We start from the raw sequence: 72,089 nt of genomic DNA, 5'->3' as shown, positions 1-72,089 counted from the left end.
AATGTTGCAGCTCCAACCAGGACGAAAACTAACTCCCCTCTCAATTGGAGACCTATTAGACTTATATCCCAAAATCAGCTCTGCCAAATTGGCCCAACTATTCTAAACCTTCATCATAGAAGAAAAGCATATCCCTAACAACCCCCGTCCATATGTAGCAACTATATTTTCCCCTTGGGGCTGAAATATTGTAGCCATGATATCTTGTGTTTTGGGTTACTCCACAAGTGAGTATATTGATGAAATTATCCTCACTTCCATGTCCATCTATACCCCAAGACAGCCTCTTGCAACTATTTATGACTTTGCCACATTCATAGTTGAGAGGATGCATGAGCAGTTCACAAGAATGGGAAATGAAAGGGTCTTCAAATATTCTTTAGTGTTATACCATATGTTCCTATATTATGAGCCTGATAAGTTCCCATTCACCCTTGTTGGGTAGCGCAAGCCCCACAGAACGAGTATGGAGTGCGAAGCCTGAAATTTTGGGTAATATTAGGGTAAAAGACTCCACAAAAAGTGCAGAGTGTGAATTATAGTAGGTTGAGTCAAAGGGTATTCCACCCATAAATAATAGTAATAGAGTCAGCCTGTAGAGGGATCACTGGCCAAGGGAGAGTATAAATAGAGCGTGGCGCTATGAGGGAACAATAGTTCTTTTGGAAGATGGAATGTAATGGGTTCTGAAAGGAAATAGTTTGAAAGAATCTGTAAGTCCCAGTTGAGGGAGTAGGGTAGAAGGTAGAGGCTCTATAGCTATGTGCGCAGAGGCTTGGAAAGTCTGCAGCTATGTGCACGGACCCTTGCAGCTGAGTGCGCAAGGTGGATCTGGATGTATTGTTGAAGATTGATAATAAAGATAAGTTTCTTCTGAATTCTGTGTTGATTGCGACTTTACTCTTTTATGATAAATGAACTATTATGATTTCTACAATTGCTACGGTTGAATACATGTGAATTGGGTTAATCTTGATGCGCGAAGTAACCAAAAGTAATAAATGTTTACTTAAAGACTGTTTTAACTAGATCAAACCAGTAATAAGTGATTCCATCTGTAATAAGCGCGATAAGGGTATTCCGATCTGCACAGATCTGGCGTAGTGCGAGGCTGCAGAACAGCGCACGAGCCCCAAATCACATCCAAGACATCCCCAGGGTGCGGAAACCTAGTTCCAGCACCCTCCCCTGCTACCTTGGGTGAGACCTCAGTCCGTGCTTCACGGGCTATTGCCGAAAGGGTTGGTAGCTGCGGGATTTGTTTGGCTAAATAATTCTTCCGAACCTAGGTCAAGCCCATATAAGCCAACAAATGGTTCCATTGCTAGGATCAGGATCTGCCTAAGGGGTGTCTGGTGTGAAAGGTGGGGATGCTAGAGGAAAGAGCAACGAAGGATCAGGATGGTAGTAATGGCAAGCGCCATCTAGTTACCAATATTCAAGAGAGCAGGAAGTGAAGATCCGAAAAAGTTTTGGTTTGTATTGAATTCAGTATGGAATGCATAGCAGATCACAAATGATGATATCAAGAAAGTCGTCTTAGTCAGCACACTGCAGGACCGAGCGCTAACATGGTATATGAAGTATTCGAGCATCAACCCAATGACGGGGATAGAGGACATCTACATGGAGTTAAAAATGGAGTTCAGCCGGCCAAAATCAGAGTTGCAGTCGGTCATAGGTTTCAAAGAAATGACGATGATGCCTGGGGAGATCCTGCGGGATTTGGATTAGAGGTTGAAAAGCACTATTCACGAAGCCAACATGACCCTGATGGATGCACAACACTGCGCTTGGTTCATTGCATCACTAATGCCATATCTGAAATTGGCTTTATCACAGCAGAAGATCTCAACCCAAGCAGAAGCGCTAGAGGCAGCAATGCAACTGCACGAAACCCTGGTACAGGACCCAGGGTTGGGAGTTTAGCAAATCCAAGTGCAGGTCCAAAATTTGTGTTTGGAAATAAAAAAGTTAAAACAAGACTAGCCGCTGGAAGTTTGGGAAGAAGTTTGGTGCATCAAGTGTAGGGGCCAGGGACATGATAAAGACCATTTTCCAGTCGTGGTAAACTTGGTGGTCACGGAGGGACCAGCACCTTTGCGACCAAAGGCACAAGCAGGGCCGAGCGTGATCGCCCTGCTCTGGTGCGCAATCTGTCAAGTAGGGGGAAAACACAACACGGATAATTGCCATCTGTTGCCGAAATACAATCAGACCCCACAACAGCTCTTTTGAAACTTTTGTAGATCGGTAGGTCACGAGGACAGAGATTGCCGAATTTTGGTGGATCAAGCATCTGCCTATCGAATACAGATTGCGGGATGAGGTCAAAATCTAGTTGCAATGTTTGTGCACAGTGGATTCCAAGGACAGGGTCGAGGATGGGGCGGAATGGGACTAGGAAGGGGTCGAGGACAGCTAATTTGTTACAATTGTGGAGGACTAGGACACTATGCGTGGGATTGCACAAATCCAACTTGAGTATCATGTCCCTATTGTGACCAATTCGACCATGAACTACTAGATTGCCCTATGCTGCTAGCACAGATTCACGAAAAAAGGACAACACCTCTTACAACGACACAGAATGTCCAGATGATAAGGGCCGAACCACGTGATGAAGAACCTAAAGTAAATATGGTACTAAGGAGTGGTGCAATCTTAGAAGGAGATCAGTCTGAGCCGTATAAAGGTCCCTCGATGTTAACAACTTTCATAGAAACTTGCATGAAGTTACTTCGGGATAATAGGGCAGTGAAAGGATTTCAGGAGGTAATTAACAAATACCCAAGATGGGGAGAACCTCACATAGTTTGACAAATGGGGAACCTTACGTCGTAGACTAGACAAGAAATACGGTTAACAGCGCAGATTAGTGACTATGAGATGGATCAGGTCATTCTGGACCTCGGTTCGGATGCAAATGTCTTACCCAAGCAGACATGGGAGCGTATCGGCAAGCCCCCACTCCAATGGTCTCCGATCCAATTACGGATGGAAAATCAGCAGAAGATCTTGCCCCTGGGTAGGCTGCAAGGAATCACCGTAGACCTGGATGGTGCAAGCACTAGAACAGATTTTGAAGTTATTGAGATAGTGGACGAGAAAAGCCCGTACCCCGCATTGTTGGGAATAGACTGGGCCATCGACATGAATGGGATTATTAATTTCAAGCACAGGAAGATGATATTTGAGAAAAAGTTGTGCCGCATAGTTGTTCCGCTAGATCCAACCAAGGGACCCCACTACACGGAACCTATGCGTGACGACGAGTAGGACGAAGCCTTGGATTGCATCTACCAAATTGTGGCACAAAGGTCAATAAAGGGTAACGTAATGGAGGAACGGAGAATTTTTCAGGGTTACATGGAACCATACATCGATGATTCGGAGGAAGAAGACGAGCAATGGCGGAGCAGAATGAACGAGGAAACTACTTTAAGCTGCAATATGCTGACAAAATCCGTATATTGCATTAAAGCTCAGGACCACGACCTGCCGGTGTGATAGGCTCACAATAGTAAATGAATTCTTGATGAAGTTTGAGTGCGTAGTACCAAAGTACCAGTGATTTGATGCGCTCAAATGGGCATTACGCGTGACACTGGCGCAATGGTGGTGTACCCATGAAGGAACTTTCGCAGATTGGTGAAGTTGTAAGCACACGATGCAGATATGATTTGGGAAGCCAGCACTCCAACTAACGGAGAAATATGACGGACGAGAGAATCCGCACATACAACTAAGCAAATGGACCAAAGCCTATGGCGAGGATCCGCAACCATAATGGGTACACCTTGTTTTTTATACCTTAGATGTCATCCCAAGGAATTGGTATACTGAAACAGAGCTCTGAAATGGCACAAGTGAGTTGGATATCTTTCGTGAAAGCTTTCTGTCAACATTTCTTTTTGAGGATCAATGGATGGATACAGTGGACGATGCCTTAAAGCTAGTAAAGACCACAATTTTCACGCTGCCACTAGAATCGGAAGAAGTCGTGCAACCAAACTAGTTGCGACAGCTGAGCCGGGCCTTTGAATGTTACAATGTAAAAGCAGAAGTGGACGAGGATGATCCGCGCAACAACAATATACCAAAATCCAAAGGAATTTGAGAAGTGCGCAGCCCCAAAATAAAAGATCCAGACATCGCAATGCCATTAAAAATGAAGCAAGTGAATATTGGAACAGAGGAGGAACTGAAGTATGATATGCTTGGAGATTACTGGGATGACACTACAATGGAAAAGGTCATCGAGCTGCTCTAAGAGCATCGAGACCTCTTCCCTAACAAGATTACGGAGCTGAAAGGGATTCGAGACAATCTAGGAATGATGAAGATAACTTTGAAGCCTGATGCGAAACCAGTAAAACAACGACCTTACGAATTGAATCCAAAATATAAGGCAAAAGTACGAGAAGAACTAGACAAGATGTTGGCAGTCGGGATCATTGAACCAATCAAGGAGTCTGATTGGGTAAGTCCGATGGTGGTACAGGAGAAGAAACAGAAGGGTGAGATCCGCATCTGCTTGGATCTACGGAAACTCAATGATGCTTGTGTTAACGATCCATTTCCCACACCTTCTACCGATGAAGTTTTAGAAAATGTGGGCGGGCAGGAAGCATATTCCTTTACGGATGGGTTCTCTGGATACCATCAGATCAAGATCACACTGGAGGATCAAAGCAAGACAACATTTGCTACGGAATGGGGTTGTTTTTAGTATATGGTGATGCCATTTGGGATGAATAATGCGTCGACAATATTTTCCCGCATTCTGGTAGCTGCATTCAAGGAATTTATACATAAATTCTTGGAAGTCTATCTTGACAACTGGACTGTCTTTGGCCTAGTTAAGAAACATACTGAGAGCTTACAATTAATGCTGGATACCTACCGTTGACATCAGGTTGCGCTCAATCTAAAGAAATGTATGTTCCTTGTTCCTTTCGGGAACTTGCTGGGTCACATAGTTTGTAGGCAGGGCCTGATGGTGGATCTGACAAAGATCGCTGTCATATTAGGTCTGCAAGCACTGCACAGTGTCAAACATCTCCACACTATGCTGGGACACATGGGGTACTATCGGAAGTTCATAAAAGGTTACGCCCAGATCAAGGCTCCAATGGAACAATTGTTAAAAAAGGATGCCACGTATTGCTGGAACGAGGAATGTAACAAAAGCCTAGAATTGCTGAAGGAAAAAATGGCATCTGCCCCTATCTTGATCTTTCCAAAATAGGACATGGAGTTCCACGTGCATGTCGACACATCGTGTATCATGTTAGGAGTAGTACTTAAGAAGGTGTGGAGGGAGTTGACCACCTGATTGCATTTGCAAGTCAAAATTTGTCAAAAGCTGAGAAAAATTACTCTACTACTGAGTGAGAGGGATTGGCAATGGTGTACGCACTCCAGAAGTATCGTCACTATTTTCTTGGAGGACATTTTATGATGTATGTTGATCACTCTGCACTAAAATGCCTAGTGAATAATCCTGTGTTGGGGGGCCACATCTGTCGATGGTTGTTGTTTTTTTAGGATTATGATTTTGAGGTTGTTGTAAAGCCAAGATGTCTGAATGTGGGTCTAGACCACTTATCATGGATTGAGACAGGTGAGGAACGCACGAATCTAGAAGGACTCCCGGACGCCCAGTTGTATGTAGTGCGCATTGCGAACAGCCACTTTGAGGATATAATCTATTTTTTTACTACGGACACTACACCATAGGGGTATTTGGTGCAACAAAAGAAGGAATTGGTGACACGAGCAACAAATTTCACTGTGATTGTCGGCCATCTCTACAACATGGGCCATGATGAGATATTATGCTGATATGTACCAGAGTTTGAGCAAGAACAGATCCTTGCCGAAGCACATGGAGGGGTTGCTGGCGGACATTATGCGGGCCACGCCACAGCCCAGAAGGTTCTTCGTGCCAGATTATGGTGGCCCACCCTACATCAAGATTCAAAAGCATACTATCGGGCCTGCGATGTATGCCAATGAATAGGCAAGTCATCGCGAAGGGATGAAATGCCACTTCAGCCACAGGTAACACTACAGCCATTTGAGAAATGGGCGATCGACTTTGTCGGACATATTGAACCATGAGGGAAGGTGAGCGCGCACTATATTATCACTGCAACTGAATACTTGACTTGATTGGCAGAAGCACAGCTAGTTAAAGATTGCACATCCGTGATAGCAGCGAAGTTCTTGTTCGAGAATGTGTTGACTAGGTTTGGGTGTCCTAAGATTCTTATGAGTGATTGTTACACTAAAAAATGTCACCTTGACTACTTATAGTTAGTATGGCTCAAATCAACAGTCATGCTACCCTCTTAGGCAAGTCTCATGCCTCTGTTATCCATCTCAAACTCAAAGAAGAGAGAAAGTCTTGTAAAAAATATGTTTATCTCTGGGGTCGCAGGTTCTCTCTAGCCTTACCTGCGGGGACGCTGACCATGTTCACAAAATCTGCGTCCATCGACGCTCTGTATGTTAAGGGACAGGTGCGTCCCTCTGTAAAAGGCAAAATGCGCGAGTTTTATCTTGAAAAAGTTACTTGTGGTTACTTCTAGAACATTCTAGAGGTCGGTTTGATGAAATGGATGCGCCTCCAGTTGGTTCATGTATCTCTATTAAGGGGGAACTTATCCCATCAATAAGGGAGCTATCCCACCCATAGAGGGGGATGATCCCATTGATAGTGGACCTGAATAACCTCTTTACAGCACTATAAATAAAGGCATTGAGCCAAAAGGAGGGGAGGTTGGAGCTATACATTTTCTTTGGGTAAATGCTGCAGGATTTAGGTCTTCCATTAGAACCTTTGTGAGGAGAGATTGTCTTCACTTGATTCTACTTGGAAGAGGGTGAGCTTTGTCAAAGTAGAGGAAAATCCTTGATGGACCCTGGGAGGAACTTGCACAACACCAAGGCCAGGTTGTAAGAGTTTCTTTGTTTCGTTATTAATACAAACTGGTTTATTTTTCTCAATAGCTTGTGTTAATGAGTTATTTCATGTGTTCCTTGGTCTGCATGTTGAATATATGTTTTATTATATGAAATGCAAGTGCTTGGTAATTGTTTGATTGTTTGTGGTTGCAGGAATTGACTTGAAGGAGGAGCTCATCCGGATCGTCAAGAACGGACTTCAACAACAGCGTTTTGGAATAAGGTAAGCCTAAACACTTGTAGTTTTCATGTTGTAAAAGGTGTATTTAGAGAAAGATCACTCCATTTTGTCTTGTTTGTCATTAGAACGTCTTAGACTTCTAGGAAGGTCAGTCGTGTCCGCACCCTTGACAGATTCCGTGTGACAAATTGGCGACTCCACTGGGGAATCCATTAATGAGAGAGTCTTTTCCTTTATATGAACTTTGCTTTGAGAAAATCATTTTTATTTTCTGGTTTTTGACTGTGAGAATTAGTATTTGGGTGGCTTAGCTTTAGATTTAGTTGGCTTTAGTTTTTCTTCCTTTTTCCAGAAGGACGCAGTCTCTGTGTGCTGCACAGTGCGTCCCTGGACGCGCTGTTGTCGACTGCACAGTGCGGGGCCGCACCTGTGACAACGGGTGGCCTGCGTCTTCCTGTAAAAGTTAAGAAAATTCCATTTTTGCTTTAAATTACTTTTAGATTTTGTTTTTCCTTAGTGTTTTCTGCCCAGATCCTTTAGTACCCTGTCAAGAATTCTCACCTGAACTAGTTTTGTGAGCTTTGAGTGTTTTAGTGGTTTTCAACGAAGTTTAGACCTAGGGTTTGATTTTTGGAAAGGCTTTGTAGTGACTTTGATAGTAGAAAGTTGTCCAGCCTTAGATATCTCTGGTTAGTCAACCTTCTTAGAAGTTGAGCCTGTCGTAAAGTCTCCTTGTTTGAGCAACTTGTCATTTGAGTTGTTTTGGGTCAAATTTCGCATTGCTTGTTTTTAAAGTATTGATTTCCATTTTCAAAAAGGACAAAAAGATTAGAATTTTGTTTTGACTAGTTTTTGGTTCTGCAATAAGCTAGTCCTTGATTTGATTGTGATCAAGTAAAACACCTTAGAATAATCATTGTTAGTTTTGGCCTCGTTAAGATTGCTTAGAATAAATTTGCCTTTAGTTTGCTTATGAGTGCATTTTCATAGATTTTAAGAGTTGTTAAGATTGATTTTTGGTTATATTAGATTTACTTGCTTTATTAAAAGAAAAATACAAAAACATCTTCTTAAAAAGTCTTGTTTCAAGTAGCTTTTTGTTTTCAAAAGAAGAAAAGAGTTTTTTCGTGCATGTAAAGAGAAGTTATGTTTTTATGCTTGGAAAAGAAAATCGAATTGTTTCTTTGATTGTCTTCAATTAAGAAGTTGCTTTTATAAAGATTGCATTCTCTCAACTTTTTAGTTAAGCAATTCATCGAAAAAGTAAAGTAGTGGATAAATCATTTTAGGTGCATTTTGTAGTGGTTTCGAGTCGAGTCAACACACCACTAGTTTCACTTCCATCACCTTTTGACTTAAGAAACAACCTTAAAAGTAACGCTTAAATTAAAATCAATCTAGTAATCTTTATTTTTCTAGGGCTCTGAAGCACCAACATAGCTTAGGCTAGGGTCTTGGAGTAGGTGAGTACTTAACTCTCCAAGACTACAAAACCAAACAGATAGTCTATCTTGAGTAGAACAAATCCAATTGTTTCAGTTACATTCTGGGAAAGCTCCTCTTAAAGGAGAAACACGAGCTCGTGTCCGAACCAGTGAGGGGATCATTCCTCCCTCGTTGGGAACGACGCCAGGCAGTACGTATTACAAACGGTAAACCTCGGATTAACCATTGTCGAGGAGCCAGGGGTCACTTATCGGTAAACCTTGGATTGTTGTCAAGGAGCCGGTAAGGGGATTGGAGCTTGCTACTCTGCCCTTGCGTGCTGTCGGAGTTTAGACTGTTCCCCCAGGTGTAATTGTTGTGATTGGTAACCTTAGTGGCCATAATATCTAGGATTCTACCCAAGGTGACGGTGGAGGGAAGGTCCCACTGTACCTGGAGCAGACGTCGGTTATACTCACTTGGATTTTCTGGGGGGTTCGCTTCACTTCGAGACGGTTAAAGTGGAGGAACTTGGTCCAGTCTATTCATTAAGCAGGTTGCCGGGGTAACTGTTCCACCCACTATTTCTGTACTGAATCCTGCGAGGTTGGGCCTAATCACCAACTAGCGCTTTTGGTCCGGAAGACTACTGTTTGTGTGTGGTTTGACGCTCTAGATTATTTAGGCGTGTGCTTCAAATTTGATTGGTTCTTTAGAAGACTTTAGGTGGTTTGATTTGAAATTTTTTACTTTGTTTTCGTGTGTTGTAGTTAAAATCTTTAATTGTGGCGGAATTACCGAGACGGTCCCGTCGCATTGCGGGCCAGTCTCCTGAAGTTGTTTCTGTGGCCGAATTGTTGAGAAGATCCCGTGAACTTAGGGGTTCACCTCCTCGAGACGACCCCAGTAATTTAGAGGGTTTAAAGGTCCTTGTAACTCCTAGTGGCAGTAGAGTAGGTTCACCTGAAGAAGGAGAATCTTCTTTGGTAGTCCATCCAGATTACCAAAGATTAGAAACAGGTTACAATCCCGAAGCTGTTACAGTTTCCGAGCTTGCTGGTAGTTTTTCATCTGCCAGTGAAACAGGCGAAGAACCTGAAATTTCCGAACCTGTTACTCCAACTCCTAGTGTTCCTGATTCACCAAGAATAGAAAGAATTATCACCGAAAATCTTCCTGTTGGATTAATTGCTATAGAAGAACTTGTTCCAGAGGAAGAAATAGGCGTTTCTGATTCTGAAGATCTAATTACCCTTGATCTAAGGGAGCGTGAATCCATCTTTTACAGTCCTCCTAGAAGTGAATCTTGGTACCTTGCATTAACCAATTTTTTAGACAACTCAGTAGGTTTTTCTACACCTCGTACTCCGGTTCCACCTAGAGGAATTCATTCTCCTGTAAATATGTCTGGTCAGTCATCTGTGTTTTCACAAAGTCCTGAATCATTTTTACATGGCGGTCCTTCTGTTCCTACTGGGTATCAATCACTTTCTGGTACCTTTGCGGGAGCATCTCCTCAACCTGTTGATCATGGGTTATTAGTTGGAAACAGTGGTAATGTACCATTGAGTATAGGTGACGTTTATATGATGTCAGGTTCAACTCCCATTAACCAACCTCAAGGTGGCCAATTACCGCCTGGGGGGCAACCTTCGTTAATGCCTGGGGGGCAACCTCAAGGTACTTCATTCGTGACTGGGGGGCAACCTCAAGGGTATCAACCCCAAGGGTATCAACCCCAGCCTCAATATGTACCCCAAAGTCAACCTCAGTATCAATATCAACCTCAAGGATGGCAACCTCAAGGATGGCAACCCCAAGGGTATCAACCCCAAGGGTATCAACCTCAAGGATACCAACCTCAAGGTCAAGGTCAACCCCAGTATTCGTATTTACCTCAAGGTTATCAACCTACGGGTCAATACCCTGGTCAAGGTTATCAACCACCTCAAGGGCAATCATATGGGACTACACCTTACAGTTATCAACCCTATCCTCAATACGGCTATGGATCTCAGTATCCTCAACCTGTTACGAGTCAATACCCTGGAATGTTAACATGGGATCCGTCACAGGGTCAACAGATGTCGCAACCAAGTATACAGTCGGTACCTCAAGCAGGACAACCTGCAGTTCCTGGTCCACCCCAGCAACCGCAACCTGTCCAGTCAAGTGTTCAGACCCCTGTAACTTCCGTAGTTACTCAGCCGCCAATTGCACCTAGTACTCCTCCTCACACGGCTGCAGCAACTACCGCTTCATCTACCATGCTTACTTCTGGAGTATCGGCAGCTCCGGTTTCTACTGTCCCTGTAACCGCTCCTCAGACATCTGTACCGTTGTCTGGACCCACGGTTCAAACCACAGTCCAGATGCCTGCAGGCCAACCTGGTACAAGTACGGTTGTTACTACTCAACCTCAATTTGTTCAACCTCCGTACCAGGGACAGTATCAACCTGGGCAAGCTGCCCAACAACCGGTTTACCAGTATCAACCGTATCCTGGGTACACTTATCAACCACCTCAGCAACCCCAGTACGGTCCGGTTAATCCTGGTTTTCCAGGAGGATATAATATCCCAAATGCGACTCCTGTTCCTAGTTATCCTGGATATCCTCCTCCTGGGGCTGGTATTGTGACTCAGAGTTTTAGAGATCCTAACCGGCAGTTACCGTTTATTGCGACTTTAGATTTACCCGACTTGACGCGCCTAACGAACGATCCAATTCAATATCTTCCGTTCTGGCCGCCAATGCCAAATAAGTTGCCCAGCGATATACCCAAGTTCGAAGGTAAGTCTGGAGAGGATCCGTCTAATCACGTGATGACTTACCACCTCTGGTGTGCATCAAATTCCATCTCAGATGATTCTATCCGCTTACGTCTTTTCCAGCGTACACTCATTGGTCTCGCAGCCAAGTGGTACATTGAGTTGCCACGGGCTTCTTTTTACAACTTTAGCCAGTTAGCTACTTCATTCTTAACTCATTTTCAGTTACCAGTCAGATACGATAATGGTACAGAATTATTAACTTCGCTAAAACAATCGACATCCACGTACATTTCTGATCACATCCATGAGTGGAGACGTCGAAGAAGATTAGTGAAAGTTTTTATCCCGGACCAAATTTTAGCTGAATGGTTTGTAAAATCATTATTACCAAGAATTACTGAAGATGTAGCTAAGGCCGGAGTAGTTACTGAGGAGCAAGTCATTGCTCAGGCACAATACCTTGACTTAGTTTACACTCAGTCGGGTACGTTACACGAGAAAATTCCGGATCTTCCAAAGTCAAACCAAATCGCTGCTGCTCCTTCGGGATCTCATGCCGCTGATGGTATGATCGGTATCGTGACTACGAAGAGTAAGAAGAAGTCTTCCAAGGCCTCCAATACTCCAATTATCACTTTGCCTGATTCTCCGACAGGAGAGTCTTCTCCTCCTGAACTTACCGCCGACATTCACGCTGTAGAGTCATCTACGGCCAAATCCAAAAACGGTGGAAAGAAGAAAGGAAAGAAGAAGGCTAAAGCAGACAAGGCTCCAAAGGAGAAAACGGAAAAGTCGGAAACCAATGACGAAAAGCGCAAACCTCGCTATCCTTGTCTTATTTGTGAAGAAGATCATTTTACGAGAGACTGCCCTCATCGGGCCGAGGTAGTGAAAATAGTCAAAGGTTCTCCCACTCCTGCTGTGTTAAAAAATCCATTTCCAGAGCAGGAGAATAAGATGATAGGTTCTTCTTCGAATGCCAGTGAAGAACCCATTTTGATGATGTCTCATGTCAGGATTGCGACTCGATCGCAAGATTATGGTAGTAAGGCTCCTGTTGATGGTAAAGAAGCAGAATCTTCTCACTCTAACCCATCAACCTCAGCTCCTGGTTCCGATCCACTACAGATCGAAAAACCTAACCCAGACTTAGTGATTAAGCCGCCCGCCAAGGGTGTACTTCGAAGGTCTGCTTTCAATCCACATGCGAGAGCAGCCCAGAATTACAACATTGTTGAAGACTTAGCTGTTTCACCTTCAGCAATGTCGGCACTCGAAGTGCTGCAATCATGTCCAGCGCAACGAAAATTGCTTTTGTCGGCTATTGGAGCTGTCGATGTTCAGGACCCGAACCTAATGATCTTTGATCTAGAAAGTAGTACACCGCGTCTCCCCCATCAAATGGCTTTCCAAATTCCAGTGATAGTCAAAAACAGGCCTATTCATCGGACTGTGATTGATGAGGGAGCTTCTACGTGTATTATGTCGATTCAATGTTGGAGATCGCTTGGTTCTCCTTCGTTGAACCAATCCCCCACCATCCTTAAGGCCTTTGATGGCCGTGGGTTCCGTCCGTTTGGTATTCTACAAGAATTGCCTATAGGGGTCGAAGGTAAAACCGTTAGTCTGGATGTGGAAGTGGTTGATGCCCCTCTAGACTACAACCTTCTTTTGGGTCGAAGTTGGTCATATGCTATGACAGCGGTCGTTTCATCGGTCTTCAGAGTCATTAAGTTTCCACATAACGGTAAGATCGTGACTATTGATCAGCTGACATACTTTTCATCCGACCCAACCTCTTTAGAAACTATCCAGCATGTTGGTAAAACGACAATCCCTTATAGGGACATTGGTGTAGGTTTAGTTAAGGATTCCGGTTTACTGGGAACTTTTCCTCTCCCTCCACTCAATGCAGACCCTTCGTTCGCAACAATTCATATGATCACGTCAGAAAACATTATTTATGATGATCCTTGGTATGTTCCCTCTGACTCTGAGCTAGACTCACTCGGTGATGTTATGCCGTTGAGTCCGTATGAGATTGCTTATGAAGCTCTTATGTCTTTTACCGACTTTCATTCAACCGACCAAATGAATGTGGTCAGTGAAGAGTCACTTTTCACCTCACCCTTAGAACGGATAACGTTTCCCGAAGAAGTGTCATCTGACGAACAACTTCGCGAAATCCTAAGTGTAGATGATCTACCATGGGAAGATCTCCATCACAGATCTTCGTTTTTACCTAAGGATGATGCATTTGAAAATGATTTTTCATCTATCTTTACCGCTGAATATGTCAAAGACGCTCAGGATCCAACGAAACATTCTGATTCAGAGCTGAATTTAGGGAATATTTCTCGTACTATTCCCATTGATATTTCAGTGAAGCCCGGAATCGAGGAGAACATTCATATAGGTGCCGCATGTACTGAAGAAGAAATCCAAACTTACAAGGCCCTATTCCAAGAATTCCGCGACGTGTTTGCCTGGTCTTACGAGGAAATGCCGGGAATTGATCCTGCCATTGTTGTTCATGAAATCAAAACCTACCCGGATGCTAAACCCATTCGGCAACGGTTGCGTCAGATTCACCCTCGAAAAGCGGCTGCGATTAAAGCAGAAGTCGAAAAGCTGTTGAAAGCAGGTTTCATTTATCCGATCCCGTTAACGGATTGGGTATCGAATATTGTTCCCGTCAATAAAAAACAAGGAACAATAAGAATCTGTATCGACTATAGGGATATCAATCGAGCTTGTCCAAAAGACAACTATCCTACGCCTTATATCGATCAAATTATTGATGATTGTGCCGGAAGTGAGATGTTTTCCTTCATGGATGGTTTCTCAGGCTATAATCAAATCAATATTCTACCTGCCGATCAACCAAAAACGGCATTCATTTGTCCATGGGGGACATTTGCTTATTGCAAATTACCTTTTGGACTTAAGAATGCCGGTGCCACTTTTCAACGGGCGATGTCTTATGCATTTCATGACATCAAGCACATTGTGCAACCCTATCTCGATGATTTGCCTGCTCATTCTTTACAACGAGCTGATCACCTTGTCCACCTACGAGCAATCTTTATGAGGTGTAGGCATTATCGAATTCGGTTGAATCCCCACAAGTGTGTTTTCTGTATAGAAACAGGTCGATTGCTGGGATTTGTTGTTTCAAAAGCCGGCATTCGCGTCGATCCCTCGAAAGTCGAGGCTATCATCAAATTGCCTCCTCCTTCGAGTTTGCGCCAACTCCAAAGTTTGCAAGGGAAAGCGAACTTTTTACGCCGATTCATCCCAAACTACGCCGAGGTCACTAAAGGTTTTACACGGTTGTTGAAACAGAACGCACAATTCTTTTGGGACGAGATTGCCCAACAATCTTTTGATGCACTGAAACACGCGTTGACCCATGCACCGTTATTGCATCCTCCCAACTACAACCAGGACTACTTCTTATACCTCGCAGCTTCGCATTCCACCATTGGAATGGTGTTAGTTCAAGAAGATGAATTCAAAGCAGAGCATGTGATATATTATCTTAGTAGAACCTTAAATCCCACTGAGTTAAAATATTCGCATGTGGAGAAATTGGCCCTGGCAGCCGTTCAAGCTGTCCAGCGTTTTCGTCACTACATTCTTCTCCGCAAAACTACAGTTATTTCGGATTGCAACCCTATGATTTATATTTTGACAAAACAACTGCTAGGGGGCAAGTACTCTAAATGGATTGTTATCCTGCAAGAGTTCGACTTGGAGTTCGAGAAGTCCAAGTCTAAGAAATCTTTAGTTTTTGCGGAATTGATGTGTGATTTCCCGAGTGCTGACACAGAGACTGTGGCAGAGGAGTCCATTGCGGACGAATCTTTGTTTCTTATTAGCACTTTAGATCCGTGGTATGGGGATATAATCATCTATCTCCAAACCCAAACCTTTCGGCCTGAAGCTTCCAAGGAAGACCGTCGAAAAATTCGGTTTCGATCCCAGCAATACAGAATTATTGGAGATACACTTTATCGCCGGGGGGCAGACTTAGTTTTTCGACGTTGTTTAACTCACGAAGAGGCTGAGAGAGTTTTGAATGATTGTCACTCTGGAGCATGTGGCGGTCATATGTCTGGGTATGCCACAGCTCAGAAGGTGTTGCGCGCTGGCTATTTCTGGCCGTCTATGTTTAAAGATTGTATCCTTGCTGTCAGAACATGCCACAACTGTCAAGTGTTTGATCGAAAGATGCGCGCTCCACCTGCTCCTCTCCACCCTATAATTGCCGCTGGTCCATTCGCCAAATGGGGCATTGACTTTATTACTTGTAACCCTCACTCGGCCGGGGGGCATGCGTATATCATCCTCGCGGTTGATTATTTTACAAAATGGGCCGAGGCGATGCCTACATTCGACGCAAGCGGCAAGACAGCTGCACTTTTCGTATTCAATCATATCATAACTAGGTTTGGTGTCCCACAAGCAATCATTACTGACCATGGGAGCCATTTTCGAAATGTCATGATGACTGAGCTTACAAGCCAGCTTGGTTTGCGCCACGATAGCTCTACACCTTATTATCCGCAAGCCAACGGTTTGGTTGAGTCAATCAACAAAGTTCTAGTCATCATGATTCGACGGATCATTGGTATCCATCGAACGAATTGGCATAACATGTTATTTTCGGCGCTATGGGCATATCGAACTTCAGTGAAAAATTCAACAGGTTTCACCCCTTTCCAGCTAGTTTATGGCTTAGAAGCTGTGTTACCTATTGAATGCGAAATCCCATCACTTCAAATGGCTGTCGAATTACTTCCAGCTACTTCCGAAGAGGAGAAACGGTTGTTATACTTGGCTAAATTAGATGAGACTCGACGTGACGCTACTTTAGCTATCGAGACTCACGCGAAACGAATGAAAGCTCAGTACGATAAAAATGTAACCCCTCGAAGTTTTTCGGAAGGAGACCTAGTACTATTATATGATCAAGCTAACGATAAGCTAGGTGCTGGAAAATTCGTTCCCATGTGGCATGGGCCCTACATTGTAAAGCGAAAGCTAGCAAAAGGGGCTTATGAGTTAGTTGATTTTGATGGGGACTCTTTGGGCAAACCCAGAAATGGACTTTACCTAAAGAGGTATTATGCTTAAAATGATGGATGGAGAAATTTTTAGATAGGTTAGATTTCCTTTCTAGCTAGCAAGTGTGTTAGTTTAGTCAGTGTGCTTAGTTTAGCGAGTGTGGTTTTCGTCATTATTCTGGCTTATCTTGGTTTTACTCTTGATATTGTAGATGTCGACGCCTCTCCAAACATACATTGGATTTGCTGATGGTGCTTGTCGTAGTACACGGAATATCTCTTCCGCAGCTTGGGTTATCTATTCGCCCTCTGACGAGTTAGTTTCTATGCATGGGGTAAGCCTCGGTCAAACAACGAATAACATTGCAGAATACAGTGCAGTGGTTGAATTATTATCCGAATCTATTTCATTTGGAATTCGACGTTTGATAGTGAGGTTAGATTCTGAACTTGTTGTATTACAGCTTAATAGAGTTTATGCCATTAGAAATCCTGTGTTATTAAGGTTGTTTTTGAGAGTGCGTCTCTTGGAACGTGAATTTGATTACATTGAATATCAACATATTCCAAGGTCTTTGAATACATTAGCAGATGCAATTGCTTCTCGAGTGTTGGACAGACATTTATAATAATCATGCAAGTAAATTTAAAGACATTTCATCATACATGTTAAACAAGATAAGCCGGTAATAGTGATATATAGATATAGATAGAAGTGTGTCCAAAAATATATACATCGTCTTCGATCATAGGTTTAACACACCTTATGATCGGCAAAATGATAGTACAAAAAGTCAAAAATGTCACATGTGACTACAAAAGTGACTAGTCAATCACTGGTGGTGCTCTCTGTACGACACCACTGCGCGGGCTACCTTGCGCAAAAATCTCCTAAACGGTCCAGGGACCGCGACTACGAAGCGCTGAAGCCTGATAGGAATGTCGTCCATAGTAGTCTCAGGTATATCTGCCGTGAGACGCTCTAGATCATGCTCCAACTCAGCTAGTACTTCTGCTGTCGCGTCCTGTGGGGCCGGTGCCGGTGCAGCTGGATGTCGTCTGTCGTAAGGCCGGAGATTGGCTGGACGCTGTGGTCCAACATCTGCATTTTTAAAGTTTTACTGTTACTTTGAGACGATATATATGAAAAATAAAAAATACATAATTAGAAAACTTGTGAAAATGAAAGTACCTCTGTCGTCCCATTGTTCTCCCTGTGGAAGAACCATGTCCGGATCACCTCTGAAATCCATTCCGGCATATGGAAAGTCTTGTATCACAAAAAGCTGGCCCTCTAGCCAGTCGAAGTAACTGTCCGAGAATCGAACCACTGCAGCACCCTCGTCAGGATGCCGGGCCATCACCGCAACCCATCGAACAAGCTTTGGCTCCCGAGGACCCAAGTCATCAACAGTGAGTTGCTGAGGGATCAGCATAGGAACTCTCTCCAAGGCAAAGCTCACGACTATAGGCCCATATCCAAAAGTTTTTAGTCGTCCGTTCTTTGCCTTGGTTAGTTGGCTCTTCATATGAGCCGACACAGCTTCGCACCAGTTGAAGATGGTGCCTTGGTAACAGTCAACTGCCATCCGCATTTGGGATCCGGAGGCAATGTGCAAGGCGGCCGCGCCACAAATCCTGGTGACCGTAAATGCAATAACTCTAAGTTCCGCCAGAGCGATGTGCTTTATCTCCACGCCTTTTTTATGGCGAGTCCCTGGTCTGCACCACTCCTCGCGGAGATCATCAAGGGATTGGCCACCCGGCCTGGTCCCCGCAAGGTTGAGTTGCTCACCTCTGTTTGGCAAGCCAGTGAGAAAGTATACATCCGAGGGCTCTATCTCGAGCTGGTGCCCTCCAATGTAAAAACATTGATCTTGAACGTTCCATCGCTCAACCAGCCATTCCAAAAATCTTACCTGGCCCCTCATGCCCGGTATGGTCCAATATTTGTACAATCCACATGTTCTTAAGGCATCCAGAGAGGGTTGGTGGTTAATCGCAGCTTCATCGTCCTCTACGTGCTCTCTCTCTCTCCAGTCTAACATGTTTAAGGTCCTGCACATCAAAAGAGTCAATTAGAAATTAATTTGAGCAAATTTGGTGGTTTTTTGAGAGAGTTGGGGTTTTGAAATGCGCCCTTTGCGGAAGACGCACCCCGGCTTTGTAGCACAGGGCGTCCGGACGCAGCTCGCCTGAAGGCGGACTGCGTCCCCCGACCTTTTTCCCGTGTGAGAAAAAGTCGGGGGACGCAGGTCACCCGAAGGGCACCTGCGTCCGCCGAGGGGCGCATTTTGAACCCAAAACCCCCCCAAAAAATGAAACAGAGACCAAAAACAAAAAACTAAACGGATAAAAATGAAGAGTGGGATGTGTAAAATACCTCGGTGAAGCGGCGTTCGATTCCGACGGTCAGATTTTCCGCAGCAACCACGGGGAGTTTCTTGTCAAAAGCTCCTTTTTCAACCTCAACAGTGAAACGGTAAAAATGACATGGTAAAAGGTCTTTTTATAGGTTTTTTGGATGAATTAGTTCATTTTTTACCATGAAAAGATGTTTTTGAATGTATTTTTGCCTATTTTAAACAGGTATGAGTAATGTGTCGCTTTTGTGCAGGACGAAGGGATTTCGAGGGAAATTGTAATTTTTCACAAACAAAATTTCAGAGTCATCTTTTAAGCCCTTTTCTGACTCCTAAAACATGAAAAGATCGCCGAGTGTTTCTTTTTCACTCGTTAAAACGGAATTAAAAGACGGTCCCCTTTTAGCTCTTTTCTGACCGCAAAATCAGGAAAAGATTGCCGGGTTTTTGTCGTTTCGAACTCGATAAGGAAATAAAACGACGTGTCCTTGATCGCTTTTTACTTTTCAGGTTAACGACACTATTATGAAAGTACTCCTTGGTCGCAAGATCAAGCGGTTCCCCCAGGTATTATTTTATACTTTTTCGGGCTTGAGGGACACAAATATACGAAAAAGTTCAACGTGGAGTCTCCTTTAGTTTTTTCAGACTCTCTAAAATTGAAAAACGCCGAGTTTCTCCTATACTGGGCTCGTTAAACTTTTACAGTAGAGGACCTGTTCAATTACAAACAGGAACGAACCACTCCTTCCTAGGGTTCGAATTTAAACTAGGTTGGACTCGTCCGAAGGATGAGCTTATAATCAAGCATATGTTATCCTCCTCAAGCTTGTTAAAAATAAAGAGGTACTTGCCAGAAATGGTGGGGGAAAAAAGAGAAGAATGAACCTATTTGTCACCTTTTGTCTCAGAAGAAACTTTATTACCGCTCTTGAACACGACACTTTTCATTCACCTGGGTTGGGAAATCTTTTACCTCACAGTTGACCAAATCACTTTGAAAGTCTTTAACCGGGTTCCAGGGGTTAACTTTGAGTTATTCGTCACCAAGCCATCTGTTGTGTCGTTATGTGTTCAAGAGGTCTGCAAGAAAAAACTTTCATCTGCAAAATACTTGTCATCCATTTGACCATCCCTGAGTCAGTCCTTACAGCAACATTTCTTCAACTTGAACAATGATTTCGTGTTGCGGGCTTGCCTGCAACGGGTCGCTTTCTATCGACATCGACACATTATCTAGAAAGATGACTTAGGAATCGACAGTACCTTGAAGTCTGCATGCATCAATGGCAGGTTTCTCGCCTTTGACGTCAGTTTACATCATTGACTTTCGATCAGAGGATTCCGTGAAGTGTTCGACATCAAAACATCTATTCACATTTCACGGGTTGTGCTTGGTACTTTGAGAACCATTGACATTACTGGTGGTTTCTCTCACGCTTGTTAACAGTTTACATCATTGACTGGTAATCAAGTGGTTTCTACCATGTTCGACATCGAATCATTTAATCACATGGTTAGAATCGTACCAATTCGGGAAGTAGAAGTGAAGACCCTGGATCTAGTTTCTACCATCCAGGCTGCGAGGAGTTTTGTATTCATTGTCTATGTAGACTAATCATAAACAGATGGCTGCGTCCATACTGTATCTACAAAAGTCTATAAAAATGATGTACTGCAAGATCATTCCTGTATCAGAATAGTTAGTTCATTAGTTAAAGTTTTGAATCTGAGTATGGGAATGCCTACCTCAGTGATGATATAATCTTATCCATGTATTTTGTGTTGAAAATTGCAGGTTCCAACCAGGCCATCCACAAGGCAATCCTTGAAATGATAAAGCGCTTCACCCTTCCTAGAATTACAAAACCCTATTCTATTCCAGGCTTCGCACTTTAGGGGGCAATCTGTTACACTAAAAAATGTCACCTTGACTACTTACAGTTAGTATGGCTCAAATCAACAGTCATGCTACCCTCTTAGGCAAGTCTCATGCCTCTGTTATCCATCTCAAACTCAAAGAAGAGAGAAAGTCTTGTAAAAAATATGTTTATCTCTGGGGTCGCAGGTTCTCTCTAGCCTTACCTGCGGGGACGCTGACCATGTTCACAAAATCTGCGTCCATGGACGCTCTGTATGTTAAGGGACAGGTGCGTCCCTCTGTAAAAGGCAAAATGCGCGAGTTTTATCTTGAAAAAGTTACTTGTGGTTACTTCTAGAACATTCTAGAGGTCGGTTTGATGAAATGGATGCGCCTCCAGTTGGTTCATGTATCTCTATTAAGGGGGAACTTATCCCATCAATAAGGGAGCTATCCCACCCATAGAGGGGGATGATCCCATTGATAGTGGACCTGAATAACCTCTTTACAGCACTATAAATAAAGGCATTGAGCCAGAAGGAGGGAGGTTGGAGCTATACATTTTCTTTGGGTAAATGCTGCAGGATTTAGGTCTTCCATTAGAGCCTTTGTGAGGAGAGATTGTCTTCACTTGATTCTACTTGGGAGAGGGTGAGCTTTGTCAAAGTAGAGGAAAACCCTTGATGGACCCTGGGAGGAACTTGCACAACACCAAGGCCAGGTTGTAAGAGTTTCTTTGTTTCGTTATTAATACAAACTGGTTTATTTTTCTCAATAGCTTGTGTTAATGAGTTATTTCATGTGTTCCTTGGTCTGCATGTTGAATATATGTTTTATTATATGAAATGCAAGTGCTTGGTAATTGTTTGATTGTTTGTGGTTGCAGGAATTGACTTGAAGGAGGAGCTCATCCGGATCGTCAAGAACGGACTTCAACAACAGCGTTTTGGAATAAGGTAAGCCTAAACACTTGTAGTTTTCATGTTGTAAAAGGTGTATTTAGAGAAAGATCACTCCATTTTGTCTTGTTTGTCATTAGAATGTCTTAGACTTCTAGGAAGGTCAGTCGTGTCCGCACCCTTGACAGATTCCGTGTGACAAATTGGCGACTCCACTGGGGAATCCATTAATGAGAGAGTCTTTTCCTTTATATGAACTTTGCTTTGAGAAAATCATTTTTATTTTCTGGTTTTTGACTGTGAGAATTAGTATTTGGGTGGCTTAGCTTTAGATTTAGTTGGCTTTAGTTTTTCTTCCTTTTTCCAGAAGGACGCAGTCTCTGTGTGTTGCACAGTGCGTCCTTGGACGCGCTGTTGTCGACTGCACAGTGCGGGGCCGCACCTGTGACAACGGGTGGCCTGCGTCTTCCTGTAAAAGTTAAGAAAATTCCATTTTTGCTTTAAATTACTTTTAGATTTTGTTTTTCCTTAGTGTTTTCTACCTAGATCCTTTAGTACCCTGTCAAGAATTCTCACCTGAACTAGTTTTGTGAGCTTTGAGTGTTTTAGTGGTTTTCAACGAAGTTTAGACCTAGGGTTTGATTTTTGGAAAGGCTTTGTAGTGACTTTGATAGTAGAAAGTTGTCCAGCCTTAGATATCTCTGGTTAGTCAACCTTCTTAGAAGTTGAGCCTGTCGTAAAGTCTCCTTGTTTGAGCAACTTGTCATTTGAGTTGTTTTGGGTCAAATTTCGCATTGCTTGTTTTTAAAGTATTGATTTCCATTTTCAAAAAGGACAAAAAGATTAGAATTTTGTTTTGACTAGTTTTTGGTTCTGCGATAAGCTAGTCCTTGATTCGTTCATAATCAAGTAAAACACCTTAGAATAATCATTGTTAGTTTTGGCCTCGCTAAGATTGCTTAGAATAAATTTGCCTTTAGTTTGCTTATGAGTGCATTTTCATAGATTTTAAGAGTTGTTAAGATTGATTTTTGGTTATATTAGATTTACTTGCTTTATTAAAAGAAAAATACAAAAACATCTTCTTAAAAAGTCTTGTTTCAAGTAGCTTTTTGTTTTCAAAAGAAGAAAAGAGTTTTTTCGTGTATGTAAAGAGAAGTTATGTTTTTATGCTTGGAAAAGAAAAACGAATTGTTTCTTTGATTGTCTTCAATTAAGAAGTTGCTTTTATAAAGATTGCATTCTCTCAACTTTTTAGTTAAGCAATTCATCGAAAAAGTAAAGTAGTGGATAAATCATTTTAGGTGCATTTTGTAGTGGTTTCGAGTCGAGTCAACACACCACTAGTTTCACTTCCATCACCTTTTGACTTAAGAAACAACCTTAAAAGTAACGCTTAAATTAAAATCAATCTAGTAATCTTTATTTTTCTAGGGCTCTGAAGCACCAACATAGCTTAGGCTAGGGTCTTGGAGTAGGTGAGTACTTAACTCTCCAAGACTACAAAACCAAACAGATAGTCTATCTTGAGTAGAACAAATCCAATTGTTTCAGTTACATTCTGGGAAAGCTCCTCTTAAAGGAGAAACACGAGCTCGTGTCCGAACCAGTGAGGGGATCATTCCTCCCTCGTTGGGAACGACGCCAGGCAGTACGTATTACAAACGGTAAACCTCGGATTAACCATTGTCGAGGAGCCAGGGGTCACTTATCGGTAAACCTTGGATTGTTGTCAAGGAGCCGGTAAGGGGATTGGAGCTTGCTACTCTGCCCTTGCGTGCTGTCGGAGTTTAGACTGTTCCCCCAGGTGTAATTGTTGTGATTGGTAACCTTAGTGGCCATAATATCTAGGATTCTACCCAAGGTGACGGTGGAGGGAAGGTCCCACTGTACCTGGAGCAGACATCGGTTATACTCACTTGGATTTTCTGGGGGGTTCGCTTCACTTCGAGACGGTTAAAGTGGAGGAACTTGGTCCAGTCTATTCATTAAGCAGGTTGCCGGGGTAACTGTTCCACCCACTATTTCTGTACTGAATCCTGCGAGGTTGGGCCTAATCACCAACTAGCGTTTTTGGTCCGGAAGACTACTGTTTGTGTGTGGTTTGACGCTCTAGATTATTTAGGCGTGTGCTTCAAATTTGATTGGTTCTTTAGAAGACTTTAGGTGGTTTGATTTGAAATTTTTTACTTTGTTTTCGTGTGTTGTAGTTAAAATCATTAATTGTGGCGGAATTACCGAGACGGTCCCGTCGCATTGCGGGCCAGTCTCCTGAAGTTGTTTCTGTGGCCGAATTGTTGAGAAGATCCCGTGAACTTAGGGGTTCACATCCTCGAGACGACCCCAGTAATTTAGAGGGTTTAAAGGTCCTTGTAACTCCTAGTGGCAGTAAAGTAGGTTCACCTGAAGAAGGAGAATCTTCTTTGGTAGTCCATCCAGATTACCAAAGATTAGAAACAGGTTACAATCCCGAAGCTGTTACAGTTTCCGAGCTTGCTGGTAGTTTTTCATCTGCCAGTGAAACAGGCGAAGAACCTGAAATTTCCGAACCTGTTACTCCAACTCCTAGTGTTCCTGATTCACCAAGAATAGAAAGAATTATCACCGAAAATCTTCCTGTTGGATTAATTGCTATAGAAGAACTTGTTCCAGAGGAAGAAATAGGCGTGTCTGCAAGGATAATTTTAGGGGCGAATGTTCGCCCTTTGGCGAAATTAAGGGGTTTTAAATTTTTAGTGGGCGAATATTTTGTATCATAGTACATTTTTACAAATCACCTCAAATAGCCCACCTTATTTTAAGGGAGAGGGTAAAAAAGGTAAATTTAGCCCTTGAAATTAGGACTTACAACCTTCCATTCGCCCATTTTCAAGAATAGGTTTTATTTAAGTGAATCCATTCGCCCATTTTCAAGAATAGGTTTTATTTAAGTGAATCCTATGGGCCAAATACCATATTTATAAAAGAGGTATGGTAAATTAATAAAAATATAAATAAATGAGTGATATGGTAAATAAATAAAAATATAAATAAACTAGACGTATCGTAAATAAATAAAACCTCTTTTTATATTTAGTCCATAACCCTATTTGTAAAAGAGGTATGGTAAATTAATAAAAATATAAATAAACGAGAGGTATGGTAAACAAATAAAACATTTTACGAACACTCAAAAAATGGGTTATATTTAGGTGAAACCTATGGCCAAAATACTATGGGACAAATACCATGGACTAGATTGTTATTAATACCATGCAAAAAACCATTATTAACCCTAATATTAGAATTAATATGGCACATGTATTGACCCATGGTATTCACCAAAATGGCACATGGTATTGACCCATGGTATTCACCTGGAATGTAGCCTATTTAAATGGGGGAATTAAACCAGCCTATGCTAAGATTCACTAGGACTTTACAAAGTTTTATTATTTAGTGAAAGACTCGCTAAGATCTTACAAGATTTTATAATTGAGTAAAATATTCGCCATGCTGGTGAGAGATTTGCCAAAAAATTATATATACATATTATATTATTGATAAAATCGCCTTCCATTTTTCCTATATACCATGGAGATTCGTCCATTTATTATATTTATAAATTTAGGGGGGGTTCTTAAAATTTTCCCTGCGTGTCTGATTCTGAAGATCTAATTACCCTTGATCTAAGGGAGCGTGAATCCATCTTTTACAGTCCTCCTAGAAGTGAATCTTGGTACCTTGCATTAACCAATTTTTTAGACAACTCAGTAGGTTTTTCTACACCTCGTACTCCAGTTCCACCTAGAGGAATTCATTCTCCTGTAAATATGTCTGGTCAGTCATCTGTGTTTTCACAAAGTACTGAATCATTTTTACATGGCGGTCCTTCTGTTCCTACTGGGTATCACTCACTTTCTGGTACCTTTGCGGGAGCATCTCCTCAACCTGTTGATCATGGGTTATTAGTTGGAAACAGTGGTAATGTACCATTGAGTATAGGTGACGTTTATATGATGTCAGGTTCAACTCCCATTAACCAACCTCAAGGTGGCCAATTACCGCCTGGGGGGCAACCTCCGTTAATACCTGGGGGGCAACCTCAAGGTACTTCATTCATGACTGGGGGGCAACCTCAAGGGTATCAACCCCATCCTCAATATGTACCCCAAAGTCAACCTCAGTATCAATATCAACCTCAAGGATGGCAACCTCAAGGATGGCAACCCCAAGGGTATCAACCCCAAGGGTATCAACCTCAAGGATACCAACCTCAAGGTCAAGGTCAACCCCAGTATTCGTATTTACCTCAAGGTTATCAACCTACGGGTCAATACCCTGGTCAAGGTTATCAACCACCTCAAGGGCAATCATATGGGACTACACCTTACAGTTATCAACCCTATCCTCAATACGGCTATGGATCTCAGTATCCTCAACCTGTTACGAGTCAATACCCTGGAATGTTAACATGGGATCCGTCACAGGGTCAACAGATGTCGCAACCAAGTATACAGTCGGTACCTCAAGCAGGACAACCTGCAGTTCCTGGTCCACCCCAGCAACCGCAACCTGTCCAGTCAAGTGTTCAGACCCCTGTAACTTCCGTAGTTACTCAGCCGCCAATTGCACCTAGTACTCCTCCTCACACGGCTGCAGCAACTACCGCTTCATCTACCATGCTTACTTCTGGAGTATCGGCAGCTCCGGTTTCTACTGTCCCTGTAACCGTTCCTCAGACATCTGTACCGTTGTCTGGACCCACGGTTCAAACCACAGTCCAGATGCCTGCAGGCCAACCTGGTACAAGTACGGTTGTTACTACTCAACCTCAATTTGTTCAACCTCCGTACCAGGGACAGTATCAACCTGGGCAAGCTGCCCAACAACCGGTTTACCAGTATCAACCGTATCCTGGGTACACTTATCAACCACCTCAGCAACCCCAGTACGGTCCGGTTAATCCTGGTTTTCCAGGAGGATATAATATCCCAAATGCGACTCCTGTTCCTAGTTATCCTGGATATCCTCCTCCTGGGGCTGGTATTGTGACTCAGAGTTTTAGAGATCCTAACCGGCAGTTACCGTTTATTGCGACTTTAGATTTACCCGACTTGACGCGCCTAACGAACGATCCAATTCAATATCTTCCGTTCTGGCCGCCAATGCCAAATAAGTTGCCCAGCGATATACCCAAGTTCGAAGGTAAGTCTGGAGAGGATCCGTCTAATCACGTGATGACTTACCACCTCTGGTGTGCATCAAATTCCATCTCAGATGATTCTATCCGCTTACGTCTTTTCCAGCGTACACTCATTGGTCTCGCAGCCAAGTGGTACATTGAGTTGCCACGGGCTTCTTTTTACAACTTTAGCCAGTTAGCTACTTCATTCTTAACTCATTTTCAGTTACCAGTCAGATACGATAATGGTACAGAATTATTAACTTCGCTAAAACAATCGACATCCACGTACATTTCTGATCACATCCATGAGTGGAGACGTCGAAGAAGATTAGTGAAAGTTTTTATCCCGGACCAAATTTTAGCTGAATGGTTTGTAAAATCATTATTACCAAGAATTACTGAAGATGTAGCTAAGGCCGGAGTAGTTACTGAGGAGCAAGTCATTGCTCAGGCACAATACCTTGACTTAGTTTACACTCAGTCGGGTACGTTACACGAGAAAATTCCGGATCTTCCAAAGTCAAACCAAATCGCTGCTGCTCCTTCGGGATCTCATGCCGCTGATGGTATGATCGGTATCGTGACTACGAAGAGTAAGAAGAAGTCTTCCAAGGCCTCCAATACTCCAATTATCACTTTGCCTGATTCTCCGACAGGAGAGTCTTCTCCTCCTGAACTTACCGCCGACATTCACGCTGTAGAGTCATCTACGGCCAAATCCAAAAACGGTGGAAAGAAGAAAGGAAAGAAGAAGGCTAAAGCAGACAAGGCTCCAAAGGAGAAAACGGAAAAGTCGGAAACCAATGACGAAAAGCGCAAACCTCGCTATCCTTGTCTTATTTGTGAAGAAGATCATTTTACGAGAGACTGCCCTCATCGGGCCGAGGTAGTGAAAATAGTCAAAGGTTCTCCCACTCCTGCTGTGTTAAAAAATCCATTTCCAGAGCAGGAGAATAAGATGATAGGTTCTTCTTCGAATGCCAGTGAAGAACCCATTTTGATGATGTCTCATGTCAGGATTGCGACTCGATCGCAAGATTATGGTAGTAAGGCTCCTGTTGATGGTAAAGAAGCAGAATCTTCTCACTCTAACCCATCAACCTCAGCTCCTGGTTCCGATCCACTACAGATCGAAAAACCTAACCCAGACTTAGTGATTAAGCCGCCCGCCAAGGGTGTACTTCGAAGGTCTGCTTTCAATCCACATGCGAGAGCAGCCCAGAATTACAACATTGTTGAAGACTTAGCTGTTTCACCTTCAGCAATGTCGGCACTCGAAGTGCTGCAATCATGTCCAGCGCAACGAAAATTGCTTTTGTCGGCTATTGGAGCTGTCGATGTTCAGGACCCGAACCTAATGATCTTTGATCTAGAAAGTAGTACACCGCGTCTCCCCCATCAAATGGCTTTCCAAATTCCAGTGATAGTCAAAAACAGGCCTATTCATCGGACTGTGATTGATGAGGGAGCTTCTACGTGTATTATGTCGATTCAATGTTGGAGATCGCTTGGTTCTCCTTCGTTGAACCAATCCCCCACCATCCTTAAGGCCTTTGATGGCCGTGGGTTCCGTCCGTTTGGTATTCTACAAGAATTGCCTATAGGGGTCGAAGGTAAAACCGTTAGTCTGGATGTGGAAGTGGTTGATGCCCCTCTAGACTACAACCTTCTTTTGGGTCGAAGTTGGTCATATGCTATGACAGCGGTCGTTTCATCGGTCTTCAGAGTCATTAAGTTTCCACATAACGGTAAGATCGTGACTATTGATCAGCTGACATACTTTTCATCCGACCCAACCTCTTTAGAAACTATCCAGCATGTTGGTAAAACGACAATCCCTTATAGGGACATTGGTGTAGGTTTAGTTAAGGATTCCGGTTTACTGGGAACTTTTCCTCTCCCTCCACTCAATGCAGACCCTTCGTTCGCAACAATTCATATGATCACGTCAGAAAACATTATTTATGATGATCCTTGGTATGTTCCCTCTGACTCTGAGCTAGACTCACTCGGTGATGTTATGCCGTTGAGTCCGTATGAGATTGCTTATGAAGCTCTTATGTCTTTTACCGACTTTCATTCAACCGACCAAATGAATGTGGTCAGTGAAGAGTCACTTTTCACCTCACCCTTAGAACGGATAACGTTTCCCGAAGAAGTGTCATCTGACGAACAACTTCGCGAAATCCTAAGTGTAGATGATCTACCATGGGAAGATCTCCATCACAGATCTTCGTTTTTACCTAAGGATGATGCATTTGAAAATGATTTTTCATCTATCTTTACCGCTGAATATGTCAAAGACGCTCAGGATCCAACGAAACATTCTGATTCAGAGCTGAATTTAGGGAATATTTCTCGTACTATTCCCATTGATATTTCAGTGAAGCCCGGAATCGAGGAGAACATTCATATAGGTGCCGCATGTACTGAAGAAGAAATCCAAACTTACAAGGCCCTATTCCAAGAATTCCGCGACGTGTTTGCCTGGTCTTACGAGGAAATGCCGGGAATTGATCCTGCCATTGTTGTTCATGAAATCAAAACCTACCCGGATGCTAAACCCATTCGGCAACGGTTGCGTCAGATTCACCCTCGAAAAGCGGCTGCGATTAAAGCAGAAGTCGAAAAGCTGTTGAAAGCAGGTTTCATTTATCCGATCCCGTTAACGGATTGGGTATCGAATATTGTTCCCGTCAATAAAAAACAAGGAACAATAAGAATCTGTATCGACTATAGGGATATCAATCGAGCTTGTCCAAAAGACAACTATCCTACGCCTTATATCGATCAAATTATTGATGATTGTGCCGGAAGTGAGATGTTTTCCTTCATGGATGGTTTCTCAGGTTATAATCAAATCAATATTCTACCTGCCGATCAACCAAAAACGGCATTCATTTGTCCATGGGGGACATTTGCTTATTGCAAATTACCTTTTGGACTTAAGAATGCCGGAGCCACTTTTCAACGGGCGATGTCTTATGCGTTTCATGACATCAAGCACATTGTGCAACCCTATCTCGATGATTTGCCTGCTCATTCTTTACAACGAGCTGATCACCTTGTCCACCTACGAGCAATCTTTATGAGGTGTAGGCATTATCGAATTCGGTTGAATCCCCACAAGTGTGTTTTCTGTATAGAAACAGGTCGATTGCTGGGATTTGTTGTTTCAAAAGCCGGCATTCGCGTCGATCCCTCGAAAGTCGAGGCTATCATCAAATTGCCTCCTCCTTCGAGTTTGCGCCAACTCCAAAGTTTGCAAGGGAAAGCGAACTTTTTACGCCGATTCATCCCAAACTACGCCGAGGTCACTAAAGGTTTTACACGGTTGTTGAAACAGAACGCACAATTCTTTTGGGACGAGATTGCCCAACAATCTTTTGATGCACTGAAACACGCGTTGACCCATGCACCGTTATTGCATCCTCCCAACTACAACCAGGACTACTTCTTATACCTCGCAGCTTCGCATTCCACCATTGGAATGGTGTTAGTTCAAGAAGATGAATTCAAAGCAGAGCATGTGATATATTATCTTAGTAGAACCTTAAATCCCACTGAGTTAAAATATTCGCATGTGGAGAAATTGGCCCTGGCAGCCGTTCAAGCTGTCCAGCGTTTTCGTCACTACATTCTTCTCCGCAAGACTACAGTTATTTCGGATTGCAACCCTATGATTTATATTTTGACAAAACAACTGCTAGGGGGCAAGTACTCTAAATGGATTGTTATCCTGCAAGAGTTCGACTTGGAGTTCGAGAAGTCCAAGTCTAAGAAATCTTTAGTTTTTGCGGAATTGATGTGTGATTTCCCGAGTGCTGACACAGAGACTGTGGCAGAGGAGTCCATTGTGGACGAATCTTTGTTTCTTATTAGCACTTTAGATCCGTGGTATGGGGATATAATCATCTATCTCCAAACCCAAACCTTTCGGCCTGAAGCTTCCAAGGAAGACCGTCGAAAAATTCGGTTTCGATCCCAGCAATACAGAATTATTGGAGATACACTTTATCGCCGGGGGGCAGACTTAGTTTTTCGACGTTGTTTAACTCACGAAGAGGCTGAGAGAGTTTTGAATGATTGTCACTCTGGAGCATGTGGCGGTCATATGTCTGGGTATGCCACAGCTCAGAAGGTGTTGCGCGCTGGCTATTTCTGGCCGTCTATGTTTAAAGATTGTATCCTTGCTGTCAGAACATGCCACAACTGTCAAGTGTTTGATCGAAAGATGCGCGCTCCACCTGCTCCTCTCCACCCTATAATTGCCGCTGGTCCATTCGCCAAATGGGGCATTGACTTTATTACTTGTAACCCTCACTCGGCCGGGGGGCATGCGTATATCATCCTCGCGGTTGATTATTTTACAAAATGGGCCGAGGCGATGCCTACATTCGACGCAAGCGGCAAGACAGCTGCACTTTTCGTATTCAATCATATCATAACTAGGTTTGGTGTCCCACAAGCAATCATTACTGACCATGGGAGCCATTTTCGAAATGTCATGATGACTGAGCTTACAAGCCAGCTTGGTTTGCGCCACGATAGCTCTACACCTTATTATCCGCAAGCCAACGGTTTGGTTGAGTCAATCAACAAAGTTCTAGTCATCATGATTCGACGGATCATTGGTATCCATCGAACGAATTGGCATAACATGTTATTTTCGGCGCTATGGGCATATCGAACTTCAGTGAAAAATTCAACAGGTTTCACCCCTTTCCAGCTAGTTTATGGCTTAGAAGCTGTGTTACCTATTGAATGCGAAATCCCATCACTTCAAATGGCTGTCGAATTACTTCCAGCTACTTCCGAAGAGGAGAAACGGTTGTTATACTTGGCTAAATTAGATGAGACTCGACGTGACGCTACTTTAGCTATCGAGACTCACGCGAAACGAATGAAAGCTCAGTACGATAAAAATGTAACCCCTCGAAGTTTTTCAGAAGGAGACCTAGTACTATTATATGATCAAGCTAACGATAAGCTAGGTGCCGGAAAATTCGTTCCCATGTGGCATGGGCCCTACATTGTAAAGCGAAAGCTAGCAAAAGGGGCTTATGAGTTAGTTGATTTTGATGGGGACTCTTTGGGCAAACCCAGAAATGGACTTTACCTAAAGAGGTATTATGCTTAAAATGATGGATGGAGAAATTTTTAGATAGGTTAGATTTCCTTTCTAGCTAGCAAGTGTGTTAGTTTAGTCAGTGTGCTTAGTTTAGCGAGTGTGGTTTTCGTCATTATTCTGGCTTATCTTGGTTTTACTCTTGATATTGTAGATGTCGACGCCTCTCCAAACATACATTGGATTTGCTGATGGTGCTTGTCGTAGTACACGGAATATCTCTTCCGCAGCTTGGGTTATCTATTCGCCCTCTGACGAGTTAGTTTCTATGCATGGGGTAAGCCTCGGTCAAACAACGAATAACATTGCAGAATACAGTGCAGTGGTTGAATTATTATCCGAATCTATTTCATTTGGAATTCGACGTTTGATAGTGAGGTTAGATTCTGAACTTGTTGTATTACAGCTTAATAGAGTTTATGCCATTAGAAATCCTGTGTTATTAAGGTTGTTTTTGAGAGTGCGTCTCTTGGAACGTGAATTTGATTACATTGAATATCAACATATTCCAAGGTCTTTGAATACATTAGCAGATGCAATTGCTTCTCGAGTGTTGGACAGACATTTATAATAATCATGCAAGTAAATTTAAAGACATTTCATCATACATGTTAAACAAGATAAGCCGGTAATAGTGATATATAGATATAGATAGAAGTGTGTCCAAAAATATATACATCGTCTTCGATCATAGGTTTAACACACCTTATGATCGGCAAAATGATAGTACAAAAAGTCAAAAATGTCACATGTGACTACAAAAGTGACTAGTCAATCACTGGTGGTGCTCTCTGTACGACACCACTGCGCGGGCTACCTTGCGCAGAAATCTCCTAAACGGTCCAGGGACCGCGACTACGAAACGCTGAAGCCTGATAGGAATGTCGTCCATAGTAGTCTCAGGTATATCTGCCGTGAGACGCTCTAGATCATGCTCCAACTCAGCTAGTACTTCTGCTGCCGCGTCCTGTGGGGCCGGTGCCGGTGCAGCTGGATGTCGTCTGTCGTAAGGCCGGAGATTGGCTGGACGCTGTGGTCCAACATCTGCATTTTTAAAGTTTTACTGTTACTTTGAGACGATATATATGAAAAATAAAAAATACATAATTAGAAAACTTGTGAAAATGAAAGTACCTCTGTCGTCCCATTGTTCTCCCTGTGGAAGAACCATGTCCGGATCACCTCTGAAATCCATTCCGGCATATGGAAAGTCTTGTATCACAAAAAGCTGGCCCTCTAGCCAGTCGAAGTAACTGTCTGAGAATCGAACCACTGCAGCACCCTCGTCAGGATGCCGGGCCATCACCGCAACCCATCGAACAAGCTTTGGCTCCCGAGGACCCAAGTCATCAACAGTGAGTTGCTGAGGGATCAGCATAGGAACTCTCTCCAAGGCAAAGCTCACGACTATAGGCCCATATCCAAAAGTTTTTAGTCGTCCGTTCTTTGCCTTGGTTAGTTGGCTCTTCATATGAGCCGACACAGCTTCGCACCAGTTGAAGATGGTGCCTTGGTAACAGTCAACTGCCATCCGCATTTGGGATCCGGAGGCAATGTGCAAGGCGGCCGCGCCACAAATCCTGGTGACCGTAAATGCAATAACTCTAAGTTCCGCCAGAGCGATGTGCTTTATCTCCACGCCTTTTTTATGGCGAGTCCCTGGTCTGCACCACTCCTCGCGGAGATCATCAAGGGATTGGCCACCCGGCCTGGTCCCCGCAAGGTTGAGTTGCTCACCTCTGTTTGGCAAGCCAGTGAGAAAGTATACATCCGAGGGCTCTATCTCGAGCTGGTGCCCTCCAATGTAAAAACATTGATCTTGAACGTTCCATCGCTCAACCAGCCATTCCAAAAATCTTACCTGGCCCCTCATGCCCGGTATGGTCCAATATTTGTACAATCCACATGTTCTTAAGGCATCCAGAGAGGGTTGGTGGTTAATCGCAGCTTCATCGTCCTCTACGTGCTCTCTCTCTCTCCAGTCTAACATGTTTAAGGTCCTGCACATCAAAAGAGTCAATTAGAAATTAATTTGAGCAAATTTGGTGGTTTTTTGAGAGAGTTGGGGTTTTGAAATGCGCCCTTGGCGGAAGACGCACCCCGGCTTTGTAGCACAGGGCGTCCGGACGCAGCTCGCCTGAAGGCGGACTGCGTCCCCCGACCTTTTTCCCGTGTGAGAAAAAGTCGGGGGACGCAGGTCACCCGAAGGGCACCTGCGTCCGCCGAGGGGCGCATTTTGAACCCAAAACCCCCCCAAAAAATGAAACAGAGACCAAAAACAAAAAACTAAACGGATAAAAATGAAGAGTGGGATGTGTAAAATACCTCGGTGAAGCGGCGTTCGATTCCGACGGTCAGATTTTCCGCAGCAACCACGGGGAGTTTCTTGTCAAAAGCTCCTTTTTCAACCTCAACAGTGAAACGGTAAAAATGACATGGTAAAAGGTCTTTTTATAGGTTTTTTGGATGAATTAGTTCATTTTTTACCATGAAAAGATGTTTTTGAATGTATTTTTGCCTATTTTAAACAGGTATGAGTAATGTGTCGCTTTTGTGCAGGACGAAGGGATTTCGAGGGAAATTGTAATTTTTCACAAACAAAATTTCAGAGTCATCTTTTAAGCCCTTTTCTGACTCCTAAAACATGAAAAGATCGCCGAGTGTTTCTTTTTCACTCGTTAAAACGGAATTAAAAGACGGTCCCCTTTTAGCTCTTTTATGACCGCAAAATCAGGAAAAGATTGCCGGGTTTTTGTCGTTTCGAACTCGATAAGGAAATAAAACGACGTGTCCTTGATCGCTTTTTACTTTTCAGGTTAACGACACTATTATGAAAGTACTCCTTGGTCGCAAGATCAAGCAGTTCCCCCAGGTATTATTTTATACTTTTTCGGGCTTGAGGGACACCAATATACGAAAAAGTTCAACGTGGAGTCTCCTTTAGTTTTTTCAGACTCTCTAAAATTGAAAAACGCCGAGTTTCTCCTATACTGGGCTCGTTAAACTTTTACAGTAGAGGACCTGTTCAATTACAAACAGGAACGAACCACTCCTTCCTAGGGTTCGAATTTAAACTAGGTTGGACTCGTCCGAAGGATGAGCTTATAATCAAGCATATGTTATCCTCCTCAAGCTTGTTAAAAATAAAGAGGTACTGCCAGAAATGGTGGGGGAAAAAAGAGAAGAATGAACCTATTTGTCACCTTTTGTCTCAGAAGAAACTTTATTACCGCTCTTGAACACGACACTTTTCATTCACCTGGGTTGGGAAATCTTTTACCTCACAGTTGACCAAATCACTTTGAAAGTCTTTAACCGGGTTCCAGGGGTTAACTTTGAGTTATACGTCACCAAGCCATCTGTTGTGTCGTTATGTGTTCAAGAGGTCTGCAAGAAAAAACTTTCATCTGCAAAATACTTGTCATCCATTTGACCATCCCTGAGTCAGTCCTTACAGCAACATTTCTTCAACTTGAACAATGATTTCGTGTTGCGGGCTTGCCTGCAACGGGTCGCTTTCTATCGACATCGACACATTATCTAGAAAGATGACTTAGGAATCGACAGTGCCTTGAAGTCTGCATGCATCAATGGCAGGTTTCTCGCCTTTGACGTCAGTTTACATCATTGACTTTCGATCAGAGGATTCCGTGAAGTGTTCGACATCAAAACATCTATTCACATTTCACGGGTTGTGCTTGGTACTTTGAGAACCATTGACATTACTGGTGGTTTCTCTCACGCTTGTTAACAGTTTACATCAATGACTGGTAATCAAGTGGTTTCTACCATGTTCGACATCGAATCATTTAATCACATGGTTAGAATCGTACCAATTCGGGAAGTAGAAGTGAAGACCCTGGATCTAGTTTCTACCATCCAGGCTGCGAGGAGTTTTGTATTCATTGTCTATGTAGACTAATCATCTACAATGCGCGACGGAACAATTGGGACTTGTGCATCCCTACTATGCTATGGGCATACCGAACCACGTGCAAAAAGTTGACAGGCCAGACACCGTTTCGACTAATCTATGGTAAGGAGGCCATGATGCCTATGGAATATATCATGCCCAGCCTACGGATTGCAGCAGCTACAAGAATGGAAAATCATGGGGCTTTGGAGGAAAGGCTCGCACAACTCGACGAACTGGATGAAGAATGATTTCTGGCGGGATTTCATCAGCAAGTACAAAAACAGCGCGAGAAAGCATGGCATGATCACCATATCAAGGTGCACACGTTCAAGAAGGATGACCTCGTATTATTATATGACAGTAAGTTTGAAAAATTCCCAGGTAAACTCCGTATGCATTGGTTGGGGCCTTATGTCGTTAAAGAAGTAACTGATGGGGGCACAGTTCAGTTGGCTAAGCTCAACGGAGACCCCTTCCCGGGAAGAGTGAATGGTAGTCGCCTGAAGCTCTATATGGGCAGGCCGACCACCTGACTAACCGTTCCACGGAGAGTCTCACCACTCTGACCAGTTGAAAGAGAGCGAGGGACGATAAAGCAGTCTGGGGAAAAGATGCATCGGTATTAGGGTACGTGTACAATTGGCCAACAATCAGGAGCATGGTTCCAAGGACAGAGCCACGCAGCTGCACTGCTCCAAGGAATGATGACCATTAATACAACTATTCATGACAATATGGCTGCATTATGGAAAAAGGGAGTGGGCGGTAGACAATTAAGAGTCATAGTATGAGCCAGATATGAAATGATCGACCACAGATTTCACACGGGAAGGTTACACAAGCTAGAATGAGCAGCAATTCGGGCATTTGAAGTTTGCATGGCTTATAAATCACCATGGGGAATCCACTAGGCAACCTACACTTTCAAAATGCAGATGGTGTTGTTCATCATCTCTGCACCCGGCATGTGCCCAAAGGTAGTAATTTGGTCGAAGCAGGGGCAAGACTCTCTAAGGAGTCTGGTATTGACAGCTGCAAGTATCCCGCAAGCTGTAGCATCACTAACAGGGGATGTACCGGAGAAAAGGGAATGTGAAATAGAATTGGTCCGGATGCCATCGCCCCGCCTAGGGGTAGGATGGCACGTTGCAATAGAAAAACAGAAGGATGGACAAACGGCGACCATGGGTGGAGATGCAGTCAATAGGTTGCCTCTGATGGTTCTTGACGAGTGGGATCCGGCAGACAATAGCCAAGGTCTTGTAAAATTGCAACACAGGTTGTAGCGGATGGTGTGAAGAGAAGTTACATCAGTCAGAAAAGGCTACGGCGGTACCAGGAGATCCTGTATGCTGCTCCCCCACTCGCGGTAAAGTCCTTGGAGGGGGTGTTCTGTGTTAACCAAGTAGAGCAGAATGAGCATCATTGGTTGCGAGATATGGTAGAAACACTAAAGCTGGAAAAGCATTGTAGGAGACAAAGCAGGAGCAGCCGGATGACGAGCACCACTCAACGAAAGGCGAACCACAAAGCCATGACTGTGTGTCTAGCCATGCTAGTAAGTGACTCGGAATGAGTCACGATGATTGTGTTGGGGGACTATTGGGTAGCGCAAGACACGCGGAACAAGTATGGAGTGCGAAGCCCAGAATTTTGGGTAATATTAGGGTAAAAGACTCCGTGAAAAGCACGGAGTGCAAACTATAGTAGGTTGAACCAAAGGGTAGTCCACCCAAAAATAATAGTAATAGAGTTGGCCCGTGGAGGGATTGCGGGCCAAGGGAGAGTATAAATATAGCGTGGCTCTATGAGGGAAAAGTAGCTCTTTTGGAAGATGGAATGTAATGGGTTCTAAAAGGAAATAGCTTGAAAGCGTCTGTAAGTCCTAGTCGAGGGAGTAGGGTAGAAGGTAGAGGCTCTTCAGCTGTGTGCGTAGAGGCCTGGAAAGTCCACAGCTATGTGTGCGGACCACTGCAGCTGAGTGCACAAGGTGGATTTGGATGTATTATTGAAGATTGATAATAAAGATAAGTTTCTTCTGAATTCTGTGTTGATTGCGACTTCACTCTTTTATGATAAATGAACTATTATGAATTCTGCAATTTCTACAGTTGAATACATGTGAAATAGGTTAATCTTGATGCGCGAAGTAACCAAAAGTAATAAATGTTTTCTTAAAGACCATTTTAACTAGATCAGACCAGTAATAAGTGATTCCATTTGTAATAAGCACGATAAGGGTATTCCGATCTACGTGGATTTGGCATAGCATGAGGCTGCAGAATAGCATGCGAGCCCCAAACCACATCCAAGACATCCCCAAGGTGTGGAAGCCTGGTTCTAGCACCCTCCCCTACTACCTCAAGTGAGACCTCAGTCTGCGCTTCGCGGGATGTTACCTAAAGGGTCGGTAGCTGCAGGATTTGTTTGGCTAAATAATTCTTCCGAACCTGGGTCAAGCCCATATAAGAGAACAACCCTCCAAAAACTAGACACCAAGGGTCAACCAAGGTCAGTTAGTTTTTGGACCCCATTAATCCATGAGTATCAATCTCCATACTCTTATTCAGACTTTATTGACTTATTTCTACATCCAGATATGACAATGTTGACTGGAAACCCTCCTCCAAGAATCAATCCAGAAATAAAGAGAGTCCTTCAACTGTCAAAGAAAACCAAAGTGGGTGACTACTACCTTTACCAGAACCACACAAAGATCAGGATATATGGTTGCATGCTTGCACCATACAAATTTCCAAGATACCTCCCTATGAGGTTGTTTGCATTTTAATATTACAGGCAAATCATCAATGAAGACGAGATAAAATTTTTGAATGCTAATAAAAAGGCCAATTTAAAAATAAAATACCAACTAGGCCCCTTCATATGTAACTCTAGGGAGGCTGGGACAGAGGCAGAGTTGATAATACAGAAGATGAAGTTCCATAGAAGTTTTGTTTGGAGATATGACCCTTTGGAATTCATCACCAAGAAGAGGCAAAAGGTCAAGCTGCGACCTTTTATTCACCATCCATAACTGAGATTGAATCTTATTCTAACCAATCAGACAGGGTGGAAGGAACCCTAGTTGATCAAGACAGCACCAGAACAGACATAGAGAACGCTCTAATTGATCTTGAAAAACAACTTGATGAGGGTTCTTTCCTGTAGGTGCCAGAGCAGTCAGACAGGCCAAAGAAATCAAGCAAACTAGAGATAGCCATGAGTACCCCCTCAATTGTGCAGACTCCTCTAAATGAGGATAAGAGCCTAGAAAGAAGTAGGGAGGAAGCCACCACATTAGCAAGGGCCACTTCACAGACTTATGCAGCGACAAGCCAAGCAAAAAGATAGAGAGCGAATCTTGTCTCTGAACAGGAATACACAGAGGAGATAGCAGAAGTCACTAGCACAAAAGGAAACAGAAGTAGGCCCATCACCCCATCAGAAAGCACACCTTCCACATAACAAACCCAATGGAAAGGCAGCTCAGTCTTGAGGTATCTTCCTTCAGAATGCCTTCTGACAAAGACCAAGACATCAAGGAAAGGTACAGGGAAATAAAAGCAAGGAATGAGAAGCTTAAGGTCCAAACTTATGCCCAATATCTTAATATGACCCCTACCAATCAAACAAGGCTAATTTCAGCCTTTGATATCAAAGAGGGGAAAATGCAGATGACTTTTATCAAGCCTACAACTCAACAGCCAAGAACAACCTCAGATTTCAAGAAAGTAGATTTTGAAATGCTGTCAAGGGATATCCATCCCATAGACCAGATCGAGCTACACAAGCAAATAGGGGAGATGATATACCCCACTTTGACTGGAAAGGCCATAGCTGCCCACCAACTATAGAATTCCTTAAACAACATATCTGCACAATTCCAGTTGGAAAAGGCCTCCTCACAGGCCAAGGACACAAGAATCAAGTCCTTAGAAGACTTAGTAACTGAATTGGGACACGATCCCAAGGATATAAAATCCACAAAGTAGCTAATTAAGAAGAAAAATGATGATATTGCTACACTCAAGAAGTAGCTAAATATATCCCAGTTGCATCAACCACAAACATTATAGGTCCTAGAAGCCCAGCAAGGGCATGAAGAGCTCATGGACCTGGTCCTGAAGATGAATGACCAACTTAGCAAGACAGAGAAGGATTTGGACACTTTAATTCAATCGAAGCAAAGTGACTTGTTCACAACGTCTAGAACTGTCATCCCCATGGTATCCATGGCAGTTCCTTCTACACTGGCACCCACAACTCCACCTGCAACAGAATTACCAGTAACAGCAAAATCTACTACAATAGCAGGAGCACCAGGGGACAAAGCAACAAAACTCATGAAAGCCATGGAAGATATGTCTATCCAAGCTACAGAGATGAAAAGGTTGAAGGAAAAGGTGGCAAGTTTGGAAACTGACTGCAAACTTTCCGAACTCAAATAGAAAGAAGAAACACAAAGGGCCCAGAGAATGGGCGAGAGGATCAAAATCCTGGAAAAGAATTTGACACTTGAGAAGCCACTTGGACAAACCAAGGAAATGTTGTGGGCCAATATCATTGACTCTGTCAATGATATTTGGCCATCAATCCAAGTTATTTTTGAGTAAACAGAGCTAGTAAAGATAGCTACTGAAGCTATCCAAAAAGTGAAGGAGGAATTGGGAAATAAGCCTGAGGATGCAAATAGAGTCATCCATTTCCTTAATAGCAAAAATAGATATGAGCTACAAGAGTTGAACATTGAAGACAAAACTGCCACCATTTTAGAAATAAGGTTTTTCCCAAAATAAATCTTATGCTTAATTTTGAAGAAAAGTGCCACAATATGCAGGTAGCCATTAATATGTTCATGGCTAAATTTCAGATTTTCAGGGAGAAAGGTCTGCCCAGTCCTATGGTCATCAATGACAAAATCATGACACACTCAGAATATGGGGATAAACTTAGGAAATTGGCTAAGGATCAAGCCAGTTCCTCATCCATTAAATCCTTGCCAACGGGCAAAGTATTATATGACACATTTGAGAACTTGTTTTTCCTTGAGCATGAGGTAAAACATTTGTTCCTCACCAAGCCCAATTTTGCAAAGTATACTGAGGCTGATGAGATTTACAGGAGGATGATAAATGTGAAATTACTAGATGCAGAATGGTGGGGAACTGTGACTGACTTACTGTGATAAATTAACAGCTAAAAGTTACCACACAGTAAATATGAAGGCAGCAGGATGAAACAGGTAAAAACAGCACAACAGGGTCAAAGAGTATCAGATGAAAGATCAAAGTAAAGAAGACTCCAGCGTGAAAATGCCACAACTATCAGCCAGCTTAAAAGGTTCTAATTCAACTATAAAAGCCAACACAACCACAATAAAGGGGACAGCAAGAAACAGTTCATTAGCTATCTCTATCTTCTTGCTAGAAGATATTTGTATTTCCTATAATAAATCTCAAGTTGTTTTGAGATATTTTATAATATTTTTTTGTATAAATACTTCACAATTTAAATTATGTAGGGTGGATCCCAAAACATTTCTATAGACGTTTTCTCTTGAATCGGAAATTCTATTGTATCAATGACTAGATTGGCTTACTAGATCAAGGAATAAAGATAAGATATTTTACAAGATTCTTGTGTAAAGTGAAATAAAAATAAGTATTCTCTCATGTTCAATGTTGTTTTCTTTCAAAGTTTTCCATAATCTTTATGTATCTCCAAAATCTAAATGTTATAACATAGAATGATAGTTCAGAAATTGTTTAAATGCACTCTGTCTTGACTGTTATGCATTATTACATGTTTTCTTCAGAAATCTAAGTTAAGGAATTCTTGATTGCTCCTTAGTTTAGGTGACTTCTTGTGATCTGTAGCAAAGGATTCTTAGTTTCCCTTTGTTCATGATTATCCTATGTTCTCCATTCCGATCCTGGTCCAAGGATTCTTGAGTGCCCTTTCACCCTAGTTAGAATTACTTCACCCATTACACCTAAAGATTCGCATTTTCCTCTGCTAGCTTGCCCTATGAACATTCCCTTTAATGATTTGGTCTAGTCCTGCTATCCATTTGTTGACTCCATAACCCAATGGCTTGAAGACCTAGCTCTATCCATCTGCCCTAAGAATTCCACCACCCAACCTTCAAATCAAAACCAAAACCCCAAAGAACACTAATAACTAGACTAAAATCCCATAAGAACCAAAGCTAAATTATATAGAGAGTGCCCTCTCTGAGTCATAGGTTGGCTAGAGCCTATACTTAAAATATTGGTTTGTGGTTACCTCAATTTCTTCCTTCTTCTGATAACTTCTAAGGAAAATTCTGAGTGATAACACAATTCACATGCATACATGACCAACACATTCAACCCATCCAGTCTAAGAGTTGAACCATGCTCTAATACCACTCTGTAACACCCTCCTTCTAGGCCTACCCAAAGTAACCGTGCCAAGTAGGGTGAACATGAGACAAGAGATTACTGTGATCGGATTTGACCTCCTATGTGACCTTAAGGAAGTGGAATCGATGGAACATCTCATATAGTCATCCAACCTTATCAACAAAACCTTTAGGAGACAAGTCATCCACTGTGACAACTTGTCCCTAGGTCCCACTATTATTATGACCTCTTAGACCATAGCCACTCTCATTCTATGGGCAAGGGAATGACCAGAAAACCAAAGTCGCTCTCATAGGCCTGCATGTGAGCGACTGTGGACAAAGCTTACTAGTTATGTGCCTGCAAGCCTAGGATTTAAGCCACTTTTTCAAGCCTAGAGCCTAGGCGACTCCCCATAATGGAATTATAGATTGAAATCAAGAAAAGTACAGGGAAAAAATGGACCAAAAGCAATAAGCCCAAAAATTCCTTAACCAGACCCCTACTAGCCATGATAGGAATTTCATCAAACGTATCATCGACATGTAACCTATAGGTGTAAAAAATAGAATTAAGTGTAGGGATCTCATACTTATCTAAGAATCACTATGAACCATTTTTCCCTCATGCCATTTGTTACATTATCATCTATTAGGTCATAGACACATTATACATTCATTTACAAGTAAAAACATGTTGAGAGCCATACATAACTGTTGTCACAAAATATACATATAACCAACATAATAGGAACAAAAATACCATAAGCATATCAGCTATCAAAATACATATATACATCAGTACATTTTCACATGAAAATCAATGGAATGAATTTCTCAATAATGAATGCAATAAACCAACCAGAGGTGGGACTACCACGTTCCATCCAACCATAGAATGGCTGAGTCAAATCTCTCTTCATCCATTCACCCTCATGCCATATTCCAAGAATGAATATGGGATATCATAGAAGACATTAATCAAAACTCATCGCGGGCTTCTAGAGGCCATACACCTCAATTCATCAACCAGTGGTTCCACCTCACAGTCGGACATCACAAAATCATCATCAGATTGGTCTCCATCCAAGAATTCTAGGGTTTGTAGAGTGTTTGTCCAACCAAGTCTTCGAGAGCATTTGTCCAACTAAGGCTTCTAGGACTAGTAACTCAACCTACCAAGGGCTTCCAGAGCATTTGTCCAGCTAAGGCTTCCAGGACTAGTAACTCAATGCAAGCTGTTACAGGGCTTCTAGAGCATTTGTCCAACCAAGGATTCCAGGACTAATAACTCAACCCAAAGCTAATAAAACATGACAACCAACTAAAACAAACAATGAAACTAAACCCACAATCACCATGTCTATCCAAGAAATGGCAAGGCTAGGCAATCGATTGTCGATCCAGGCAATCCTCCATGCCAATGATAGATCACAACCAAGAAACCACATGCATATGCCATGCATGCCAAAACTAGTGAAGAAATCATGCATGCAACTCTGTACCTAGAAGAAAATCTGATGTTGATTCCTTCTTGCACTTTCTTGTTCTTCCTTTGCCTTCTTGCTCCAAGAATCCAAGTATGCCACACCCTCCAAGAATGCTCCAAGAATAGTCTAAGTATCCAATATTATGAGAGAGAGAGAGAGAGAGAGAGAGAGAGAGAGAGAGAGAGAGAGAACTCCAACACTGAACTAACAAAAGGTTACCAACTGATCCTCAGATTCCTTTTTATGGATGAGGCCTCTATTTTCTTCATTTTCCATTATTTTCCTTCATTTTAGTCTTCACATGCAACATCTGACCTTTCACCTCCTTTTTCTCCTAATTTCCATTATTTTGATAATAGATGTGCCCAACATTCATCTTGGAATAAGTGTCCCATCGATTGTGGTTACTTTTTTTAACTTTTATTACATGGAATTTTTACCAGGGTTGTGACGTAGTCTATCTCGGTTTGGAAAAGGGTTAAACATATACTGAGTAGACTTATTTTCATTTACTTTAACAAGTTCAAAAATACAAGTACTCAACAATCTTTTCATATTTTGGGAGTCTAAAAATATTTTAAATAGGACTACACCTGAAGGAATAAGTTATATAAAGGGTAGAAACTGGTTTTGCTCATGATGGAACTGCTCAAAACACACAAAATTCAAGAGGCTTGCTAATAAGAGGACTCATTGCAACTGTTCCTGAGAAAAAGGTAAAAATCAAGTGAAAGCATATGATTTTCCAAGCTTATGGTGACGATGGAATGATAAAACCAAGGCTCATTTGGCATAAACAGGCTGATGAAAAAATGAAAATCACAAGAGTTAAAGTGGGAATGGTTTCATTTTTACACAAGCTTGAAACATGGGAAACTATGCTTGAAAATACTTGAAGATGGTTTCATTTTTATACAATCTTGAAATGGAGAAAAGCTATGCTTGAAATAAGTTTTCATTACCCCAACATAATGACTCAATTCAAGGTACATTCCCCCAAGCTTCATTTATTTCACCTAAGTAGACTACTAGTTACTAATAGGTGGATGGAATGAAGGTTCGTTTATGAGATCAAGTAAAATACTCGACTGGAAATTTATGAGATCTAATCAAATATTAGAATTGGAGGGAGATATGTTTTATTTTTTAATAGGATTGACACAATAAAAGAAACTTTTCTCATGACCTTGTTTCATTTTTTAAGGACCATGACACAAGAAAAAGGAAATCTGCTCAAGGAACCTTGATTATGACCTATAAGAGGCCATGGCCATCAAGAGGTTATCATCATATGGAAGAACAACTCTCTAAAAGGATACATATCAAAGGATCTAATGGAAAAATCAGACTCCAATGCCTCCAGTAAATGATGTACTATATCACCTACTAGATAATCAGTAGACACGGGCATGGAATAGGTCACCACATAATTAACCTGTGGCGGGGAAGATACCACTTGCATATAAGGACCATTTATGGAAGTTGATTTATTGGGAGTCAAATTAGGACTAATGAATGAAAATTGGTCAACAGTCATGATTCTTCCTTGATGCGACAAATACATCACATGAAAGAGTGAAGAGATAAGAGTTCCCATGACATAAACATAGTCATGCCCAAGGAGTAAATTAAAATCCAAAGGGGCTTGGACTACCATCACATCGATATAAACAGTCTTTCCTCCCAAAGTAATAGGAAACATGGGAATGATCCCTAACGGTTGACTCATTCCTCTGTTAAAAGCCAATAGATTCTGGGTAAAGGGAACAAGCTATAGAGAAACTAAATCTTGCCAAGTAGTTGAAGACATAATACTAACAGATGCACCTTAATCTATCATTGTTCTAGGTGCGCCAATATTATAAGTTCGTACTATGATTTGCAAGGGCATGTAAAGAGGAAGACTATATCCTGTCAATCGACTCCAATCAAAGAAAGTGGCCATGCTACTTGGAGGGCGTGTCATGGGAATGAGAGAACTACCCACTTGTGTTATGGGAATGGGATAACTTCTCTCCAGTGTCATGGGAACTAGAGAACTATCCCCCAAATCATTGGAACTTGAAGAAACGAGAAGAACCCTAGCGACATGATCCCCACCCTCTACAGGAAAAGTAAAATCGACTGAAGGTGGAATCAGGTCAACCATTTTCTCAACCAATGGTTGGTAGGGAACCGGCTCATGGGATTCACTCTCAGAGAGAGTGGGATTGGTTTGACTTATATTATGATCAATCAATTCATCAACTAGTGGTTTATTAGGGAAAGCTTTCGATAACTAGTGGGAAGACAAAGCTAAGCAGATGTAAGGTTTCCAACACTTTTGAGGCTTCATCCATATAAGGATAAAGGTGAATAGGATGATTACCTTCACTTAAATTACAGGGAAATTTGACTTTACCCTTTTTCCCATGGACATTACTATCACTGGTTGATGGTTTATCACCAACATTATCTCCAAAGGATGATGACAAAGGCTAATGTGAGCTTGTGGACCACACTTCTAACACCTTGGGAATACTAAGGCAATCTCTAAGAAGTTGGTCACCCTTACATAACCTACAAGGGAATTTAACTTTGTGGGGTTGATTGGAACATTCCTCCATACTAGTTTCATTCGTAGCTATTACACAAAAATATCGTCACCATGATTATTTGCAGTCAGTATGGGTCTATCATCACTTGTACTGTCCTCCTAAGCAAGTCTCAGACCTCAGCTCTTCAAGTCAAGCTTTGAAAATGAGAGAAAGACATTGAAAATCAACAAAGGTTTGGTTCCGCACTTTCTCTCACTGTTTCCTGCGGTCTCGCACCTCCTGTTCACAAAAACTGCGGACCTGCCTACTCTGTCCCTAAAGGAGTGGGTGCAGACCCCTGTCAAAGTCAAAAAGGCGCAAGTTTATTCTAAAAAACTCACTTTGGGTTAATTCTAGATGATTCTAGAAGGAATTTTGACGTGGATTGGTCGGTCTTAGGTGGTTCATGCATCCCAAAAGAGAAGGAGTTAATCCCTTGATGAGAGGAGCTATCCCTTTGAAGGAGGACTTTATCCCTTTGAAGGAGGACCTAGTAACTTCCCTCCATTGCACTATAAATTAAGGCATTGGGCTGTTTGCTGGAGAGGTTAGAAGTTGAACATTTTTGAGGGTAAATGCTGGTGGAATTGAGACTTCCTAGTTAAGCTTGAGAGGAGAGATCACATACCCTTTTGGGCTTCATTGGGAAGAGAGTGAAACTTTTCAAAGTAGATGAGACTTCTTGTTGGACCCTAGGAGGAGCTTGTACAACATCATGGCACAGGTTGTAAATTTCTTCTTTGATTTGAATTAATACAATCAGATTCATTTTTCTCAACAAATTGTCTTATGTCATTTGTTTCATGAATTCCTTGATCATCATGTTAAGTATGCTTTGTGATATTGGCTTTTCATGTGCTATTTAATTTGTTTGCTTGTTTGTGTTTGCAGATTCGCAACAAGGGAGCTCATTCGGATCAAAGGAGTGAGGCTTCCACAAACTTGCATTGGACCCAAGGTAGGCCTAAACACTTGTTTTCCTTTGTTTATAAATGCATATTTAGAGAAAGATAGTTTTTGATTGGCTTGCTTGTCACTAGATATTGTTAGATTCTAGGAAGGTCTAGTTTGTCTGCAAGATCGACTCATTCCGTGTGACAAAATGGCGACTCCACTGGGGACTTGATTTTTTCCTTGTTTTTACTTTGATTTGAGAAACTGTGTTTTTGTTTCTATTTTTGGCTTGTTGTGTGTGGATTTTTTGTTTTTCATAACTTTGGGAGAGGACCGCACCCTAGGCTTGGGACACAGTGCGGACCTATCCACACTTTTGCTTTTAGCACAGAGCGGTACCGCACCTCTGTTAACTGTGGGCCTGCGGACCCTGTCAAAATTTTGGAAAACCTAATATTTTCTCTGTTAGTCAGCTTAGTTTTTGTTTAGATGTTATTATCCCTTGCCCAAACCTGCATATAACTTGTCAGAAGCTTTTCTTAGGTTAATTCCATTGGTGTTAGGGTTTTAGGTGAAATTACTAGAAGTTTTGATTGTTGGGTTTGGTTTTCATTTTGGTCTTGTAGTAGCTCTGAGCTTAGAAGCTGTAGAAACCTCAGATCGCCTTGGTTTTTGCTAGCCTTCTTATGAGTCTGACCATTTGAAAAATCTACCTTTGTTGAGGAATCCACCTTGTGTTTTCTCTTTACGAAACTTCGAAAAAGCTTGTGTTAAAAGTTTGGATTTCATTTTTAGAAAAGAAAACAAAAATTGGTTGTTTTTTGACTGATTTGTGATTTTGGACAAATTAGTCCTTAGTTTGCTTGTAGCTAAGTAAAACATCCTTGAAAAAGACATCTTGTAAGCTTTGACTTCAAATAGGTTTTTATAGTTTATAGATCACAAGATTAGTCATTTCCATAGTTTTGAGTGTTTTATAAAAAATAAAAAATCTCTTTTGGAAAAAAGTTTGTTTTTGTAGTCTTTGAGTGTTTTGAAAGAAAAGGGAAATTTTTGTGAAAATAACTAGTTGCCTCGTTTTGAGTGCATTGGAAAAGACAAAAAGCTCTTCTTTTAATTTGTTTGTTAAGAAAGATTTGTGTTTACAAGTATTTGCATTCTCAAACTCTTTCCTAGCTAGAAGTTCATTGAGGGGAAAGATTGCTTAATCATCTTAAGTGCATTTTTTAGTGATTTCGAGTCGAGTCTTCACACCACGAGTTTCATCTCCGCACCTCTTGACTTAAACAAAAACCAATAAAAATAACGCTTAAAGTAAAATCTATCTAGTAATATTTTTATTTCTAGGGCTCTGATACACCAATATAGCTTAGGCTAGTGTCTTGGAGTAGGGAGTAATTAACTCTCAAAGACAGTAAAAACAAACAAGTAGCTGTATCTTGCGGTAGGATAGAAATCCAATTGTTACATTTATGCTCTGGGAAAGCTCCTCTTAAAGGAGAAGCACGAGATCGTGTCCGAATCAGTGTGGGAATCAATCCTTCCTCATTGGGAACGACGCCAGATATTCACGTATTAAAAACAGTAAACCTCGGATTAACCATTGTCGAGGAGCCTGGGGTCACTTGTTGGTAAACATTGGATTATGTCAAGGAGTCTTCAAGGGGATTGAGCTTGTTACTCTGCCCTTGTGTGCGTATCAGATCGTAGACTGTTCCCCCAGGTATATTTGTTTCCGTTGGTAACCTTAGTGACCATATTCTATAGGATTTTTCCTAAGGTGACAGTGGTGGGAATATCCCACTATACCTGGAGCAGACGTCGGCTAGACTCACTTGGATTTTCTGCGGGGTTCTCTTCACTCGAGACAGTTTAGTGGAGAAACTTGTGCCAGTCTATTCATTAAGCAGGTTGCTGGGGTAACTATTCCAACCGCCATTTCTGTATTGAACTCTACGACGTTGGGCTTCATCACCAACTAGTGTTTTCAATACGGAAAGTTACTATTTGTGTGTGTCTTGATCTCCTATATTCTTTAGGCGTGTGATTCAAATTTGTTTGGTTCTTTAGAGGCTTTGGGTGGTTTTCATTGAGATTTTACTTTGTTTGCATGTGAAGTAGTTAAAAGTTTTAATCGTGGCTGAATTACCGAGGAAGTCCCGTAGACTTCGGGGCCAACCTCCTGAGTTTTCACCAAGCTAGCCTGAAGGGTTAAGAGCCCTCGTAACTCCTAGAGACAGTAGAGTTGGGTCACCTGAAGAAGGAGAGTCTTATTTGGTGGTACATCCTGATTTTCAAGCTTTAATAACAGATTATAATCCACAATCAGTGTCTGTTTCCGAAGTTACTAATAGCTTTTCATCTACTAGTGATATAGGTGAGGAACCTAAAATACTCGAACCTGAAAGTGAATTTGCTGCTACCCCAACATCGGGGTTTACCTCTCCAACTTCTAGTGGTCCTGGTTCACCTAGGGTAGAAAGAATAATTACCCAAAATCTTCCTTCTAGACTTATAGCTATCGAATAACTTTCTACTCCGGAAGAAGAATTAGGCATCCCTATCCCTGAAAATCAACCTGTTATTGAACTAAGGGAGTGTGAATCAATTTTCTACAGTCCACCTAGGAGCAGTGCTTGGTATCTTTCATTGACTAATTTTTTGGAAAACCCAGGGCTAAGTTATTCACCACCTCGTATTCCTTATCACCCAACACCTAGAGGTTACTATCCTCCGTTAAATATGTCAAGAAAGTCGTCCATGTTTACTCAATCGCCATAATAATTTTTGTACGGCGGTCCTTTTGTTCCCTCTGGGTATCAGTCACTTTCTGGTACTTTTGTAGGAGCATCTCCTCAACCCATTGAACAAGGGTTATTAACTGGAAAGAATGGTACTAAGTCGTTGAGTGTAGAAGATATTCTCATGATGTCAAGCACTATTCCTAATCCTCAACCTCAAGGTGGCCAGTTATCGCCTGGGGGGCAGCCTCAAAATCCTCAATTATCACCTGGGGGGCAACCTCAAGGTACCCAATTTGCACCTGGGGTACAACCTCAAGGACAGTACATACCTACGAGACAGTATGTTCCTCAAGGTCAACCCCAGACTCAATATGTACCTCAAGGTCAACCCCAGTATCAATATGTACCTCAAGGTCAACCCCAGTATCAGTACGTGCCTCAAGGGTATCAACCCCAAGGTTAGTACTCGAACCAAGGTTTCTAACCACCCTTCGGCCAATCATATGTTCAAGGAACGGGAAATGTACCTTCGAATTATCAACCCTACCCTCAACCCGGTTATGGTCCTCAATATTCTCAACCTGTTACGGGTGCGTACCCGGAATGAATTTAGTGTGGGATCCATCGCAAACTCAACAAGTCTTGCAACCGAATGTACAGTTGTCATCTCAAACTGGACAACCCTTAGTTTCTAATTCACCCCAGCAACCTATCCAGTCTACTAGCCAAACTTCTGTACCTTCGGTAGTTTCTCAGCTTGGGCCTAGTACGCCTCGTACTCTGCCTCAAACGGCTGCTGCAACTGCTGCAACATCTGTTCAATCTACCCCACCTACTTCTGGAGTATCGACAGCTCCGGTTTCTACTGTTCCTGTATCTACTCCTCAGACATCTTTACCTCAGTCTGGATCCACAATTGAAACTTCGGTTCAGATGCCTGTAGGACAACCTTGTTCAAGTACGGTTGTCACAAGTCAACCACAGTTTACTTATCAACTGTACCAGGGACAGTACCAATTCGGTCCTGCTGTGCAGTAGCCAGTCTATCAGTATCAATTGTACCCTGGGTATACACATCAACAACCTCAACAATCCCAGTACGGTCCGGTTAATCCTGGTTTTCCGAGAGGATACAATCCCAAAGGAAATTCCTATTCCTAGTTATCCAGGATATCCTCCTCCTGGGGCTGGTTTCATGACCCAGAGTTTTAGGGACCCTAATCGTCAGTTACCGTTTATCGCAACTTTGGACTTGCCTGACTTGTCACACCTAACAAACGATCCCATTAACTATCTTCCGTTTTGGCCACCAATGCCGAATAAGTTGCCTAGTGATATTCCTAAGTTTGAAGGCAAATCAAGAGAGGACCCGTTGAACCATGTGATGACTTATCACCTCTGGTGTGCATCTAACTCCATTTCAGATGATTCAATCCGTCTAAGGCTTTTCCAGTGCACTCTAATTGGTCTTGCGGCCAAGTGGTACATTGAGTTACCGCGAGCCACTTTTTATAACTTTAGTCAGTTAGCTACCTTGTTTGTAACTCATTTTCAGTTTCCAATCAGATATGACAATGGCACGGAATTACTAACTTCACTAAAGCAGTCGATGTCCACTTACATTTCAGATCACATTCATGAATGGAGACATCGACGGTGTTTAGTGAATGTTTTTATTCCGGAGCAGATCTTAGCTGAATGGCTTGTAAAATCTTTATTGCCAAAGATCACTGAGGATGTAGCTAAGGCTGGAGTCGTTAATGAGGAGCAAGTAATTGCTCAAGCACAATACCTTGACTTGGTTTATACTCAGTCAGGTACGTTACACGAGAAAATCCCGATCTTCCTAAGCAAAATCAAATCGCTGCAGCTCCTTCAGGGTCTCATGCCGCTGATGGTATGATTGGTACGGTTAACACCAAAAGTAAGAAGAAGTCTTCCAATAATTCTTCTCCTATCATAACCTTGCCAGATTCCCCGACAGGAGATTCTTTCGCGGAGATTTCCGCCGATATTCATGTTGTAGAGTCATCTACAGCCAAATCAAAATCTGGTGGTGAGAAGAAAGGGAAGAAGAAAAATAAAACGAATAAAAATTCAAAAGAGAAACCAGAAAAAGTGGAATCAAATGATGAGAAATGTAAACCTCGTTATCCTTGTCTCATTTGTGACGAAGAGCATTTTACAAGAGACTGCCCTCATCGTGCAGAGGTTGCGAAGATTGTCAAAGGTTCCCAAACGCCTGCTGTTTTGAAGGATCCTTTTCCAAGTCAAGACAGTAAGATGATAGGTTCTTCCTCGAGTGCCAATGAAGAACCCACATTGATGATGTCCCATGTTAGGATTGCGACTCGATTGCATGATTATTGTAGTAAAAGTCCTGTTGATGGTAAAGAAGCGGAATCTTCTCATTCTAACCCATCAAGCTCAGCTCCCGGTTCCGATCCACTACAGATCAAGAAACCTAATCCAGACTTAGTAATCAAACCGCCCGCCAAGAGTATACTTCGAAAGTCAGCTTTCAATCCACATGCGAGAGCGGCTTAGAACTATAACATTGTTGAGGATTTAGCTGTTTCACCTTCAGCAATGTCGGCTTTGGAAGTGCTGCAATCATGTCCAGCACAGCGTAAATTACTTTTGTCGGCTATAGGAGCTGTTGACGTTCAAGACTCGAACCTAATAATTTTCGATCTAGAAAATAGTACACCACGCTTACCTCATCAAATGGCTTTCCAGATCCCAGTGATAGTAAAAACCAGGCTTATTCATAGGAGTGTGATTGATGAGGGAGCCTCAATGTGTATTATGTCGATACAGTGTTGGAGATCGTTTGGTTCTCCTTCACTAAATCAATCCTCGACGATTCTAAAGGCCTTTGATGGCCGTGGGTTTCATCCTTTTGGCATTCTACAGGATTTACCTATAGGGGTTGAAGGAAAAACTGTTAATCTAGATGTGGAGGTGGTTGATGCCCCTCTAGATTACAACCTTCTCTTGGGTCGTAGTTGGTCTTACGCTATGAAAACTGTCGTTTGATCGGTCTTTCAGGTTATAAAGTTTCCTCATAATGGAAAGATCATAACAATAGACCAGCTGGCTTACTTTTCATCCAACCCAGCCTCTTCTGAAAGCATTTAGCATGTCGGTAAAACGACTATCCCGTATAAGGATGTTGGAGTAGGACTAGTTAAAGATGTCGGTTTACTGGGAACGTTTCATTTTCCTTCGATCAACGCATCGTCTTCTTTTGCAACCATTCATATGATTTCGTCAGACACCACTGTTTATGACGATCCTTGGATCGTACCTTCTGAATCTGAGATAGACTCATTTGGTGATGTTATGTCTTTGAGTCCATATGAAATTGCATTTGAGGCCGTGCAATCGTTTTCCGGCCCATCTTCAACTAGAATTGACTTAATGAATGTGGTCCGTGAGGAATCACTTTTCACATCAAGCTCAGATGCAACAACGTTTTCCGAACTTGTTCACTCTGATGAGAAATATTGTGAAATCCTATGTGCAGATGATTTACCATGGGAAGATCTCCATCACAGATCTTCGTTCTTACCCGAGAATGATCATTTTGAAAATGATTTTTCATCAATTTTTATGACTGAATATGTCAATGAACCTTAGAATCCAATGAAAAATCCTGATTCAGAGTTAAATTTGGGAAACATCTCTCGAACTATTCCTATTGACATTTCAGTTAAGCCTAGAATTGTTGAAAACATTCATATAGGTGCCTTGTGTACAGAAGATGAAATTAAAATATATAAGGCCCTAGTTCAAGAATTTCGTGACGTGTTTGCCTGGTCATATGAGGAAATGCCAGGAATTGACCCCGCAATTGTTGTTCATGAAATCAAGACTTACCCAGATGCTAAACCCGTCCGGCAACGTTTGCATCAGATTCACCCAAGAAAAGCTGATGCTATTAAAGCAGAAGTTGAAAAATTACTCAAAGCAGGTTTCATTTATCCAATTCCGTTAACGGATTGGGTGTCGAATATTGTTCCAGTTAACAAAAAGCAAGGGACAATAAGAATATGTATCGATTATAGGGACATTAATCGAGCCTGTCGAAATGACAATTACCCAATGCCCTATATCGATCAAATCATTGATGATTGTACCGGCAGCGAAATATTCTCCTTCATGGATGGTTTTTCTGGATACAATCAAATCAATATTCTACCCGCCGATCAACCAAAAACGGCTTTCATTTGTCCATGGGGGACATTTTCTTATTGCAAGTTACCTTTTGGGCTCAAGAATGCCAGCGCAACTTTTCAAAGGGCCATGTGTTATGCGTTTCATGACATCAAGCACATTGTGCAACCCTATCTCAATGATTTGCCTTCTCATTCATTACATTGAGCTGATCATCTCATCCATTTACAAGCAATCTCTATGAGGTGTAGGCATTATCGGATTAGGTTGAATCCACACAAGTGTGTTTTCTGTATAGAAACGGGTCGATTGCTGGGGTTTGTTGTTTCGAAAGCCGACATTCGCATCGATCCCTCGAAGGTTGAAGCTATTGTCAAATTGCCTCCTCCTTCGAGTCTTCGCCAACTCCAAAGTTTGCAAGGGAAAGCAAACTTTTTACGACGATTCATTCCTAACTACGCCGAGGTTACAAAGGGTTTTACCCGGTTGTTGAAATAGAATACTCCATTCTATTGGGATGAGATAGCTCAGAAATCTTTTGATGCACTAAAACACGCGTTGACCCATGCACTGTTATTGCATCCTCCCAACTACAACCAAGACTACTTTTTGTATCTCGCGCCTCTCATTCCACCATTAGAATGGTCTTAGTTCAGGAAGATGAATTCGGTACTCAACATGTGATATATTACCTTAGTCGAACTTTAAATCCAACTAAGCTAAAATACTCACATGTGGAGAAATTGGCATTGGCAGCTATTCAAGCTGTCCAACATTTTCGTCACTACATTTTACTACATAAAACTACAGTAATTTCTGATTGCAACCCTATGATCTACATTTTGACCAAGCAATTGCTAGGGGGAAAGTACTCCAAATGGATTGTGATCCTGCAGGAGTTCGACTTGGAATTTGAAAACTCTAAGTCTAAGAAATCTTTAGTTTTTGCGGAGTTAATGTGTGACTTCCCGCGTGCTTACACGGAAACTGTGGCGGAGGAGCCCATTGCGGATGAATCCTTGTTTCTAATATTAGCACTTTAGATCAGTGGTATGGGGATATCATCGTTTATCTCCAGACCCAATCCTTTTGGCCAAAAATTTCAAGGTCAGAACGTCAGAAAATACGATTCCAGTCCCAACAATTCAGGATTATTGGAGATACTCTTTATCGCCGTAGGGCGGACTCTGTTTTTCAACGTTGTTTAACTCGCAAGGAAGCTGAAAGGGTTCTAAATGACTGTCACTCTGGAGCGTGTGGAGGTCATATGTCTGGGTATGCCACAGCCCAAAAGATATTGCGCGTTGGCTACTTCTGGCCGTCTTTGTTTAAAGATTGTATTAATGCGGTCTGAAAATGCCACAACTACCAAATTTTTTATCGAAAGATGCACGCTCCACCTACTCTCCACCCTATAATTTCTATTGGTCCTTTTTCCAAATGGGGTATCGATTTTATTACATGTAACCCTCACTCGGCCAGGAGGCATGTGTATATCATCCTTGCAGTAGATTATTTTACTAAGTGGGCCGAGGCGATGCCTACATTTGAGGCAGATGGCAAAACAGCTACAATTTTCGTGTTCCATCATATAATTGCTAGGTTTGGTGTTCCACAAGTGATTATCACTGATCATGGGTGTCATTTTCGAAACATTATGATGACCGAACTTACAGGCCAGCTTGGCTTGCGTCACGATAGTTCAACTCCTTATTATCCACAAGCTAATGGTATGATTGAATCCATCAACAAAGTTTTAGTTATCATGATCTGACGAATCATTGATTCATCGGTTGAATTGGCATAACATGCTATTTTCAGCGCTTTGGGCGTATCGAACCTCAGTAAAAACGTCAACAGGGTTCACTCCTTTCCAACTAGTTTATGGTCTGGAAGCTGTGTTACCCATTGAATGTGAAATTCCATCATTGCAAATGGCCATCGAGTTACTTCCAGCCACTTCCGAAGAGGAAAAACGTTTGTTATACTTGGATCAATTAGATGAGAATCGACGTGATGCTGCATTGGCGATTGAAACTCACGTAAACGTATTAAAGCTCAGTATGATCGAAATGTAACCCCTCGAAATTTTTTGAAAGGAGATCTAGTCTTATTGTACGATCAAGCTAATGATAAATTAGGCGCTGGAAAATTCGTTCCTATGTGGCATGGTCCCAATGTTGTCAAGCGAAAGCTAGAAAAAGGGGCCTATGAATTGATAGACTTTGACGGGGACTCTTTAGGTAAACCCAGAAATGGTCTTTACCTGAAGAGGTATTATGCTTAAGGAATGGGTATGGAGATTTTTAGTTAGGATAGTTTTCTTTCTAGCTGGTGTGTTTTAGTTTAAAAAGTGTGCTTAGCTTAGAGAGTGTTTTTCGTCATTATTCCTGCTTATCTTGGTTTTACTCTTGATATTGCAGATGTCGATGCCTCTCCAAACATACATTGGTTTCGCTGATGGTGCTTGTCGTAACATACAGAACATTTCTTCCGCAGCTTGGGTTATCTATTCGCCCTCTGAAAAATTGGTATCTATGCATGGGGTAAGCCTCGGTCAAACAACGAACAACATTGTCAAGTATAGTGCAGTGATTGAGTTATTATCTGAATCTATTTAATTTGGGATTCGGAGTTTGATAGTGAGGTTAGATTCTGAACTCATTGTATTACAGCTTAATAGAGTGTATGCCATTAGAAATCCAGTGTTATTGAGATTATTTTTGAGAGTGCGTCTCTTGGAACGTGAATTTGATTATATTGAATATCTGCATATTCCAAGATCTTTAAATACATTAGCAGATGCAATTGCTTCTCGAATGTTAAGTAGACATTTGCAATAATCATACATGTAAATTTAAAAGCATCCCATAACATGATTTACAATATAAGCCGGTAATAGTGATATATATAGGAGTGTGTCAAAATATACATCGTCCTCGATCATAGGTTGAAAAACACCTTATGATTGGCAAAAATGATAAGTACAAAAAGCAAAAATGTCATATGTGTCTACAATAGGCGATCATCCTATCACTGGTGATGATCTTGATAAGAAACCACTGTACGGGCCACCTTACAAAGGAACCTCCTAAAAGGTCCTGGGACCCCAATCACATAGCGCTGTAGTCGACGAGGAATGTCATCTATGCCGGTCTCTGGAATGTCCCCTGTCAAGTGCTCTAGATGACTCTCCAACTCGGCCAAGGTCTCTACTGATTCATCCTATGGGGCTGGCACCGCTGTAGCCGGTTGTTTCCTCTCGTAAGGTTGGAGAGCGGCTGGTCGCTGTGGACCCACATCTGCATTGAAACTTTTACTATCAGTTTTGGGACGACATAAAAACAAAAAAAAAACTTAATAGGAAAATGTTGAAAATGATTTTACCTCAATCATCCCATTTCTCTCCTGGTGGAAGAGCCATGTCTAGGTCACCGTGAAAATCTACCCCAGCGTAAGGGAAGTCCTGAATAGAAAAAACTTGGTTTTCCAACCAATGGAAATACTCAGGTTTGAATCGAACGACCTTTGTCCCCTTGTCTGGATGACGGGCCATAATTGCAACCCATCGCATTAGTTTGGGCTCTCGAGGAAGCCTAGCTCCAACAGTAAGGTGCTGCGGGACCAACATTGGGACCCTCTCTAGACCAAAGCTCACAACCAAAGCCCCATAACCAAAGGTCTTCAGTTGTCCATTCTTGGCTCTGGTCAGTTGGCCTTTTACATTAGCCAACACAGCATCGCACTAGTTGAAGATGGTGCCTCGAAAGCAGTCAACTGCCATCTGCATCTGGGATCCGGTGGTAATATGTAGTGTGGCACTCCCGCAAAGTCTGGTAACAGTAAACACAATCACCATGAGTTCAGGACAGGATATGGTTTTAATGTCTATCCCTTTGTCTCTAGCCTGGTTGTTGCAGAACTCTAGCCAGAGGCTATCAACAGACTGGCCACCTGGCCTAGTCCCGAATAGAGTCAATTCTTCGCCTCTCTTAGGCAAACCAGTCAAAAATTATATATCTGCCAGCTCAATTTTGAGCTGGTGGCCACCAATGAAGAAGCACTAGTCCTGTATGCTCCACCTGTCTACCAGCCACTGCAAGAAGTCCACCTGGGCCCTCATGCCAGGTATGGCCCAGAATTTGTACAAGCCGCATGCCTTCAATGCATCGATCGAAGGTTGGTGATTCAATGCGGCAAGATCCACATCCTCATGCTCCCGTTCTCGCCAATCAAGCATGATGTACACTCTACATCCAATAAAAAGGAAAATTAAAATGTAAGAAATTAAATTGTTTGTGTCAATTTTGAGAATTTTTGGGTTAAAAAACCCTTGCTGCGGGGACCGCACCCTCTCTATTAGAGACAGTGTGTGGGTTCGCACCTTGCCTTCATGGAAGGTGCAGACCCCTGACTTTTTCCCCGTTGAGAAAAAGTCGGGGTCCGCGGGTTGCCAGTGTTATGCCTGCGGGCCCCCACGCGCGGGTTTCTAGCCTAAAAACCCTCTAAAAAATGAAATAAAACCCTAAAATACAAATTTAAATGGTTGAAATTAAAGAGTAGGATGATGTGGATTACCTGGAGAAGACGGCGTTTCATTCCGACGGATGGATTTTCTGCAATCTTCACGGGAAGTTTCTGAACAAAAGCACTATTTTCTCACCCAAACCTTCAACGGTAAAAATGAATTGACGAAAGCCCTTTTTATAAGTTTTTTGAATAAATGAATTGTAAATTTGTTTATGTTTCACTTTAGAAAGGTAATTTTGGCAGCATTTTTATCCATCTCAAACAGGGATGAGTAATGTTTGCAAATTTTGTTCAGGATAACGGATTGTTCAGGCGAAATCGATCATTTTCGACGGAAAAACATTTAGAGTCACCTTTAAGCTCTTTTCTGACTCCTAAAACATGAAAAGATCGCCGAGTTTTTCTTTTTAAACTCGTTAAAACAGAACTAAAAATACGGTCCACTTACAGCTCTTTTCTGACCGTAAAAACATGAAAAGATTGTCGGTTTTTTGTCGTTTCAAATTCGATATTGGTTATAAAACGACGTGTCATTGATCGCTTTTTTACTTTTTTGGATCAGGGGCACTAATTATGAAAAGTACTCCTTGGTCGTAAAGATCAAGGGGTTCTCTCAAGTATTATTTTATACTTTTTCGGGCTTGGGAGACACAAATTTTCGAAAAAAGTCAACCCTGGAGTCTTCTTAAGTTTTTTCAGACTCTCTAAAATTGAAAAACGCTGAGTTTCTCCTATACTGGACTCGTTAAAATTCCACAGTAAAGGACCTGTTCAATTACAAACAGGAACGAACCACTACTTCTTAGGGTTCGAATTTAAACTAAGTTGGACTCATCCGAAGGATGAGCTTATAATCAAGCAAATGTTATCCTCCTCAAGCTTGTAAAAAATAAAGAGGTACTTGCTTGAAATGGTGGGGGAAAAGAGAGAAAAATGAGCCTGTTTGTCATACTTTGTAACCACTATTGAACACGACACTTTTATTCACCTGGTTTGGAAAATCCTTTGCCTAACAGTTGATCAAACCACATTGAAAGTCTTCAGTCAGTTTCTGGGTATTAACTTTGGGTCAATTGTCACCAAACCATCTGTTGTGTGGTTATGTGTTCAAGAGGTCACTGCCAATAAGCCATTCACCTGCAAAATATCTGTCATCCATCTTGACCATCCCTGAGTCAGTCCTTGCAACTAAATTTCTTCAACTTGATCTATGGTTTCGTGTTGTGGGCTTGCCTGCGACGGATTGCTTTCTATCGACTTCAACTCATTATCTAGAAAGATGATCTAGAAATCGTCAGTACCTTGGGATCTGCATGCCTCAATGACAGGTTTCTCGCCTTTGATGACAGGTTGCATCATTGACCTTCGATCAAAGGATTCCGTGACATGTTTGACATCAACACATCTATTCACATCTCATGGATTGTACTGGGTACTTTGAGAGCCATTGACATCACTGGTGGTTTCTCTCACACTTGTTAACAGTTTACATTATTGACTGGTAATCAAGTGGTTTCTACCATGTTTGACTTCAACACATTCATTCGCATGGATAGAATCGTACTGTTTCGGGAAGTAGAAATGAAGACCCTGGATCTAGTTTCCGCAATCCAGGCTATGAGGAATTTTGTATTCATTATATGGTAGACTATTCATAAATAGATGGCTGCGTCCATACTGTGTCCACATGAGTCTATACTTGTGATGTATTACAAGATCATTCCTATATTAGAGTAGTAGTTAGTTTTCTAGTCAGTTTTGATCTGAGTATGGGAATGCCTACCTCAGCGATGATATGATCTCATATATATATCTTGCATTGAATGTTTTTACAGGTTCCGACCAGGCTCTCCAAAAGATGATCCTCGAAATGATAAAGTACTTCACTCTTCCTAAATGATAAATGAAACCCTCATCTACTATAGACTTCGCACTTTAGGGGGCAATCTATTACACAAAAATATCATCACCATGATTATTTGTAGTCAGTATGGGTCTATCATCACTTGTACTGTCCTCTTAAGCAAGTCTCAGACCTTAGCTCTTCAAGTCAAGCTTTGAAAATGAGAGAAATACATTGAAAATCAACAAAGCTCTGGTTCCGCACTTTCTCTCACTGTTGCCTGTGGTCCCGCACCTCCTGTTCACAAAAACTGCGGACCTGCCCGCTCTGTCCCTAAAGGAGTGGGTGCGGACCCCTGTGAAAGTCAAAAAGGCGCAAGTTTATTCTAAAAAACTCACTTTGGGTTAATTCTAGATGATTCTAGAAGGAATTTTGACGTGGATTGGTCGCTCTTAGGTGGTTCATGCATCCCAAAAGAGAAGGAGCTAATCCCTTGATGAGACGAGCTATCCCTTTGAAGGAGTACCTAGTAACTTCCCTCCATTGCACTATAAATTAAGGCATTGGGCTGGTTGCTGGAGAGGTTAGAAGCTGAACATTTTTTAAGGTAAATGCTGGTGGAATTGAGACTTCCTAGTTAAGCTTGAGAGGAGAGATCACATACCCTTTTGGGCTTCATTGGGAAGAGAGTGAAACTTGTCAAAGTAGAGGAGACTTCTTGTTGGACCCTGGGAGGAGCTTGTACAGCATCAAGGCACAGGTTGTAAAGTTCTTCTTTGATTTGAATTAATACAATCAGATTCATTTTTCTCAACAAATTGTCTTATGCCATTTGTTTCATGAATTCCTTGATCATCATGTTAAGTATGCTTTATGATATTTGCTTTTCAGGTGCTATTTAATTTGTTTGCTTGTTTGTGTTTGCAGATTCGCAACAAGGGAGCTCATTCGGATCAAAGGAGCGAGGCTTCCACAAACTTGCATTGGACCCAAGGTAGGCCTAAACACTTGTTTGCCTTTGTTTATAAATGCATATTTAGAGAAAGATAGTTTTTGATTGGCTTGCTTGTCACTAGATATCGTTAGATTCTAGGAAGGTCTATCTTGTCCGCAAGATCGACTCATTCCGTGTGACAGTAGCAATGGTTGCCCCCTTGCTTATTTTACTTCTTCTTCATCATCCTCTTCTTCTTGTTCTTAGCTTTCTAGTTACTAGAATCAAGAATTTCACCAGACAAGGAGGAATAAAGGGATGAAGAAACAACGGGTGAAGAAGGAAAAGGGTCAATTTTAGGATCAACTTGAGGTTGATATGGTTTAGGTGGAGGATAAATTAGTTGAGAAGTAGTTTAGACATTTGAAACCATAGGGGTTGAAAAAAACCAAATTGGCAAACCAATGGTAAATCCGAGAAGGGACAACGTTGCCATATAAGAAGCATCAATATTTCCAAAAGAAGGAAAAAGACTAGGATTCCTATCAGACGAGTTTCCTTGAATGTTAGACTCGGGAACTATTGTCATTATTTTCAACCTAAGATCTACTAAGGATGTTGTTCCACGGTCAATTAATTTATTTTAGAAATTAATAACACAAAATAAATCAAAGGTGCAAACTAGGCAAAAGGTTTACCAAGCAAATGTGAACTGCAATATACACCTTGGAAAACCAAGGACTTAACGTACTTGTAGGAAATCTCCCAAAAATTTTTGTTCAGTGTATCATGGTCCACAAGGCGACCAACTAGGTTACCTATGGTGAGGATAGAAACCTATAGGGGACTTCAAAAATATAATTGATAGTATGTGGAAGTGCAGTCTATAGTAGTGTTGTCTAATGTGTAATCGTATGATGAGAGCATTTTCATGTATCTATCATGGGTGGAGCACCATCCGATATACCTGAAGGGATGTGGAGAACAATCCTATACAGTTACATACATGGAATGGGATATGACCCCAAGAATGAAACACTGGAAAACAATGAAAGCCCCTATGTTTAAATATGTCAGAACACATTTCTAGCCTAGACCTCTATGTGCATCATTAAGTTTCAAATGTTCCTTAGGCTAATTGAAGTGAATTTTAGAGTTTATCTTGAATTAGATTTTAGTTTCAAGGCTCAAAACTTGATTTCACCTGAACATGCCTATAATGACACTATCATGACAAAAATAACACTTTTCATTTTTTTATGAAAGCTATCTAGTGTGGGAAGAGGTGTAAACAATGATGCAACAATCAAATATAGAGAAAACAAGAGCTTCCTAGCTAGATATTTCAGTTTCACTATTCAAATTCAATTCAAAGTATTAAAAGATTCCAAAACATGCAATGTAATCTATGCACGATTCCCATGAAAACTATGAAAATGTAATCTATGCACAATTTCCTTTCCTGCTGTAAAATTGAGAATTATGACTCTACAATTATGATCTATGCAAGAGAATTCTTCAAAACAAACAGAAGAGGATTCCATTGAAATCAAACATAATATGAGATTTTATGAATAAAGGACTCAAACTGAAATTGGGTGAAAATTTCAAAAATCAAAAGAGATGACACTTAAAGGCGATTAGTGCTCATACATAATTCATCCTCCCCGGTGATTGAGGGGGGGTTGTTTTTGCAAAAATGAAAGAAAAAACACACAATTTCACACTAGTGAATTCCAGTTTCACACACACAACCCTAGATGCCAATGCAACGATTTTTCTTTTCAAACCACTTAATTTTCAAAAATGAAGAAAAATAAGATGCAATGTCTAATCACTAATTCAAACAAGATTTTTTGAACGATGACTAGAACACCAATTGATCTAAGCACTCAATGATCAAACAAAATTAGTTTGCAAACAACATAATGATAATATCAAAGGAAAATATTTAAAAAAATCCTTACCAAAGGTACTAAGATGAAATAAAACCAAATGGAGGCTTTAAAGGGATGACGAGACACTAAAAGACTCGAGGAAGAGAAGTTAGAACAAGGCTAAATTGTGCTTGAACATGAACAGAGGAAAAATCTAAAATGTGCATGAACAGAGGCCAACACAAAAGCTAAAATGTCCATGAACAGAGGCCAACACAAAAGCTAAATTGTCCATGAACAGAGGCCAATAGAGGTTCAAAGGAGGCAACGGTGTTATGAAATGCAGGCACAAAAAAAGATCAGCTGGGGTGGAATTCTATGTCACAAGACCAGAGGATGCATTGGTTAGGGATGAAAAGTTTTGACACAAGGATTGCAATTGCGAGTCAATTAAATGTCTTCCTAGGTATGTTCTTGAATGAATAAGATAGTAAAGGTCTAAAGAAGAGGTAAGAAAAGAAAAATGGAAAAGGAAACCACCAAGGGAATACACAACTCCCCAATATGGTCACCAATTTGTTATGCAGAATCTATGACTACATACAGAAGTATCTTCCTTAGTCCTGGTGGACTAACCTAGAACAAAAGAAACAATAAGGGACTACTTTTTTCCTTAAAGTAAAAATATAACGAGATGAAGCCTACCTGGAATCTGTCATATGCTTTGCTTCCTCCTTGTCGTGAATGATCCAACCCTATAGCTGATTGTTATAATTAGAACTTGCACAGTCAGATAACAGAAGCCAAAAATCCACGAAATCTATGCAGCATCATCTAATCACTTAATTCAATAGGTCGACATGGTATTGGAATATATGAAATCATAACATCACATATAGGACAAATAACTCTTTTCATTAATATAAATGGAGTGAGTTACAACCAAAATTAGGTGTTGATCTTCTACAAGAGATCTTCTAAGTTGGCCTCTCCTTGTAACAAAGTGCACTTCTAATCACCCTAATGCATGGAAATATATCTCTGATAATAATAGCATAATGGTAGAATCACTCTCCAAAAGCCAACCCCTTACCTATGGATGGTCGTAAATATATAGGTGGAGGTAGTTCATGAATTATTATCCTTTTACCAATCTAGTCTTGAGATCCACTCTTGATGGGAGGATGAGATCAATGGATAAGGGATGAAAACTCCAAGGTAGGATAAGATAGGATTCGATATTTTTATATTTGTTAAATAGTTACAACATATCCTAAAGCTTCAGGAAGAGGGAGAATAAGGATTCTTTTTTGTTTTCCCAAATTTCTAGAATCATCCCACCCCCAAGACTGAGAAAACTGTTGATGATCAATGTAGGTGTAGAGTAGGGCAACCCGGTAGTCAACGATGTCTAGTAAGGGGCCAAGGTTTTTTGGTCCTTAAAATGACTAAAACAAGGTGATTTTAGGTAGAAACTAAGGGATTATAATGAGTCTTGCTTAGGGATTTGTGCAAGGATGATTAAAAAGGGTCAAAGCATGTTGATTGATCTAGTTGAAGGCCTATTGACCAGATGTGACAAAATGGCCTATAACATCAAGCACTAGGCTCTCAGTAGCTACTCCTAGTTGCAACCAAAATTTGAATCTGAATGATACTTTAAACTAGTTTATTTATACAAAAGTAATTGACGAGCATCTCCCTTGAAAGGAAGAATGCTCCCCTCCAAGGAAAATTTTAAGAATCCCCCCATATTTACATGTATAATAAATGGGCGAATCTCCATGGTATATAGGAAAAATGGAAGGCGATTTTATCAATAATATGATATGTATATATAATTTTTTGGCGAATCTCTCACCAGGCATGGCGAATATTTTACTCAATTATAAAATCTTATGTTTATTGAATACACAAATGAAATCATTGCATTTCTTTAAAATATCTATTGAAATCAAAATTACCAAAATTACATATCGATAACCTAGTGGGTGGAGGATAAAATTCACCCGTGCCATTCACAGAAAGCATGAGAAAACACCTAATACTATATATAAAACCAAGAAAAATTCAAATTCATCACTTCTAGGGACCTCATAACCACCCTGCCAATACACAAGTATGTTCCTGTTTGCAATTAGAAAAATTACCCAAATTGCAATCTGTTTACTCCACTTCTAGGGACCTTGTAACCACCTTGCCAATACACAAGTATGTTCCCGTTTGCAATTAGAAAAATTACCCAAATTACAATCTGTTTACTCCAGCATATGTTGGAAAGTTATAGAAGGATGACTAGTGCAATCAATCCATTCCTTTTAGCCCTGGATTTGTTTCAGTTTAAAACAGAAGTATACAAATATACTTGTCCAATGTCTATGCTTTAACCATTCACCTTAAGATGTTTTTACAATATAATTTCCTAAGTCTATTTAATTCATTATCATAAAAACCAACCTATATCCATCTTAACTCCACATCTACCACTCTTAGGGGATGAAATCTATTTATCCCTCTGAGCACTTGGTAGACCCAGAATTAAGATGGACCTAAGATATAATTTCCCCTTTAAATAGTCTATGCTCACATGAATACCATGGGTCAATACCATGGGTTATCATAAACCTAGAGCTTAAAAATTACTATTAGTAATTTATAAAAATTAATAAAATTGATAGTTGATTTTTATTTTATTTTTTATTTTAACCAAGCTAAAATGTTTAACATACATTAAATTACAACATCCATTTATACTCTTGATCGAATCAAATATTTTTTCACTCTATGCTAGTTTGCATTTCACGATATTTGATACCTCTCAGGGGTTAGTAGATCCAGAGTAAAGATGGCTCTATGTTGGTTTAATTCCCCCATTTAAATAAGCTACATTCCAAGTGAATACCATGGGTCAATACCATGTGCCATTTTGGTGAATACCATGGGTCAATACCATGTGCCATTTTTATTTTTATTAATACTAATATTAGGGTTGATAATGTTTTTTTGCATGGTATTAATAACAATCTAGTCCATGGTATTTGTCCCATAGTATAAATATAAGGTGACTTATGGAGTAAATATAAAAAAATGTTTTATTTGTTTACCATACCTTTTGTTTATTTATATTTTTATTAATTTACCATACCATTCATAAATACAAGGTGACTTATGGAGTAAATATAAAAAATGTTTACCATACCTCTCGCTTATTTATATTTTTATTAATTTACCATATCTCTTTTACAAATATGGTATTTGGCCCATAGGATTCACTTAAATAAAACCTCTTTCTTGAGCCTTCATAAATAGAATGAGGGTTATGGACTAAATATAAAAAGAGGTTTTATTTATTTACCCTGCGTCTAGTTTATTTATATTTTTATTTATTTACCATACCTTTTGAGTAAGTATAAAAAGACATTTTATTTATTTACCATACCTCCACTTTACTTATATTTTTATTTGTTTACACCCTTGCATGTATATAAGGTGACTTATGGAGTAAATATAAAAAATGCTTTATTTAATTACCATACCTCTCATTTATTTATATTTTTATTAATTTACCACACCTCTTTTATAAATATGGTATTTGGGCCTTTGGCCCATAGGATTCACTTAAATAAAACCTATTCTTGAAAATGGGCAAATGGATTCACTTAAATAAAACCTATTCTTGAAAATGGGCGAATGGAAGGTTGTAACTCCTAATTTCAAGGGCTAAATTTACCTTTTTTACCCTCTCCCTTAAAATAAGGTGGGCTATTTGAGGTGATTTGTAAAAATGTACTATGATACAAAATATTCGCCCACTAAAAATTTAAAACCCCTTAATTTCGCCAAAGGGCGAACATTCGCCCCTAAAATCACCCCTACTCCCCTCCAAAATCTCGTGATTTGTGGATTTGGTTCCCTTTGAACTTGTCATAAACTTGGAGTTCCTCAACTGCTAGTGAATTTAAGTTTTTGGTGAGGCTTCTATGATCTCAAGATAGTTAGAGAGTTAATGAGGTGGACAAGCCCCCTATATTCTCTCTAGGTGTCACCATCAAGCCTATGCATGGTAAATATCTCAAAAAATGCTTCTTTTTCATGCATATTAACCACATTATGCCATAAAATATGAAAAACACCCTTTCATGTTCCTACTAAGCATATTATGGCTACAAATGTGACTTAATGTGACAAAAGGAGAGTTTTAAGGGCTGGAGGATAGCACAATGAACCTAAAAATGTACCTATTGATGGGACCCGGCATTAATATTAATCCCTTGGGTTAAATATTATTCCTTTGGGTTCATAATCCCTTGGGGTTTTAGTATTAATACTTTGGGTTTATTATTTCCTTGGGTCTATAATATCAATCCCTTGGGTTTATTAATCTAAGGGTTCATATTCCGAGGGTATAATATTATTCCTTTGGGTTTAATATTATTTCATTGGGTTTATAATCCCTTGAGATTTTAGTATTAATCACTTGGGTTTATAATATCATGATCAACCATGGTCAATCATGTTGAATGAAGGTCAACCATGTTTTTTAAAATCAACCATGGTCAACCATTGTCAATCATGGTCAACCATGGTCCAATGTAATATTGTGATACAGATTGTCTCAATATGAAAATCAACCATGGTCAACCATGCTCCAATGTCGCATTGTGACCAATATTGTCTTGATATGAAAAATCAATCATGGTCAACCATGGTCCAACATCACATTGTGACATTGATTGTCACAAATATCAAAATCAACCATCGTCAACCATGCTTATTTTAGGGTTTATAATATTTATCTTATGGTTTATATACCTCGGGATGGTCAATCATGGTTATTATGAAAATTGACCATGGTCAATCATGTTTGAACATGGTCAACCATGGTCCAATGTCACTTTGTGACAAATATTGTCCCAGACTAACGATCTACCATGGTCAACCATGGTCCCATGTCGCATTTTGACAAAGATTGTGTCAATATGAAAATTAACCATGGTCAACCATGTTTTTTTAATGGTTTATAACATTTATCTTGGGGTTTATATACCATGGGTTTATGTTATTCCCTTGGTTTTAATATTATTCCCTTGGATTTATAATCCCTTGGGTTTTTAGTATTAATCCATTGGGTTTATAATATCAATCATGGTCAACCATGATCAACCATGGTCAGCCATGGTCGATCATTGTCAACCATGGTTAACCATGCTTTATAAAATTAATCATGGCTTAATGTCACATTGTGATAAGGATTGTCTCAATATGAAAATCAACCAACGGTAACCATGGTCAACCATGTTTATTTTAGGGTTTACAATATTTATCTTAGGATTTATATAGCCTAGGTTTATAATATTGATCCCTTGGCCTTAATATTATTCCTTGGGGTTTTACTATTAATCCCTTAGGTTTATAATATCAATCCCTTGAGTTTGCTAATCTAAGGATTTAACCATGGTTGACCATGACATGAGAGATCAATTGTACATTTGGATTAAATGCTAGGATCCATTGAAGAATGGAAGAATGTTGTGGCCTAGTCACCTTTCGAAACCACTCTTTAATGCAGTCCTCATTCTCTTGGCTCTCCTCCAAATGATTGAATATCATTCTAGATCTCGTGTCCCTAAATGGATTAGTTTGAAACTCTTATAGTGAAAACATTGATTTAAATTTATGCATCCTAGTTATCATGCTTTATATATGCAACTGAAAATTAGATTCAAAGCTAACTCCTATGTAAATTTTCCCATATTACTAAGATCTTGCTATCACCATGTCATCCTTTCAACATGAGTTAGCTTTTCCATGAATCAAACCAAAGAAAAATATTCCTACTAAATTAAATTCCTAATGCTTAGCACCATCCATGGCAACAACGCAAAAATGTTGGGCATTTCAATTGCTTAAATTTCTTTCATTAAGTTGTCAACCAAGGATATTCATTATGCTTGTGATGATGCCAAAAAATATATGCAGGAGTTGGAAATTATCTATAAGCTAATCAAACTTGGTCATAATGATATAAAATGCTTCGTTGATACACATTTGGAGTGATCTCAATTCTCCTAAGATCAAAGTGACAAACTATTCCGTAAATCCATGAAACTTTATATACATGCATAAATAAGAAAAATTAGATTTTAACTAAATCAAAATCAACATAGAAAAGACTCTATATCTAGAGATCTTGGTTGTCCTTCCTCTGATTTCTTTTTCAAATAAAACAAAACACACCATAAAGCATAGACACTTATTTAAGAAAGAAAATAATAATTTAAGAAAACAAGAGGAGATGAAAAAAGATTTCATTCCAAGTCCACAAAGAAGAGGCTACAAATTGGAGGCATGGGTTGTTGTTCTTTATCCAAACTTAATCAATGAAATGATATCAAGTCCAAAATCTAAATGATTAGAGAAATTTAAGAAAGAAAGAAAAGATGAATGCATAAAAAGAGATTTCAGTCCAATTCTTAGTTCACAAGGAAGAGGCTCCAACTTGGAGACCTGGGTTGTCCTTCCTTACTCAAACTAGTCACTGAAAAGAGATCAATTCCAAAATATAAATTATTAGAGAAATTTACATCTAAAAATATAGAATGGAAATTTATGTAAAATGAATCTTTATTCTATTCCATCATAAGTTGGATACATGCTCCAAGATTCCTCCTCTTGGAATGGAGGAGGCACTCCTATTTATACATAAAACTGTGATAACTAACAAATATTTGAGATCCACAAATCTCTGCTAAATCCACAAATGTCTCATGTGGTTACAACCATGTGTTAACACTTAGCAAGTAACATCTATACAAATCCTCTCACAAATATCTAATATCTTTGATAAGAAATCTTATCAAAAGTTCCATGATTCTTCTCCATAAAGTATGCTTGAAGGAATCTCCCAAATATTCATCAAATCTTCAAGGGGTTGAAGAAGAAATTCGAATTTGAGGCTTGGTGGTCAAATATGAATTTGTTGAAGTCTTCAAATATACCTACAAACATCATGAAATTCATCCCGCTTCCATATATAAGTGAAAACATGTTATTTTTCCAAAATTTAATCATAAATTCAGTCAAAAACACTAAAACATATGCATTGGAAAATAATAAGTCTAAACCCGATGTAATCATGCAAATAGTTTAATGTAAGGGTATGGGAAAGAGAAATATGGTTTAAAAGTGAAGTGAAATTGAAGTGAAAGGGTTGTAAAAATATAGTATTTGTGTGACCTAACAAGTCCATAGGTGACGATCATGGCAGCCATGTCTTGATTAATATATTCATGTAAAATGCTAATGAAGTCATGTACCTATATCATATGGTCATGAGTCATGAGGTGAAGTTATGGTTATATGAGAGTATGTATGAGGTATTATATCGGTTCTACAACCATTTATTTTCATTTTATATGTCATTTAATCATGGTCATATGGAGCCTTGGTCAGTGTGGTGCTTTTATTTGTTGCGAGGAAGCATTGTTTACAGCGAAAGCAGTCCACTACAGCCTTGAGATGATGTTAGATATGGCACGTGTTTAGGGGAGAATTATTTTTTCTTGTTTGCTTCAACCATACATTGTTGGCATTATGATCTTCTTGAAGGTGTTCATGTGTTCCTCATGCTATGCTTTGACTATTGGGGTTCTTGACCTAATTATATGAGTAGAGAGGTTGATGATAGCCATTGGTGTTGCCGACATGTGTTGATGCTATGGAGAGTTATGGGTTAGTGCCTTATGTGCATAATGTTTCATGTTGTTGATCATTATGATGATGCCCATTGATGTTGCTTATATGGTTTCCTAATGTGCATATTCCTACTACTACTAGAGGTGATTGGTCTGACATGTTACTCTGAATGTTACTTGCTTCATATGATGCTTGTTGTTGATTTCAAAGAGTATGGATATGTATCTTTCTTCAACCATGGATGTAGATATCATTTTCTCTAGTGATTGTGATTCAGGTCTTGCTTCCTTATCAAATTGAGCTGACCCTTTTCCATTGATGTCAAACGGGGAGTGATAGAGGAGATTGGTCTAGAGTTTGTATGTTTTCCATTAATGCCAAAGGAAGAGATTGTTGGAATTATTGTGTGCATGGTTATAGCTAGCTTATGTTGGCATTGTTTCATGATATCAGCTACTTCATGCTAGCATTGATGTCAAGCCTATGTAGTCTAGTTGATGTTTGGATGCATTCCTTGTAGTATGGTTGCAGCTAGTTGTGTTGAAATTGAGATGATTATGTTGGCATTGATGTCAACCTTGATGATGTAGGTGTGTTTTCATTATGGTGTTCATGGAGGTGTCATTAGGGGAATTTTGAGGTCTAAAATGGGCCTCCTAAGAAAAATGTACAAACAAAATAAACTTTATAAGAACCAATAGGATTCAAGTTGATGATGCCAATATGATTCACCATTTTTGGAGTAAAAAAGTAAAAATATTAAAAAATAATAAAATAATAAAACTATTTTTTCAACTCATATTTTTAACTTATCTCCCTAATTCTTTGCTCAAATTTCAAGAGGGAGTACTCATTGGATGCAAAATTTAATTCCTCTTCCAAAGAGTACCCATGTTGCATACCTTCGATGGACCTTGCTACATGAAAAATGAGAAATACATGAAAAAACGTGATTGCAATCACGTTTTTAATGTATTTCTCATTTTTCATGTAGCAGGGTCCATAGAAAGAATGTAACATGGGTACTCCTTGGATGAAGAATCAAAATTTTCATCCAATGAGTGTTTCCGCTTGAAATGTGTGTAAACCCGTAGGGAGATAAATTGAAAATACGAGTTGAAAAAATAGTTTTTTTCTTTTTTCACTCTAAAATTTGATGATGTAATCAAATCTAATCTTATTATTTC

The sequence above is a fragment of the Pinus tabuliformis genome, chromosome 6 (assembly GCF_031772625.1).
Source record: "Pinus tabuliformis cultivar Carrire ecotype Pingquan chromosome 6, CPIR1, whole genome shotgun sequence".
NCBI lineage: Eukaryota > Viridiplantae > Streptophyta > Pinopsida > Pinales > Pinaceae > Pinus > Pinus tabuliformis.
The sequence above is the reverse complement of the archived record's forward strand: the minus strand, read 5'-3'. Positions refer to the sequence as shown.